Genomic DNA, 66,457 nt, shown 5'->3' with positions numbered 1-66,457 from the left:
ATAGCGACAGATGTCTAGAAAACTGTGGGGAGGCACTCCTCAGTTCCCTACACAGTCCCACACTGCACCTCGGAGGCAGGGGCGGAATCCGCAGCTGTCACTCCAAAGGTTTACCTCCATTAGCACATCCAACCGGCGCCTGGAAAAGAAGCCCAAGTGATCCCTCTCGAGACATACAGGTCGGTCTAATGCACACCACTGCCTCGGTATTTTTTATTTTAGTTCAGTTTCAAGAGTAGGATCTTGGTTCTTTGGGTGAAATGAAAGAAAAGAAGTGAGTAAGAAAGACAACAGCAGGCGTACCCATTGTTCTCTCTTTATCTGCCTCTCTCCTTGCCTTTCTCCTATTATGCACATTTTCACCATATAACATTTCAAGGCTGCTATAATAATGAAGAAAGGCTTCCCCCCCCCCTTCCCGTTCTGTGGTCAGATGTGATTTTGTGCTTCTTCTTCTTCTTTTTTTTGCAAGCCTGGCTATTGAAAACAAAAAAAACTGGGATAAAGAAAAGCGCAAAGCAAAAGTTCTGAAGTTGTTTTTGCTCATTATGTATCGACGCGTTACCGTGATGAATTTCGTTTTCTTTTTGCATGCTTGTGTTAATGCGACGTTTTCAAATGCTCGTGAACAAAAAAGGGCAGAGCAGCTGAGAGAAGCAGCGGTGGGCGGGTTGAAATGGGGGATGGAGACCCCTCCACAGCTTTTATCACTCCAATGTATATTCAATCCCCCTGTTTAATACTCATAGGCGCGTATCTTCCACTACAGTACAGGTTTATTTAGGTTTATTTGCTGGCACTTCAGCACAACACATTACTTTTTTTTGTCGGGGAGGATCTAGTGGTGAAGAAACCTCATCCTTTGTTACCGGCAAGCACATGCTGCCGACCACTTCATGTCTTTACCTCTCCGAATGGGTTTAAAGCTCTTTTTTTGCGGACTGCATTGACGTATTTAATCTGAAATTGGCTTGAAAAATGTCCGCAATCGATTTTATCCAAAAGTCAGGGCGTTATCTTTCAACGGTACATTTTTGCTTTGTTTGATTTTAAGGCTGCAGGACCAATAAGGTTTGCCAAAGAGAGGGCAAATTAGAAATGAATCACACAGGAAAACGCCTGATTAGTTGGCAGAATTGTTTTTTTTGTTGGTTCGAAAGCAGATGAAATGGGTTATTTTTAACCATTGGTCTGTTCATTTGACCGTCTGATGGATGTATAGCTTGTATCCCATTGTGGTACATGGTACATCCTGTCATGATTGACCCATTGCAGCACTGTGGACAGTTCCCAGATTGTTCATATAGCATTTTGGACATTATACTATTTATATTGTTTCCTTGGAAAAGCGTCTCTGAAACCAAAAGAGCCCACTAAGACTGTGGTATTTTAAGTGAATGTTACCTGTAATTGCCATCTGTTTAAGGACTCTTTTGATTTGTTCAGCATCAGCTGAAACATTATCACAGATAAAGTTGAACTTCCAGTTCTCCATTCTTCCCCTGAAAGGAAGCTCCACTCTGTTGCAATCAGAAACTTCTCCACAGCCACAGCAGTGTTGACACATTCACACAAAGAACTAGTTGTACAACAAGCTTGTATACTTTTGTTGTATTTGCAGATTATACTAGTTTGATATTGTAGTTTTTGCTTTTTAGTGCACTTCTGTGATTCACATATTGTTTTTGAATTCAGGTTATACAATTACTTCAACTAAGTTTGTATCCTTAACATGTGAAAAGAAAAATAGTTGTACATTTACAACATAATGTTCAACTAAGAGTTGCAGGCTCATTTGGCATTGAGCTTTACCCAACATTCCTGAAAGGGTAGAGGCTCCGTTCAGTTGTCTACTGTAAATAAGGTTCCCATGCATTTATATTTGTGTTCTAGGCAAACTGTTTGGCTGAGAGCAGTTTCCTCATTGAACTTCCAGTTTACTTCAAGACAATAGACTCCTCTCAAGGCTCCCTTCTGATAAAACACAGTTACATTTGAAGGAACTACGTCAAATGCACTGTGCATTTTGGACAGTATGTGTTGTGTGCATTTAAACTACCAAGAAGAAGGGAAATGAGCCAGCTACGCCCCTTTAAACACTGTTTTCTCTCTCATATAAAATACACCTTCATCTTATTGTTCCTAGGAGACATCATGGGAGGCAAACTGAGCAGAAAGAGAAAGGGATACGATGTGAGCGATCCAAAGGAGCCGAAGGATGGGGCCCCTGCGACTGCTGGTGATGCGGAAGAGTCAGCTAAAGTGGAGGACGGAGCCCCACCCGCAGAAGCTAGTGTGACCGCTGAGGCAGGCAACGTGATAGAGGAAGCTGTGGGGTCAGCTGTGGCAGCAGTAACTGAAGCTGTGCAGGCTCCAGAGGAGCCCAAATCTGCACCTCCAGAGGAACCAGCTGCTGCAGCTGCAAAGGAGCCTGCTTCTGCAGCTCCAGAGGAACCAGCTTCTCTAGCTGCAAAGGAACCTGCTTCCGCAGCTCCAGAAAAACCAGCTGCTCCAGCTGCAAAGGAACCTGCTTCTGCAGCTCCAGAGAAACCAGCTGCTCCAGCTGCAAAGGAACCTGCTTCTGTAGCTCCAGAGAAACCAGCTGCTCCAGCTGCAAAGGAACCTGCTTCTGCAGCTGCAGACGAACCAGCTACTTCAGCTCCAGAAATATCAGCTCCTGCAGCACCAGAGGTACCAGCTCCTTCAGCTCCAGAGCAACCAGCTCCTGCAGCTCCAGAGGAACCAGCTACTGCAGCTCCAGAGCAACCAGCTCCTGCAACTCCAGAGGAACCAGCTACTGCAGCTCCAGAGGTACCAGCTCCCACAGCTCCAGAGGAACCAGCTACTGCAGCTCCAGAGGTACCAACTCCTGCAGCTCCAGAGGAACCAGCTACTGCAACTCCAGAGGTACCAGCTCCCACAGCTCCAGAGGAGGCAGCACCTGCAGAAGAGAAGGGGGATCCAGTGGCACAAGAAGAAGCTCCTGTAGTAGTCAAACCAGCTTCTACAGAAGAGAAGGCAGCTTCAGTGGCACAAGAACAAGCTCCTGCAGTAGAAGAACCAATTCTTGCCGAAGAGAAGGCAGCTGCAGGTGCACAAGAACTAGCTGCAACAGTAGATGAACCTGTTACAGCAACAGAGGAACCCGCTGCAGCAGCAGTAAAGTCAGCATCATTTGGAGAGGAACAGGCCCCTGTAGAGCTCCCGGAGGTTACAACAGCAGTAGCAGAAGAAGAACCTGTGGCCATTAAGGTTGAGTGTGAAGCTGCACCTGAAGAGATCATTGTAGAAGAACCTGCTACAGCTGAACAAATTGTTCCAGAGCCAAAGGTTGTTCCTGTCAGCACAGTGGAATCACTCAAGGACCAAGAGCCAGAGACAATCCCAGAGACTGTTAGTGAGCGAGAAGCCACTTTAGAGGCGACAGTGGTCCCCGCTGCTGTCCTTGAATCTGAGCCAATGGCTGAGCCAGCTGCAGAGCAGCAAGCCCCAGAACAAGAGCCGGCAGCAGAGCTTGAGTCAAGGCCACAAGAAGAATCATTGGAAGCATCCGAGCCAGAACGTGAGGCAGAAGCACCAGAGCCGGAGCTTGAACAGTTACCAGAGCCAGAACCTGAGAAAGTACTACAGCCAGAGCCTGAGCAGGTGGCCGATGCAATAGAATCTGCAGCAGAGGAACAAGTAGGAGAATTTGCACCAGAACCAATCAAGGTAACCGAGGTTACTGAAGTCGACAATGCGGAAGCAGAATCAGTTGAGCTCGTGGCGACTGCAGCAGAGAAGGTCCCCACTGATTATCAGCCTGTAGAAGAAGAATCAGTACGTAGCACCGAGGCAGCACCTGAGCCAGAAGCAGCAGAACCTGTCCCTCAGATAGTCATCTCAGAGTCCGTCTCTGCCACCGAAATTACGGCTGATTCCGAAGAGGTAGCTGAGGCCCCAGTGGAAGAGGTGTCTTTCCCGGAGCCTGAGGAAGAAAACAAGATGGAAAACGGAGATATAAAGAGCCCTTCTGGTACTGAGGATGTGGTGGAAGTGGATGCACATCCAGCTGTGAATGGAGAGTGCACACATTCATCCGCCCCACAGATAGAGGGATGTGTTAACGGTAATGAGAAGGAAGACGAGATGCCTATCAAGGAGCAGAGTGACTCTGAACTGAAAAAGGAGGCAAACCTGAGCGGGGATGTCCGCGATGTTCCCGATGCAGTCGCTGACATGGCAGACGGTCTCAGCACTGAGATCACCCAGGCAGTCTGAAAAAGAAGATCTTTCGAATCAATGTGAATTCAGTTTAATCCTCTGATGGTGCGAGAAAGCCATCAAGCTATCACAAACACAGCTAGGCTTTCTGGAATGCTCCAACCACTGCAACCTCTATAGTGGTAACTGAGGCAAAAGGAAGTTTTCTTTCGAGAAACCAAAAATGAAATGTAACCACTTCAGGATAGCAGGAGAGCGAGAATAACAGGAAGGAAGATGGAAGTGCAGAGAGGATGAATTTGGAATTGGAGGTTGAGTGCAGACAGAGTGTGAAACTGAGCAGCGGAGCAAAACTATTGGGCAGTAAATATGATATTAATGAATGGAAGGAATACATTTGTCTTTGTGTGAACGCCCGAGGAATGTTACAGAGTGGTTTTACAGGAACAGCTTTCATTATTAGTATATTATCTGATTTAGAATGTCATGTATCCTTTCTATTACTGTATGCGGAGATGTGACGTAAACATTTGGCCTTTTATAATAATGGTACCTGTGAGGACTGTTCATTTTAAATTGATTGTTCGGAATAGAGAATAAAACGAGATTGTTATATCCTACAGTGATCTTCCTTTCTTTTTCTGCATTCTCCCAGCATCAAGTGTGTGACAAATGTCTGAGGCAGTGGATAACTAGTACCATTATTACATTATATGATCAGACTTTCTCGACAACTAATCAATTGATTGTGACTAATTTCACACCATAAACTTCAATATATATGTATATGTATGTATTTTTTTTTATTGTACTTGTAAGTGAAGCAGCGCCACATCTTTAACAGATCTTATGTTGATTTCAAACCACTTATGTGTTTCAAACCACAGATACTTTTAGCTTTAGTGGGTCAATCTTTTATTGATCATTCATATTTACTAAGAGCAATGGCCTTTAGGTCACTGGCCACATTACAAATATGTTGTTTGGCGACTGCAACATGGCTGCCGAATGAACGCAGCCGGCATGAACAAAAGGATTTTATTTTACCAAGAAATATCATTCTACCTTCTCAGATAATCTTCCTCACCTCTTTCTCTTTCACATCCCAATGTCTACAGCTGAGGCTCTATGCCATAGCCAGCACACCCTGCCAACATTTCACAGATCCATACCGGCTAGAGGGACTAAAGGGGGGAGGGGCAGGAATGCTTGCAGGATCCAGAGAGAAGGAGGTGGGGGGGTAGGGGGAGGGTCCTCTGGGATGAAAGCAAGTGCTATGATGCTGCGGAGGGGAAAAGAAGATAGATTTCCTCCCTTTTGGCAACGCACATTGTGAGAATTTTTCACAGATAAAAATGGACAAGCAATGGGGATGAGTCGGATGGTAGTTGGTGGGGATAAACACGTTTTGACACCTACTTGATGCCTCCTTATAGAATGCTGCCACGCCTACAGCTCACACTAATGTCAGAGACGAGAGGGCCTTTGTCATGCAGGTGCCAATGCACATACATTAACACGAGGCAGTGTAATTATCTTGTTTTGTCCTGTGCATCTGTGTGTGTGTGTGTGTGTGTGTGTGTGTGTGTGTGTGTAGATATGTGAGCGGTGGCGAAGATGGGGAATTATGGGTTTGTAAATTGGAGGATCCGCCTTAATAGAGTATGGTCATCCAACCTTGAAATAACTACTGGGCCGTGGGTCAGAACATTAAAGGAGATCTGATAGGGATAAAGGTAACCTCCCATTGAAGTAGCTCCATAATGGGCCCATGCACATACCAGCTCACTCCGGTTTCTTAAAAAAAAAATACTCCGGTGCTGCGCATTTATGAAAGGAATGTTGTGGAGAGAGCTTGGGAGCCGGGAGGATGAAATCGCTTGCATCGCTTATTTCTGAACAGTTTGGCCCGAAAGACTTACTTACTTACTTATCCAAGTGGGTTGCTGCCGTAGGTCGGTTTGGAAACTATTTAATTGGAAAAGAAAAAAGTAGAAAAGACAGCAACATATATGGACAAATGATACCTTAAAAATGTGATTTTAATAGGTTTACTCTTAAATGGCTAATATGTGAGTAATACACATACGTGAGTAGCACAGTAAAAAAGACACAAAGAAGCCTTTAAATGGAAGCAGAGAGACAGTTTGACAGATGGAAATGTCAAAAACCAAAGAATCATTCTATTCATTTCAGCCAACATGGTTTGATATGTCTAAAGTCCTGTTGAAGGTGCATCTTTTTCACATTTCCCTGTTCATCTTTTCCACCACTCGCCCACATGAAAGTGTGTTTTCATGTGGGGGAACAGTGTTCTTGTCTTGTGCATCTTGATTTAAACACTGCTTTAAAGTTGCATAGTTGTGAAAGGCCAGCTGCACTGCCTGGTTACCCCAACACTATGTGCTCTATATGCAAGCTCCTGCACAAAGCTCAGACTGTGTTCCAGCTTCTTTTTGTGTGAAAACTAGCCTGCAGGCTTTAACTATCCCCGGTTGATGCCTCTGAGAAGCGAAAGGAAAAAGAAAACGTGAACTAAATCCAAAGGCCATATTATGAGGAAATTAATGAGGCACTGACCTACTGGGTCAAGTTGTTTTTTTAGGTATTGAATACACAGATCTAGAAGTCACTGTAGATGTATTTCTAACATACTCATCCATATACTAAGGGCGCTTTAAAACTCTTGTTACATATTATGATTTAAAGGAACTTGGATGGAAATCGGAAGCATTTACTCTTGCTCTGTACAAAATCACTTCCCATTCATAACATACTGGATTAGATTCACCTACTACCTTCTTATTTGAGAACCCAAAGTCCTGTGTGAAATGTATTCATTGTATGATCCCCTGAAAATGCAAAAGAAAATGTAAAGAAGTAGTATCTCTGGCATGTATGCTACTTTCTCCTAATCCCACAATGCAATGCAGTCCATTTCAGAGACCAGCAAAAATGACCTGTGTCGTGTGCAAGTATACACCTGTCCCAAAATGATGACGAATAGTGTATGCATCTCAATTTACAGCTGAATATAGGTTTTAAAAATCTATTATTGGTACTATGGACAAAGTCAAGGGGTGATTTTAGACAAAGCAACAATCTAAATCTAAAGTTCAGCAATAAAACCACCTTAGTGGATTCTTAAAACTCTTAATGAGAGTTTTAAGAATCGGATGCTTCTGTGGAACAACCTGTTTCCTCTTTGTTATTACTGAGGTAAAAAACAGGGGCGTGTGAGTGTGTGAGGGATGACTGCCAATATTTTCTGATTTAAGTAGATACCGTGGCTCCATTCACTCAGCCCGTTGATCAGAAAATAAGAGTCAGATGGCCAAATAACAGCTAATCATTATTCATTATTCAAGCAAGGGGGTGTCAGAGCAGAAGTACATACACACAGTTAATAGCTAAAGACTGTGCCTACACAAACAACATAGGATGTTTATGCCTGGTTAAATCGTTCTCGCTCACTCTTTATGTCCATCCTGCACAAATTAGTTGCCTTACTGTCTCCTCTCTTTTCGCCTCCGGACCTGTAAATCTTTCCAGTCTCCTTATCTCTCTCTCTTTTTCTGAACACGGTGACCCTCCCACCCCCGAATCCATCCATCTGGGTATATGCGCTAACCCCGTCATGAGACAGAGCTCAGTGATCAATATTGATCCGTGGAGTTAGTCTAATGGACGCCGAGAGTAGCAGTGAGTCTCCTTTGTCTGCTCAAAGATCCCATCCCACCCTTAACTTCACACACAAGCACACTTTCTGTCTTGCAAACACAACCCCCCCCCCCCCCCCCCCCCCCCACACACACACACACATGCACCCACCCCACACACACACACACACAGACGTGCAAACACACATACAAACGCACACAGAAACAAAGACACTGCTTTTTATTCTGTCTCACTCTGCCGATGCAGCTGCTGTGCTGACTGAGCACTTTGCACATGCCCATTTTGTTTTTTCTGCGTGTGAGAAAGAGAGAGGGAGAGATGGTGGACATTGGTTTCCCCATCAACTGTGTCTATGTAATCATAGATAAATCACAGCCGATTTGACAACGTTCCTATGTAAAAAAAACAGAAGATTATTTTTGGTTCGCAGCCATAAAATAACGTCATCAATGGCCTGGTTGTATTCACGTATCATAGTCAAGTACGATTGACCTTTGAATTTTTGGAGTAGTAATCCTTAATTCTTAATTTCATCAAGGCAAGACATGATGGAGAACAGGTCACCAGGGTCACCAGCTTTCTTGGAACAAACCGATACTTTCATGCAGCTTCTCTTTATGATTATGATTTGCTCCAGGAACAGCATGGAAAAGAAAGAATAGAATATATTAGATGCCTGGGGAGTATAAGACCTCTAAGACACAATAGTGACATGTCATATACCCTACTTTTTTGTTCTATTGAGGGATTTTGCGTGGGCGATATTCTTGTAGAGCATAGATTCACACCTGTAAAGATGGTGTGTTATCTATTGAGAGGGATTTCAGACACAGCTCTTGAATCCGAAGCAGTTTGATAGAATTTCAGCCATATTTTATATAATTATATACTACCTGCCTAAAATCATGTATACAACACAGATTCCATGACAATCATGTTTATCGGTGCTGCTTTGATACCATCCTTACAGAAAACAAGCAGTCTACAGGGTCTTTTACTAAACAAACACCTGTTATCTTGACTCAATCAATGAAAGAGAGGCTGCTGACGGAGAGTGCGTGAGTGTGTGTTCTAGATTAGAGATGGAAACTCATTCTGTGTGCAGTCACCTTGATCAAGCCTCCGGGCCCTGTGGGTCTCAAGGAAAGATGTAGTGAGAGGTCTATTGCTTTGATTTATTCTGACTTTCTCTCTTTCAAGGTACTCTGCCTCTTGTTACTTAATATTACTGTAAAATAATAATTGTGTTTCTCTGAACTCAAGAATGATTCAACCAAACCAAACCAAACCAAATTCATTGTACGTTCCTTAAATGTACAATTTCTATACCTGAAGATTGATGAAGTCGGTGAAAAGACTTGAAGCTCTGTTATATAAAGCTGTACTCACAAAATTCTTTTTAAAGGGGAACTAAATACGACTAATTTTCTGTTTGCTTTTAGTTGCAGCTAAACCTACGGGAAAGTTATGTCATTGCCCCTGACCTTCGGTTATTTACCAAAAGCGGAAGAGTGAGAGCACTTTTAGCCGATCTATTTCTATATCAAAAAGTACTAATACAGCGTTGGTGGCTTGATAATTCAATTCCAGTGGAAAATTGTTTCAGCTCCAGCCACCGTGGCTGCAAAGAGTTGTCCTTTGGCGAGCGATGACCTTCACTGTGCCTCCAGTGACAAGGCTAAATCAAAGCTGCTGCTTGTTTAAGACAGCCACTGCACACTGACAGCAAGGCCCCTGGTGAATTATTTATACATGAAATGAAACGACCTCTGGCACTGTGAGGACGGAGTCGGAAAGAGCAAGGACAAGACAGACCGAGTAAGACGGAAATCCAGAAGGAGGAGAGAAAGTCGCAGCGACAAAGGGGTCGTTTTCCGTAAATGTGCCCATTCATGACATTTAAAGCAGGAATAAGACGAAGAGCGAGAGCGAGGTAACCCAAAGCTAAGCTCACAGGGGGGAACCTGCAGGTCTTTCCCAACCTGTTGGAGCAATCACTGTTGCTCTCTCTGGCTCTTACCTTTTAAAGCACATACACACACACACACACACACACACACACACACACAAATACAGACTGCCTCCTGTAAATGCCACTCTACGTAATTATGCATGGGTGATTCAGTTAGTGCCAGGGCGGAAGTTCACATAGCTCAGTCAAAAGTAAGGTGACACAACAATGGGTGACTGTGTAAGAGTTGGCTCTAGATTCCTTTGTTTCCTTACTGATCAGACATTTGTATTATTTCACCATGACCCTACGTGGTTATAGTTGTCTGAACTTTAGGAATAACCGGGGTGGTCATGCTATGAAGCTCTGAAGGGTTGCAGAATGATTTTTAACAAGTTTAATAACTAGCAAACATTATGAATGACTGACAACTTAAAGCAGAGCAGCTTTAAAATAACAGGTGGAACACATGAAACTTTCCGTCCAGCTGCTAAACTCACAGAGTCTCAACCTGAAACTGGAATGTGTCACTTCTGTTTTGTACCACATTTATAATGTATGATTGTCTAGTCAGTCATAATGGGAAGTTGCACAAATAAAGGGTTTGGCAGTTCAATTTAGGTTAAACATAACAAGCACTAAATGCAACAAAAAAGGAGATGTGTGGGACAACTTAATTACAGGCAACAGCACAGTGTATTATTCCCCAAATGAACTCACACACACACACACACACACGCAGACAAATGTTGTTCTTTTTTGGACACCTTACGTTACATCTATCTAGATGTTTCTTAAACGCAAATGCACCAATGACAATGCACACTTTTTGTCTCTCCAAATTCAAATTATCTATTAGACACTGATGTTTCTGTGGCGTGAAGATGTGAAAAGTGCTTTTCTTAGCAGACCACTGGAAATAGCAGCTTAAGCATCTGTCACCTACAGTCCAGCTGCTTCAGGCACATGGGCAATCATCACAGACCTACATGAGCATGCCTGAAGACCTTTCCATTCAGGTTACATTTTTCAAGCCCTTTATAAAAATGCTCCAGCTTTTATTTTTATTTTTTTTTTAACTTTTCTCAAAATATTACTACGGCACAACAGTTTACTCAATGGTGCATCAGTCTTTTTTCCCCACACGGGTTGAGATCTGCCAGCACTGCATACAAAATGGAGCAAAAAGCTTATAAATATTTTCAAAGTACCAGCTGAGTTGAACAAAAACATCTGAGAAATTCAGTGTCTCTCAAACTGAAATCATGCATATTCAAATATTGTTTCCCATCATCCGTGAAGTGTTCTTTGAGTTCCCTTTGTCTTGGCCTGTCGACATTTGTTCAACTGTGGAGGACTCTAAAGTGCTTTGGCAGATTGTCATCCCAGCGCTTCACGTCCAGTCAAGTTAACAGCGAGAGAGAAGGATGAGAGCGGAAGTATCTATTTGGAGGGGGAAAGTGGGATTTCTACAATTCAAATTGGTAACAAAAAAAGCATTAACAATTGACATGTTTTACAACCCTAACCATGGACAAGAACATCACGTACACTTCTTAGAGCACAAGGATCATTTGTGAAATAACACTAGCTTTATTATCCAGCAAGGCTCCATATGAATTATACCACATTATGGCCATTAGATTTCCCAACAGAGAAGCCATTATATATTACTTATATCATGTAATTGACATTCTCACTTAAAGATAAGCAGTCTGTGTACAGCTCATTTTTTAAATTAGACAAAATTCCAGCAATTTTTTCACAGTGAGGCAGGCAGAACTCATACAATAATGAATCCCTCCAGCTTGGATACATGGCACATACACACATAAACACATCCACCCCCACCAATACACACAACCAAATGTAGTTCAGTCTTTTTAGCATCCTACCTGCACTTACAATAATACACTAATAGGAGTATTTATAGTGCCTGTATTTGTGCTCTAGCGGCCATGAAAGCAAAGCGCAAGGGAAGGCTGTGGACAAAAGGACTGAGATGGAAAGTGTGGGTTAGAAAGCGGAGGAGGGGTTGGAGGTGAGGGTGTGGGTGTGGGTGGGGGTGGTGGGTCTTATTGTATTAGAGTAACAAGGACTTCAAACCGGCGCCTCCTTCAGATGCACCACGGTCTGTCACCGACCCCATGCACGCCTCATTAAATCCCTTAACTTTGTCATAGATTCATCCCAACACACACACACACACACACACACACACACACAGACGTATGCACACATATGGTAAACACACACATATAATACACACAGCGCCCTGCTCCTCCACCCCCCTCTGGCCCATGGCACTGCCATATGTCCACCATGCAGGCCCTGGCAGCGCCTCAGGCTTTGTACTCTCTGCACACACACACACACACACACACACACACACACACACACACACACACACACACACACACACACACACACACACACACACACTCCAAGCCACTGTAGCATGTGTGAAAGACCCGGCAGAATGACTGGCAGGCAAGAACCCCCCCCCCCCCCCCCACCTTACACCCCTCCCCCAGGCTTTTGTGAAGGACGGTGGCTCAGTCGATCCCACTGTCGCCTGACAGAAATACGCTTCTATCGGTATTGACACGATCAAGCACAAGCTGATTTCTAGCTGAACGTGTTTATTCACTTTGCAGGGGACCTGTTACGTTTCAAGGCAGTTTGGGCAGTTCTCTCTTTCCATTGATTGACTTGTTCCCCTTTCAGTTGGGGATATTTCTGCATCTTTATTCAGCTTGACCTAAAGCAATTCGTCCCAATGCGTCTCCACCTTTTGTTTTACAGGGAGAAATCCATAAATTGCCATATGTGGATTTTCGCCTTTGGGGTTGCTGTAATGTGTAACGCTCTCTGCCCCTCACTTCTACTGCCCTCTAATCCTAGATGTTACACCTCGGGTGCAGGTTGCACTCAGTAACCAGCAGCCCAGTGGGTGCAGCAAATCATTTGACAGCTGGGATTTACTTTCATCCAGGTCACGGCAACCATTGACCAGAGTCCAGTGACATAAGAATTCTCGTCAATCTGGTATGAAAAAAGTATAAAGAAAAAACTGCAGTTTGCTCTAAAGTCCACAATTCAGGGTTAAGGGTCAGAAGCCAGGGGGGTTTGGGTCATATTTCACAAATGTCCGTAACATCTCAAATCGCAGATACATTGGCAAAGCACGCAAGAATTTTGACCGAATCGACTTGAGAGGAAATGATTGTGTGCTAATAATGCACAACGGGCACCTGGCCTGTAATATTAAACCAGATGAGATTGCTTTTTTCTGTATCAGAGAACCTTTTGATGCCAGATATCCAAAATTAAAAAAGGACTATCAGCTCTGTTGTTTTTTTCTAGATAGTCAACATAGCCACTTCCAAAAAATAAGTCTAAAACATTGAATTGGATTTACAACCCGGGCTTCCGTGTATATATCTGAAATTAAGAGATAATTCAATTCCTTAAGTAGTAATTAGAGCAACAGGGAGAGAAGGCCAACTTGGATTGGGGGTTTAGGTGGAAAGGATGTAGACAAAGACAGATTATTAAGGGAAAAGGCAGGATTAAATGAACAATGAAGATGGGTCTCCCCCCCTCCCCCCTGTCCTTCACTTGGCTGCTCGTTCTGCGTTCAAACCATCCTGGCTGGAGCAGGTAGAGCCAGCAGAGTGACTCAGCATTGGGGGGGGGGGGGGGGGGGGCTCAGATCCAACACCACTGTGCATTTCTGATGGAGAAGTGTCCGGCGAAGCAGGTCATCGCCATCACTGCAAACTCTCACCGACGTTCAGAGGCAACGGAGAAACGGCTTCGTCGACGTGACTTAGCAAGACAGCCGACGTAGACTACTCTCAAGGGAGCGAGGGGGGAGGAGAGCGGCCCTGTGTGTGCACCTCTAAAGAGGTAACCCCCTAGGAAGGTTCCCAATAACTTGCTTTCCAAAAAAACAACAACGACTTATCCCTCATATTTCGGCTGCGCAGCTAGAAATACAAGCTGCTGACTTTCCCCTGACCCTCACTGCGAGCACAGAGGCTTAGGTGGAATGATAAGATTACACAACTGCATTTGCAAAAGAAGGGGAGGTGGGGGCCGGGGGGGTGCAAGCAGCATTACACCCATTTGTAAACTCACACTAATATGAGATTACTGCAAATGAACCTTCTTAGCCATTAACAAAATCTCATTGGAGAAAAATCGGAAAACAAAGTGCTATTATTCAGACGCAGCCTGCTGCAGGACATGGAATGTAAAACTCTCCTTTGAGATGAGACGTCCTGTGTTTTTCTTCAAAGCGTGCCTGTAAGAGCGGAAGGGGTGAGGAGAGGGAGGCTTGCGGTGGGAGAGCGGGGGCAGGCGGGGACGGTAGACAACTCAAGGGGTGCTGTGCCATGAGGATTTCTTGTGTTGAAAGCGACTCACCAATGAAACAAAAGCGTCTCTTTTGAAGACTGCTGTGAGACACCAATATTTTGAGAAATGCCCGTAGTCAGTCACTGTCTTTCTACGAATCAGATGAGACGGTGAAACAATTTAATGTCTGTGGTCACAAAGCCAAATGGAGCAGCCTCCGGGCTTAGCTCAGCATTCAGCTCAGAAACAGGGGGAAACGTTGAATGTTTCTGATGGCAGCGACCCCGGCCTACCACCACCTGTAAAATGATAATAATCAACCTATAACACAGGAAATGAATATAGCAAACATAGTCCTCCGGTTTCTAATGCACTGTGCAATGTCTGTTTCCCCATTGATTAGTGTTTCCCCTTATCTTAACGTGACCCTGACCAGTTATCCCTGCAGGGCCTTTAGCCCAATCATGAAGGGCAGTATCTTTTGAGAAACGGCGCTTGTGTGGAAGGAAGACACTATTGGCGCAGGAAAATACTTCCCGCACAAGACAGTTTGGGCAATAGTTTTTCTTGATTTTCCTGTTGTTATTAACAGGAGAACCATAGTATTTAAACTGTAACAGGCTTATTTAGCAGTCTGAAAGATACAAACAATCTATTACTATAACTTATCTGTAACTCATGTCTTGTCCAGGAATACGAAATCTTGTTGTACATTAATTTGTGCAAAATACAACGAAATTTGCAAATAATACATAAGGGAAGGAGACCAAGATGTGGGGAAGCTGAAGAGGCTGTGTAGACAATGTAACTGTAGCCTCAGCAGCAAACATTGGCTCGTCAGCATGTTGCCAACCTGAGTATTTTCAGAGAGTAAAACCTCTGTGTCCGTTTGTGTGCATCGATTAGATAATATTCTCACAGCCACAAACATCTTCCCACTCGGACGGGCCTCAGTCTCCTAACATGGCAGTGCAGCCCTCCACTTGAGTCTGATTGCAGCCGCACACCCCTTGCTGTCTAACGAGAGGATTAGACACCACATATTTGTTATGCCCCCCCCCCCCCCCCCCGTTGATCTCACCGCTTTCCTCTCCCCGTCTCCTCCTCCCTGTTCCAGCACTCTCTGGTTTATAGCTCTCTGCGGTTCAATAGAGTATAAGCTGACACATGCAAAGAACAAACATTACCACGCGCTCACATCCAACCTCTCAACGCCTACATACCTACACATGTGGGCACACTAACTCGTGTATACACTCAAACAAACCGAGGGTTCACACAGTGGAGACTGTAGTTCAAAATGCTTCACGGTGCAGTAAATGGATGGGGCCCTTTGCTTTCCCCCTTCACAAGGTGGTTGTTCCCTTCAGTGAGTTAAACGAGCAAAGGAGGACGTGGACACGAGCTGCCATGATGTGCACCGTCCTCCCGGTTTGTCAATTCAAGATGTAAAGCTAAATCAGATCTGCTGGAATAATTACAGGCAGGAATCTGAAGTATGCTGCGATGAAAACGGAGCCCGACACTATGTAAAGCGCCCCAAAGCGGATTTACCCTCTCCAGCAGTGTGTGGGCGGTTGTGACTTTTGAGCCATGTTGTTTAAATAACACCTTTTCTAAAGTTTTCCCAGAATTGTGTGTCACACGGCACATCTGATGTTTTTCTTTTTTTGGAGACTTGTCCTGCAGTTTTGGCGTCGCATCACTCTAAAACCCTTTTATAACCCACTTAAACACTGCACACCATGGACCAATGGGCTCCAGTTTGTGCGTGCATGTGTTTCTGAGGTTAACCATTCACAGCCACTGGTGTGCTGCGCTCTCCTTCATCCAGAACAGAAAGAGGCCATGTCACTTATCTGAGGAATTCACCCTGAACATCACTTCATAAACACTGCCCTGTGGAGCACACACATAGACACACTCCTCCGGATCTCCATGCCCTGCTTTATGATGGTAGAAAGTATCACTTAAACAATATCCGTCATGCAAATCGTACACGGCCACAAACAAACTTCAATAAACTGCCCACATTGCTGACAAAGTTCTCTGTCTCCATGTTCTCAGTGTTGTGGTTTCAGCAAACAGGTGGTCCTCATTAACGCCTGACTTGAAAAATGAGTCGAGACAAAGAGTAGCACGCGTCTCTCCAGATGCTGTTTGTGTGGTTCGTGGTGTAGTTTGACTTTCCTAAGAAAGAAGCAGGAATCCTTAACAAACCCGATCAAACCTCCCACGTCTCTAAAAAAACACCAATAGTTTGTTAAGGTGATGACAATATTTGTATAAATGGGGATCTAACAGTATCATACACATGGAGACACAGAGGAATATTGTATTTTTCTCCAGAATGGAATTTCAGGCGCCTGATCTCAGCGATGAGAAAGTCCGACGACAGAGATAAGAATGGCACCTGCAGAACGTACTCTACGGCACGTTTGTGTACTGCTGAGGGAAGATGTGCGAGAAAACATGCTTATGCTTACAATGCTGCCACAGCCTTCTTTGTTTAATAGGAAGATATGAGCAGGGCTGATTGTTTAAAATGTACAAAATGGTGTATTATTTAACCAATACCAGGAAACTGTGCAGATTATACACTCAAATATTCTGCCTACTAGATATCAGATTGGCTGTGTGTGTGTGAGCCGGTGTGCATGTGTGTCTGCCTCTAAGTGTCCATTGGAGGAGTGTAACGTGACACCCGGGTCTCGCAGGAGGGACTGAATCTCTGACCCCATCTGCAGATGCCGACTTCCACCTCCCCGACCTCTGAAGGCCGGCCTGCTAATGGAACATGAATCCAGACGAATGGGGGGTAAATGTGTACAGACAATAAGCCAATTAACCCCCTGCCATACATCCGCTTGTGTTGACCCAAATAGTATGAAAAAGCAAAAATAGAGAAGAGAGCTAATCTATGAAAGCGACAGATACTCCAGAATCAGTGTATGGTTTAGGGAATAGTGTGGTTAAGGTTTGATGTCATGACACCTTCCACACGGCTGACATTCTGACTACTTGTAATTCCAGGAAACAGGTGATACTAAAAACTCAAATCCCACGATGTTTTGGTTGGGGATATGTTGACACTTTGTGTTCTGCCTCATTTATTATGGGCTACTCTGATAAAAGCAAAATACAGAGTTGTGTGAATGCATCGTAAAGTGCACTGATTTACAACTGTCTGTGTTATTGTTGACATAACAAGAAGGTTATGTCAACAACTACGGCTCAAATGATCTGAGCCCCAATGTAAACTAAGAGGTTGTTTTACCACGCTGGGAGAGAAGCAGACTCTCTTCCCTGCTTGCTTGTATGTACATGTGTACTGGCCTGGGCTGTATGCATCCTGGATATTCCATTCCGTATTTATTTTGAATACAACAAAAATTAAGATGGATTGATCATCAAATACCTTTCCGTTTTGGCAGAGGTCAAATTATCACCGCTCCTCCTCAATCAGCGGATTGGATACCGACTGCATTCTGCATCTGTGCTACATGAACTCATTAACAATGCATCTGGAGCGCATATAACCATTGTAGTCTGGCAGCGTGGGGCAGCTCCACCCTCACAGAATCTGGCTGGCTTTTAAGTGCTGAACACGTCTACGTCACAGCGACTATATGTACAGTTGTCGTTTATTATTTCCAAATTCTACCTAAATTCTCAGGAAAATCATTTGTATTCATCAGGTTTAATTGTAGGTGTTTTCTACTCCTTGCAAATAGTTTGTGTCGTCCCTTCATTTTCACAAAGCTCTCTGTGTGTATGTATTGTGCGTATACATTCCTCAGTCACAGCTCCATCTGTTTGGAGGAAGAATGGAGAGGCCCTCGGCAGACCCCTGAGAGGTTTAAAGTATGCCCGCCTCCTGCAGTCTCCAAGCAAACACACTGAATGCTCCACTCGGCTTTGGCGGGCCGGCTTTAATTCAGCCTGGGCCTCACGAGAAGGTGAACCACTTGGACCCCATCCAGGTAAATGGCTCAAACTAACAGCTATGAGCCATCAGAAGACAGCACCCTCCACCCTCTTCCACTGGCCCTCCCTTTTGTTTGTGAAAGCAGCCTTTTATCCAGGGACAGGGTGCCGGTAGGGGACGTAACAGCACTTGTCCTTGTGAGAAATATGACCACCAGTCTGCCACCTTTACAATATCCTTAATTTCCCCACGATGACTCACACTGCTCCCTCCCCTCTTTTCTCTCTCAGTATCACTCGAAGTCTCCTGTGAGGAGAGCCGTCGGCAATGTGGCCCTTGTGCGCTTCTGATTTACTGATTGGTTTTAGCATTAGCGACCAGTCCTCCTGAAACACACACGGACGCACACGCTCTGAGTGGGGGCGCACACATTATCTATTGTCACACCTCTCCTGTGGCTTCTAGATAAAGCAGTTACAAGCTGAGCCTGGACGTGGATGTTATGTCTTGACAATGAATGGATGCAACAGAGGAAGTAGAGAGAATAGTGTTTCTATTTAAGGAATTCACAGAAAAGAGAATTTGGGAAGTAACTCTTCAAATCATATGCAGTTAGTTATGAGCTGTTTCTTACACAAACACATTTGGTAAGTTGGTTTGTTTGTATTGTTATGACATGAAATTCAATGTTACAGAACAGTGGATTATAATCTCTACCGAAACATCACAATGTCTTTAGTGATATTTAGATGTGTTCACATCGGGTATCTGCTGCCCCTAGGTGGCCAAAATACACGTTATGGCAAGTTCAACGTGAGACTATGTAACTTTTGAAATAAGAAAAAGTATAAAGGATTGAACTTCTAATTAATAAATGAACTGAATGTACACTCAAATCACTGAGGGCTACAGACCCACTGTGAAGAGAGACGAGTTCCACAACAGCATAAGAGGAACAAAACATACACATACGGGTGTACAACACAGCAGGACCTGAGTTTCAATGTGCGTTTAAGTGGTTCATTTGTCGGAAAATGTCAACCTCATGCCAACAAACCATGAACCTGCTGCTTAGCGAAACATGACACGTGTGAACACTCGGAAAGTTACATAATACGCACATTTCTGGGTTTTGTACGACCTGTAACAGGAATGTATATCAGCAGACTAACTTACAGCACTTCATTGAGGTATATATTTATATATATATATATATTTATATTTATGCCCATCTTCACACATCTGCTCAGCTTCACAAGTATGCATCAGTTGTGATGTTTCTTTACGTTCTATAATCACACTGGTCTTCTCAGTGTGTGTCCTGTTGACTTTGTTTAACATATCAGACCGTTGTGGCCTTTTTGTTTCCTTGTTATCACATGTCAGAAGCCATCCTAACAAGTGAAGGTTACACACCAGCCACTGTGAAGTCGATAGAGGACAATAACTGGAGGCGTCCTGGTGTCGTTAAAGTGGTCCACACTCAAAGTTAGATGTTGACACAGCTGTATGCAAAAACTAGCTGGATGCAGTAATCAGAATTTGACCTTGTGCCCTTTCTGCAGTGTCTGGAAGTCACATACCAAGAAAGAACCACACAGGGAATAAATGTTGAACAGCTTAAAAGTTAATTAAATGCCGTTGAGGAGTTTGAAGCGGCTTAGGTCATGTGATCACCAAAACACAAGACAGAACCAATACATCTTTAGAGAAGTAGATGTTCCCTCAGAGGTCTTTTGTAACAAAAGGGATAAAATGACCTAGAACACACATTAATTAAATAATGTAATATTTTTTGTATTAGAAGTAAACCTTTTTGCCTCTATTGCTTTAAGAGTGGAACAAATACAGAACTAAGAACGAGAAGAATACCTGGCAGGGTTCAACCCAGCAACAGAGTTTAGTTTGGCATTATTATACTGGGGAGATTATTCCCACTATTTTACAAAGCGTGAAACATTTCACTCTAACTTAACAAAAAAGTAAGGTCTGATTTGGCCTATTAAACATGCCACTGCAACTCTACAATCATTTTAAAAGAGAGCAGGTGGGTGGATGGAGACATGATATATTGAGGCAGTGGACGAAATCTTCATTCAAGAAATGGCCACAAGCTTCTTACTCTCCTCCAATTCCATTCTCCCAAAGCCCAGAGCGACAAAACTAAATTCTCTAGCAGGGCTTTATGTTGCCGCTTACATCACTTTCATTACAAAGACCAGCGTCTTGCACTTTAAAAATATTGCTTGATAAAAGTTCAATATTTAAAGATTGAGGGCGCCCTCTGGTGAAAGTGGGTTGCATGTGCATCCTGCATGGGGGGGGGGGACAGGTCTCATGATGGGCTTCTGAATAAGACACTCAACATGTTTGCCCCTCTTTACAGATTGTGTGGTAAATAGAAAAGTTGGACAATGAGCAAGCAACAAATCCACTTTTACACTGTACCACATGCATGTTTATTAAGGGTCAACTTCACTTTTGCATTAAAAAAATAAATCAATTTCAGGTTAAATAGTCAATGTTTTACAGTAATGCTTGAGTTTAACAATACATGCAGCATATTCATTTTAGCCAAAACTCTGTAGTAAGTAAACAGGGCTGCTACATAGTAATAGAACATTGGTCAAATGAAAACACTAAATGACGGTTTGGAATAAACAAGCGTTGCGGCTTTGAGGATAAAATGTTTAGCGGGTACCATCTTGATTTGGCCCTTCAAGAATTTAGGATTCAGAAGATCGAGTTGCCGTGAACTTGCGACCTCTGACATTGAGCGTGAAAAGCGCTTTTTAGGTTTTATTGCACGCATTGTCGGTTTTCCCATCAAACACGCAAGCATTCTTTAACTTTTAATTTATTAACCCAATTCGGTCTTTTCTACGGAGACCAGGAGAGACAAGGTAGTTGTTTTCCTCTCATGGAGACTAATCTCAAAATTACATTCCAAGAATGTATAATATTATATCATTTTGCAAGTCTTCCTCTGACCTTCTGATCCGGCCCCTCCTTCTCTGGTTATTTCTGTAAGCAAACTCATGAAGTATTCACAACTGTAAGGTAGCAGAGGTCTGTGACATTGCGTTGTAAATGAAAGTGTTGTTGAAGGGCACAAACTGGTGGCTGATGATCTTGATGGCCTCTTGAGCTGCAGAACCTACAGAAACACCATTAAACACCAACACAGAAACATGTTGCGTTCATCAGCACGGTTAAGCTGAGGCATGCTTTGGTTCTTTCATTTCTGAAGATGAGATGAAATATTACCTCCCAAAAATGCTGCAACAGTGTGTGGCTCTGCTGCACCATATCGACAGCTACAGAAGGGTAATAAAAGTAGTTATTTGCCGGAGCCTTATTCCTTCTGACCAGTAAAATCAAACTGTGGCTGTAACTTACAACTCATGGATGTAATCGTCTTTGATGTTGACGTTGAGGCTGTACTCCTGCAGTAGGCTGTTCACACAGAGCTTCAGTTTGCTGATGTCCTCCTCCACCTGGTAGTTATAAACTCCTGAATAGAGAGTAATGGTAATGTGGTAAAAGATGGGGGAGACGAATACGATCATTTTGTTTGTGTGTCGTGGCGTTACCTGGGTAGCGGGAGTGCAGCTGGTAGAAGCGGTCTACAGAGCGAAGCATCAGGTAGAAGACCATCTCGCTGTCTGGGTTGTCCATGCTTGAAGCTAAGGGCACATAGCCATTGTTAATATGCAAATAGGTTTGTAAATAAACAAGACTGAAACGTTTTAATCAAAAGTAAAATTAATATTCCCAACTTACTGATTTTATCTTTATTTACTGAATCCACACTATATTCTTCAGCCAGAGATCTGCAGCCCACCACTCTTAAAAAGGATGAGTTCTTACCTAGACATCAACACCTACGGTTAATATTTTACTTTACTGTACAGCGATAGAGCACATCTTGTTGTATATGGTATTCTTGAGTCCGACAGGAGCATACAGGGAAAACATTACAAATCTCTCTTCATGTTGAGAGATAACTTTTGTAGTCAGAAAAGGCAACAATACTGCATGATGGCAACACATGATGAACCTGGTGCTTTGAATCGCTGCGAAATACAGCAGATTCACACATCATACCAATCTTTGTACATACATGTTTGTCTTAAAAACATCTACAGCGGGTCCATTTATATAACATTTTCATTCTCATGAATAATCAGATTAGGCAGTGTAATAAAAAGCTGCTGTATTTTAAGTACAGATTGTTTTCCCCAATATATTTATGTACTGAATGCTGCGTTTATGTAACAAAGGATCCTAAAATGTATGCTTCTTAACACTTACAGAACAGTTTGATGTCCTTCTCAGAGATGCTTTCTGGGGGCTTCCGGAAAATAAAGGACACAATTCAATTTTGGTCAAAGACATACAATATGCGCAAGACTAACCCACAAAAACAGTTTTAGGGCCCAATGTATTATAGCTTAATAGTACCACTGCAGCACTGATTTAAAAAAGCAGCAAAGATTACTCAAACATCTGAAAGAAATATTTAAAAAAACTATTTTGTGGGACACACACATTTTCTGTTAACCTCAATTTGTTGGATAGCTGTACATCTATTAACCACCTAAGCAGCTAAGTGCACAATGCCAACAACAGTAATATGAGGACATTGGTTATTAAAAATTGTTGATTGGCCATTACTTGATTAAATTAACCTACCTTTCCAATAGACTGTAATAAACATTCAACATGCTTAGACACAGCTAATGCATCCTGCATGGCCTTTTCCCTGTAACTGAAAGAAAACACACAAAACAGGTTTATTATCTTATCATGACCCGGAACGACATCAGAGAATTTGTCAGGGATACTTTTCTGTTGCACGAAAGAATCCACCTTGACGGTTAGCACCAATATGCTTCACACTTACACATTCTGAAGGTTGATGAACTTCTGAGAGTCTGCGATCATGTCTGGGATGGTTCCCCGTACAGGTAGGCTTCCATTGCCTTCCTTGGAAGCAAATTCCTTGACAGCTCGCAGCATCACCCAGAAGGACGGGGTCTGGTAAACAAACACCAACACAATTAACTCCACAATAAAACAAATGTCTCAAAAACATCTTATTTGAAACTATGATATAAAAATAGGAGTATATATTTTAAATAGTACAGGAAAAAAAAAAAAAAAAGTAAAAACCTGTGATGTGATGTTGTTGCACGCCTTACTATTGAAGAGGTCTTCGACAGCACTAGGAATCTGACAAAAACAAGCAAAGTTACCAGAGGAGTTTCACGAGACTGGTAACTTTTAGTTAAACTTTTGTTTGGAAAAGGTGAGATGTGTTGAATGGGACCCAACCAGGAGTATTTGAGATCAGGCACCTTGGTGGGATTCAAAGCAGTATTGACGTTCTTGATGGCTTCTTCAAAGTTTTCTTCATCTTCTGGGACACCGTTGTCGTTCTTCAGGATCCCTGAAGGAACCCACATCCCATATAAATTCACACACACAGTTAAGTCACTGAACTTATAGGAAAATGCAATTCAGCGTTTCACAGATACCTTTCCGAATAAACTGTCTAAAGGCCTCCTTCTCCATGTAATTTTTCGGTGGCTGACATTTGTGCTACAATGACAAAATACATATTATTATTATTATTATTATTATTATTATTATTATTATTAGGCATACATATCAGTTATTGAGTATGTTTCAGAAATCCTGGCACTGTACCTCACTGAGCCATTGCTCCAGGTGCTTGGCAACGATGATGACCCATGGCGTGTGACTGTGATCCTGCAGATTAAATAAAGCGTGAAATAATATCAGTTGTGGGACGTGTAGTTTAAACTGATTAATGTCAATCAACAAATGACATGAAGCTCACCCTTTTGTCCATGCTGTCAAGATTGTAGGACTCGATGTGCTTCTTCAATTCGGAAAAAGGCTGGAGTAACCTCAGGTCCTCCAAAGCATTGTCCGGATGGGATTCGATCACTGAAGAGAAAATCACGGTCACACCACCACAGCCACCTCATGTTTATTCTATGGAACAGCCTCATTTACGACATGTTATTGATCACAGTAAAGTATTTTCAATAGCTTGAGGTGTTCCCCAACTGCAGACTGAAAGCAGTATCCCTGTATAAATCATACCAGTTAATCGTTTAGATTAAAGCTGGTCATTGAATGTGTTAGTGTCGTAAGGGAGTTGCTGTTGAACTAACCTGTGTGCTCCTCCACCACCAGTCTCATGTAGCCGATCAGGCCGTAGCATTTACAGACCAGGAAAGGTACAGAGGCACTCCACAGGACTGATGCGAGCCTCAAACATGTGCTGTTGGATATGAGAATGTGAAATGAATTCAACATAAAAAACTAAAGCAATGTTAAATTAAGCAGTATGTGGCAGGGAAACATGGCGGACTATGAAGAGGATCAGCCGCCATGTTGATGTAAATGGATCATTCATAACTAAAAGATTAAAATGAATGACTAATAAATCCCACTAAATCCTACACATGGTGTAGAAATGCTCGTAGCACAGTGATGGATATTTAGAGATTTCTATCAAATTATACTAAAACAATTATGAATTTAGCATACTGAAAATAAAAAGTGAGTGAAGATGAACCATATCTGATACCTTTCTGGCAACTGGACCCCAATAACTATGGTAAACCGGTTGAAAAACTCTGGATTGTTGTCCAGAAGCTTGTTTGGACTCTACATATGGAAGAGAAAACAGAGGGATCTCTGTCACTATCAGAGAAGTGACAATGACCTGAGGACATGCAGCTTAGGTTAATTAATTACTCTAAATAGCCTCTAGGAGGGACTGTGAGTGAGAATGGATGTCGGTTTCTCTGTATCAGTCTCAGGGGTGAACCCTTCCTTATGTCTGCTGGGATCGACTCCAATTTTCAACTTAGCCATACTGAAACACTGTTCATTAAAACTTAGATACCAACCTCCTCGACAAAGTTTCCAGAGACATCACTGTTAAGTTCTTGCAGCAGCTCAGAGGCGGCCTGTGCTCTGTTCTGCAAAATAAAACCTGAGGTAAAACAAAACGAGGAGCGATGCGGGTGGCAAAGGAAAGGAAAATGTGCACCTGTTCATAAAACATAAATGAATTTACTTCAGCATAACATACCTTTCCAATGCTGTTGTTGCTAAGAAAAAAACTGAAAGACAAGATCAGGTGAGTGAAGACACAAACTAGCAATGATATCCAAGGTTAGGATAATAATTTTAAAAAAAAAAGTCTTACTTGTTTCCAACATCTTCCCCAGAAACTGTGTGTCCATCAACAATGGTGAATGCCCCAATACCTGACGAGGAGATCAAATGATGTGATCACAAAGATGCTTCCAGCAGCATTATTATCGGCGAGGAGCCACATCGGTTTTACCTGGAAGTACCAGATTCTTCAGTATTTCTGTTCCAGTCGCTGTTGCGTTGATGAGACACACGTGTGCATTCTCCAGTGCTTCTTGGCCGTGGTCGCCCCACAGTCTGAAATATCACGTGGACAATTCACGTTAATGAAGCAGTTCATCCTGAACCGCTGTAAAAAAAAAACATACAGGAAAAGCACCAAGCGAGGAGGACTAAATCCAGCTTGTATATCGCTGCCATAGCAGTAGACTACCGCACGCCTTTAGAACCACCAAAGACATTGAATGGAGGGTTACGTGATGTCAGTGACGGTTGTCATTAGACGAGCCGTCACTTCTGAAGGAAGAACAAACACCAAACATAAAAACAACCCATCCTATTAGCATTATGGCTAATCCTCTAGCTCACTGATGTTGCATTTGTCATAACGCGAATGGTGAGCTAATGCTGGCTAACGTTAGCAGTGATGCCTCTGCTGGGAAGTCCCAAAGGAACACGAAACCTACAGCAACGTTTAAAATTACCTGAGTTGCCTGTCGTATTTCTGTTCTTTGGAGGCTTTGATGGCTGCCATAGTATCCTTTCAACGAGTGAAGTCTAAGGACGCATTTAAACTTCCTCCTAGAAAGACAGATTCGACACAAACATACTCGTTCTTAGATCTGACATCGCACTTTCGACACAAAATCTCACCCGTAGACTATGAGTGGCACCAAATATACAATTATGACAATTATAACAGTTATTTCTATAGACAAAGAATCTGGAAGTTTTTAATAGTGAAACATTTTCTAAAGGCTAGGGCAATGTCATGAAATTGTTAATTTTACCTTCAGGACAAAGCCAAAGATTCAATTTGAGAAAAGGAACATATTTGAAAGGTTAGAACCAGAAACATACAGACATTTTGTGAAAGAAGGTGATTCAAAATTTGATCCTTAAACGAATAAAAATATTTTCTGAATATATTTACTTTACTTTTACTTTATTTGTTTATTTTTCTCGAATATGTACATAAAACATGTATAACTATTTGTACATACCTTTGTACATTTTTTAAAAGAGCAGAATAACAAAGCCAAGACATAACAACACGCCATACATTGTTCGAATATTTCTTAATTCACTTCACAATTAATCGACAACAGCTGTAATTGTATCAGCTCTAGCGTTGATTTGATAGAGGTGTACATCAGTGCTTATATCACAATAAAATTAAAATACATTGGTTCACTGTACATGTTGGAGAAGTGGATGCAATCAAATATTTAAAACAGCCACAAATAAACATGACAAAAAAGACAACGTGAAGAAATATACATTTGTACTTTCCATGTGTGATATTCCACCCCAAAGTGTGTATGTCTAATCCATGGTCTAATGGTCCATTATAATTAGTATAATCATCTAATTTGTCAATTATGATATAGTTCATTTTGATTATAGTATAATACATTATATGTTGTATACACTATTTATGCCATCATCCAAAAACTGACCTACTAGACTTAAGGTCTAAAACCTTCGACAGGTGTGCAATCTGCGTGTGTGTGCGCGCGTGTGTGCGTGTGTGGGCGTGAAGGGGCGTGTCATAAAGGGGATAATTGCCATTCCCCTTCGGCCACTAAATGCGCTTCATCAATAGCTGCGCGTTCTGATATATCCGTGTCCGTCTTCCACCTGCGCGCCGGAGCGCAAAAGTCAAAGCCCGACACGTTGGTCAGAGGTGAATCCGCGAACAGGAACGATGACAGGGAATCAGTGGGGATATGGAAAAGAGGACGGTAAGATCTCACACAGCACGCGGGCTTCTATACTGCTTTCCCCCCGAGATCCACTGTGGAGGCAATTAACCGTTTATTCGACAATGCCACACATGGTTACTGTTGTTTATTTTCTTTTTAAGTGGGAGGATATGCGAGATTAATACGAGATTAGCCACTTGCTTACAGGGATGCCTGCTGTCACTTTACACCGACTCTCCACCCGATCTTCACTGGGCTCTTGAATGCAGGACATTGCATCGCATCAGTGTCACGGACAATTCAAGACAAGTTGCTCCACTTACTGTGGAGCCTTGTTTGGGATGAAAGAGACAGTTACGACTCAAGGGATCCCTGATTCATGGCTAATCATGGGGTTAGTTAGTGGTTTAAAGTAGCTTTAAATTAGCTCTATTGAATTAGAAACTTAAATGTTCTATTCCTGTAATGTAGAAAATGTATTTTTTTTTATTTCTCATGTTTTTTCTTTTATGATAAGGTCCTTCAGTGTGGCACAAGAACTATCCCATTGCCGAGGGGGACCGTCAGTCTCCCATTGACATTGTCCCTCACCAGGCTATACATGACCCAAGTCTGGACCCGGTTGTCCTGAACTACGATCAGTGTACTTCCATGAAAATTAACAACAGTGGACACTCTGTTGTTGTGGAGTTTGAGGACTCGGATGACCGCTCAGGTGAGAATAATCTGCCTTTGACATGCCTTTACTTAGAACTCTCACTTTCTTTCTATTTTTTTTTTGAAGAAAGTGAGAAATCCCACCACCAAACAAAACTAAACTAATCAGTTAAAATGCATCATGTGTTAAGATCTGCACAATCCACAAAGGTCCCTCTTAGGTCTCGATGTGGTGAAAAGGTATCTGTTGTCAGCCACATACAGTGGGAATCTATGCTAAAGGTTGGCTTTGAAAAAAAACACAAGCTTGAAAGTTGGGATTACCTTGATTTGCAAACCTTGTGCATAACTGACCATAATCGAAGGTTACAAATAAACCCCTGATTATGCTGCAGAGAAATGCAGCCAGCAGTTAACTGTATGAGCATCTGTCTGCTGGACAAGAGATAATAACCTCAGGTGATCTCAATGGTTATTATGACCCCATTTGCTTTTATCCCTGGGTGGATCCGTGTTAACCACCCCATCATTAACATGAATAATAAACTCAGAAATGTTGGTCTGTTTGGCTCAGACAGTTTCCTCATAGGAGACAAGTAGCTATCTCCAAAGGGGATTAATGAAGGTGGAAACCTAATGCACGTCCTCAGCACTTCTCCGCTGGTCTAAATTAATCTCACAAATCCCCTAAATCTGCTGTTGTCAGTTCGCCTCATTTAGCCTGTTTTCATATATTTACACATGGTGTTCTGTGTTAGTTTTATTTGATAAGAAAAGGAGGATGAATTCAATTACGTCAAAATATCGTATATAAGATGTGTATATTTAATTATTAAATGAGCTCAAAAATCTGTCTCTCAAAATAACGGCAGTTGATTATAATTGATGCATTTCTCAGGTATTACTATTAATGTTATTAATCACACGGTGCTTATTTATTTGAATATGGACCAAATCAGCATTTTGCTCCTGGTTTCATTCATGCCTGTAGCTAATCTACCCGGACCGGTGTGGCCTGTTTGTCAGAAAGATGTATGCAGCACCACAATGAACAACCGTCCGATTAGACAGATCAGACTGGCGCTCCCGCCCAGCACTGTAAGCCATCGGCTCTGAAAACATTCTGTACTATTCTGATGATGGGCTGAATGTCATCACGACATTCACTCAATGCAACGGCTCATCCTGGCCAATTCTTGGAGCTAAAACCAAGCTTTAACATTGAGCTCTTACGAGAGACCATAAAGCACGCTGTCTTTCTGTCGTGGCTCATGTCTCGGCTTGGAGTTTGAATGGAGTATGCTGGATTACCAGGATGACTGTACAACGCTCACACTGGATGCTCTCTATAGCTTTTCCTGAAAAGCAATTTGTCACACAGGAGTGTGTGTGTGTGTGTGTGTGTGTGTGTGTGCGCCGAACCTGTTTATTTTACTTCTCTTCACATCTCATCTTCCTCAGTGATCCGGGGAGGCCCTCTTGACAACCCCTACAGGCTAAAACAGTTTCACTTCCACTGGGGCGGAAAGGGCTGCCATGGCTCTGAGCACACTGTTGAAGGAAAGAGCTACGCTTCTGAGGTCAGTGGCTCAATACTTCACTGTGTCAGCATCCAATCACCAAATCCCAGAATAATCCTTTTAGATTCTAGTGTAATAAGGTAAATGTGAGACCATATTTTGGCATGAAATAAAACCATCAGCTTACTACAAATCCACATCTTTTTAATCTCACTTGATTTAATGTATTTCACTTTAAAAGCCAGCCTTTTTTGTACTCTGTCTCTATTTGCCCTTTTAGCTTCATTTAGTACACTGGAATGCTGTCAAGTACAAGACGTTTGGGGAGGCCGCAACTGCTCCCGACGGCCTCGCGGTCCTCGGCATCTTTTTAGAAGTAAAATGTTTCTCTTAAATGCTGCTCCATTGTGCTCCTTTTCCTCCACATTGTCAGCTTCACAGCTGTACTGCTCTTATGACAACTTGTGTGTGACGCTGCAAGCTATGTTTTAGTAAGTGTTTCCGCTTTGACAAAAATAAAGATTCTGGTAAATTTTCGATTATACAGGCGTAAAGATTTTGTTTTCCTTTGAAATTCACAAATCAAATCCAAAAGCAATCTCATCCATTACGTAAGACAGGTGACGACCACAGGTGGCTCCACGTGATAACAGACGCTCTGTACACGGTGAAGTTCAAGGTGAGCACTAGACGGGATTTTACATCTTTTGGTTGCTCTCAGCATCACGGGCGCTTTTTTAAAGCTGTTGTTTCTTTTTTATTTTGTCTTTCAGGGTAGTGTTGCAGATTTCAAAGGTTTCAACCCCAAGTGCTTACTGCCCAGCAGCCTCCACTACTGGACCTACCTGGGATCCCTGACCACACCCCCCCTGCATGAGAGCGTCATTTGGATTGTCTTGAAGGATCCAATCACAGTGTCTGAAAGACAGGTGTGTGTGTGTCTGTTTTAATAAGTTTTCAGCAAATAAAGCACTTTAGTAGCTATTTATTATTCTGTATTATTCTCCACTGTATAAATTAAAATCCAGTAGTGGGGAAACCTGGCGCAGGTTCTAGTTCCTCGACTAAAACTAGCTCTACCAGTACTGCTGAAAAAAAGGGGGGTCAAAAACTCTAATAAGAGTAGTCAGTTGAGGCTGACCAGTTAGCTGTAACATCCATGTTTCCTGGCCTGTTTGGCTGCAATAGGCTGCAAGGATCCAATGCCTCGTGTGTGATCAATCCAAAAATGTAAGCGTCGGTGGGTGGAGTTTACCTCTGTGCTGTAGCGTGTCCATATACTCACTGAGCATGATGCTATATTGAGAGATCAGTACAAGAGCAGGGATCATTTATAGGGGATGCCATGTGTGGGCCCGATTTTTTTTTTTTTTTTTTACTCACCCGCTTTTGCGCTGCATTTAATCAAGTACCTCCAGGTAGATGACAAGTTACGCTGACTTTGACAGCCTGAAGCACAGACATTCCAGGTCCCTCTGCGAGCTGGTCCTGTGGCAACTGCTGCCAGCCTCTGGATTACTCGCACACATTTTTAACTCATGGGCCGTACACAAGGAATCAGGAGTTCTAGTGACGGTGGCACCTCGGGTGTAGTCGTCTGTAAACCCATGTTTGTAGCATAGCTGGGGGTGAGGCTTACGCTAGGCAACTGGCCTCTCAACCTATGACTCCGGTCTCAAGCCTTTGATCCACTCCAGCTGATTATCCTGATGGACGGATGGCTGGATATGTGCAGGGCTTTAATTGAGAAATGCTTGTATGGAGGCGCAGCAGGGAAAAGCCCTTATATAACAGGGTATTATTTTGTTTGTTAATTTCCCCTCATAATGGCAACCATAGAGGTGGAAGGGAAATGGCATAAAGAGGTTCATGTGTGCCAGGGTTTTCAATTTTGAAAGGGGCGTAGAAAATATAAAATTGAACAGTTAGTCGGGAAAGATTAATTCATTGTTGGTTTTGTTCTTTTACACTTCTGACACGCTAATGTTGTGCAAAGAGCCTTTTTAAACATCATAAATGTAATTTCTAAACAAAAATATGGATAACATTTTCTGTCTGTCTCTCCAATGTAGCTGGGCAAGTTAAGAACACTCCTGTTCTCCGGAGAGGAGGAGAATGAGAGGGTGCACATGGAAAACAACTTCAGACCTCCCCAGATTCTCAAAGGCAGGAAAGTGCGTTCCTCCAATTAATGTGACCCCCCCAGAGGTCTGAAGTCAAAGATTATGTGGTGTAAATTTGACTGAATGAAAGGGAAACGTACAAAGAACTTTTATCTTTGTATATTTTACTAGACTTCTGCACAGAAGGACCGAGCTGAACAGTTCAAACAACTGCTCTGGAATCAGTACTGAGAGTATAGTAAGTTTTTATATGCTTAAGACAGTAAATCAATGCAGATATCGTAGGGAGAGAATTAAATGAGTTAGGGATGTACAGAGAGGGGTTTTTCAGTCTGTGGGACTTCGAGGCCAAATGGATATTGAGTCAATGCAAAGTTCAAGTTCAGCTGGAAAAAGAGTTCTGTGGAACTTTCCATTATACAAGTGGTTTGGCAGAACTCAGACAATTAAAAAAATCCATTAAGGATTGAACAGGACTCAAATCCCCCAGGGTGATCATTACAGTACTGTGGTCATGTGTACTGCATGGAATGACATAAAAGATGTACAATACAGTTACACACACACACACACACGTCATATCATAACCATGGGAAAATCCCAACACAAAGGAAGCAAACGAGTAATAGTTAAACGTATCGTAAAGGGTTACATAATTATCAGAGAAACAAACATCAGTGAAATCACGCCATTAAGATTACACCTACGTCATCAATCTTGTGAGCAAAAGATAAATTGGATACGTACCTCTTTGAGCATCACACAAAGGTGCTGTTTTCTAAGCCTGAGAATGCTTAGTGTTCTGCAATGGGAGCCAGTTTCGGTCAAACAAAAGCGCTTTGAGAACAATTATTAAAGACATGGGAAAGAAAAGGCACATTTGTGTCGCATAGACCACAAAAACCTGGGTGTCGAAATGAAAGCCATGGCAGATCAACAACAAGATTACAAAATATAAAGTGGCAAAACAGCAGCAGGTTCTCTCTGTACAGAACAGGACCAAAGGTCAGGGCTTCGTGTTAGTATACAGAATTTAAGCCATACAAACAGCACAGGACCAAAGGGGACTGAGGCCTTGACAGCAGGTGCTTTTTAAGGCCTGCCACTAATTGGCCGTTTGGTTGGGGAGGAGCCAGTCAAAAGGCTGCGTTCCCAACCCCACCACATTTGTAGTTCGTTTCCGCTGATGTGTTTGATGGTAGCTTGGCAGCTCCAACAGATGGTTGGCGTTCGTCAGGTACCACGACGCGGCCGCTGGTAGCTACAGAATATTAACACAAGCGTGTGGCCCCCCTGAGGTCAGAAGCTTCAACGGCACAGCGACCAAGCATTTATTGAATGTTTTAGGTCATGAAAGGGATACAATGAAGCAATATAACAATATTAACGTTGCAAGTTTGTTATTTGACTAATATGTTTCACATTATTTTAACAAGCTGTATGATAACGAAAATGTAAAAGTTGAATGTGTTGCAAAAGCTTGTAAAAGGTGCTATCATATGTACCTAATACATTGCAAACGGGTACCATTCTGCCGTCCCCAGATACACTGCCTTGGCCTCCTTACTGATCCAGATTGATCCCTCGTTGATCCAGCCCTTTGCTGTCTGATACCCAGCCCCTGTGAGCATAGATCCCCTCCAGTCCAACAATCCCAACTGAGAGGGGGGGTTCCCCGGGTTGTGTTCCTACTGCGCAGGAAGTGATGCCTGGAGCCGCACTCGTAAACGCACACTCCAACATGTAAATGCCGGGTGTCTCACTTGGGAGAGTTATGGCTTCTTTGTCTAATGCAGGTCCTTATTCACATATTTTTAAGGTATAGCAGTAATACATCTATTTTCTTTCGATACAATAAACAATGGCATCGCAGGTATAATTATTTGATGTTGTTTATGTGAAAGAACATTAAAATTGCAGTTTATGGGTGGTTTACTTGTTTATTTAATGTTTTAAATCATGTTTGATGAATGAAATAAATAAATAAACTTAGTATTACAGTCTGTTTTCCCAGAGTAATATGTACACACACACACACACACACACACATACACATGTACAAGTCCTTTTGTATTTAATCATTCGGGATATTCGGTTTCAAAACAAGACAAAGGGCACGTTGTCGCCAGAAGAGTACAGGCAGTGTTCACCTTCTTTGTGTAAGGTGCTATAACCGGACCTTGTACCTGGTATCTACAAAAGGAAAGCATTTGAACCGAAGAGCCCTTCAAGCAAATGTTTAAACTCATTCTTGCTGATGAGAAGTAGTAGTACTGAGCTCAGGGTAATAAGTAGCCAGGTTGTAGCCCAGAGGGATGAGGATTGAACAAGTGGAACATGGACTGTGACACAGTCAATTATTTACTAACTGCTTGTTTAAAAGTTAGCCACTTTTATTTAGCCCTTACAGTCACCCTTTTGGAATGCTTTATATTTTATAATATCAATAGAACAGTATTGTAGTAAATGCACATAGGTGTGGCTGTATCATGGAGGGAAGCTGTTTGCTCCTATACTTGTGTTTCTGTCTTGGTTTTCTCAACGGGACAAATGGAGACCGAATGTCCTTCTATGCTTGCGTTGATTATTATATACCCCTCACACTAATGTCATATACATACGGGTAGAAAGCTCCCCTTCTCAAGCCAGAGATACACATACTTAAATCAACAACTCAATGTAACGGAATCTCAATGCATTCATTCTGAAAGAGTTTTCCATTCACATTTGGATATAAAATGATAAGAAACATCAAATATTTACATTTCACTATCTATCTACGGTTTTGATCTTGGGCAGTGGGGAGTATTATTATTTTAATACTAATACTAATTAATTCAAATATGTGGCTTCAACACGTGTTTACAAGATGGAAGTGTATTTGCAGAGTAAAATACACAAAGTAGTATAGTTTTTTAAGAAGCCCGTTTTTAAATATTGAGGCCGGATGTGACGTAAGGAAACCACGGTATGTAGACTTCTTCTTTTTTTTAAATGGTGTTTTTGTGTTTGCCAATGAATTGAACTTGTGTCGGTCATCCTGTAGGTGGCAGCATCTACTCTCTGTTGTACCACATGCAGTGAGAACTGGTTTGCTTTGTGCCAGACAATGGTTTAATTTCAATAAAGAAAAAATAAACCACAGACATCTTGGATGCACAGGATTGGCTTCAAGTGAAAATGATGTATTTAACAGACTGACTACCGAAGTCGCTCATTTCTTACATCCAAAGAGACATCTATCAAATTTGCTATCAGGAACACTTCACTTTGCCTTTGTCCGTCCTTCATGCCACTAAGCAGCTATTGTTTGATCCAAGAGGTTGCATCTGGTTTCATGTCCATCTTATTGCTGATGGCTGTGGAACAAAAACAGTAGCAGGTTAATGAATAAAGAATGAAAGTGGGTATGAGGGAAGTATATATCTAACATACATTCTCAAATAATCCTTCCAAAATAGCATTAGGGAGCTTTATTGAGACTGAGAATACCTGAGCAGGCACATCATCGGCAGCCACAATCGATGCGCCATGTAATATAATATCACAGTCAGATCTCAGAAATAGAGTCAGTCACAAGTATTTTTAGCATGAGGATATCTACTTGCTTGTTATAGGGATTCTTCCCAGACACAGCAACATCTGAGCCACTATGAAACACAAACCTACAGGACAATTTTTTATTTAAGTTGGTGGTCAGATAGAATCCAGACACACTATATTTTTTTAAGAATGTCTGCATAACCAATGTGTTTGAAATAGAAATTCAGAGTGACCTTGTCTGCTGTACATTTCAGAGCAAATGGTTTAAGAGCACTACCTAATTTAATGTTGCATTTAACCACAGCCGAAGCCATGAAGTTTGACAGAGGAAGGCATTAACAGGACAGAAGGAGATTACCTCAAATAATGCTGATTGCATTATGGAAAGTGTACAATGCAGTGTTTTGATCCCGCAGTAGGTAAGTGAGTAAAATATTTTCCCCTCTGTTGCTTTGTGTTGATCCCCAACCGTGTGGTGGGGAAATACAAAAATGCGGCAGACACTTTGAGTGAGGGTAAATTCAAATTAGAATTTTGAAAATTCTCCAACCACATGTTCCACCAATATCACAGTCACTACTTCATTTGAACCAGACTGCTTCGCCAAACCCTCTAATCTCACCATTTTTAAATCAATCCACAGTCTTCGCAGACTCAGTCACGTCTACTCTTGCAGTAAAGCTGTAAACAGAACTCATTATTCCTAAATCCCTTTTAAGTTTTCCAATGTTGTCAAGGACGGGGACTCTATCTGACAATCAGGGGACAAGACCAACGATGCAGTTGCCATGGATACAAACAGCACATGTAGCACAACACAATTATTGGCCAGCTCATATCTCCCCTACTTGCCTATGAGCCGGTGATCCATCGGCATCACCCTGTCAGAAAATAAAACATACTACAAAAATATCTGACCCTTTTTCCCCCTAAACACCTCTGTGGCGACACCCGTGTTTCTGAATTCATTATGGAGCTTTATTTAGCAGCAGGTTATCTATTTCTCAGTGAACAGGCCTGTGATGTGCAACTTATTCTATCTACGCACACACACACACGCATACAAACACCATGTGCCTATCCTGGATGCTGATGATTTGCCTTCACCCCGGTTCATGGTTGAGGTTTTAAGGTTCAATTGTAACAACTATATACACCTTTTATGGGTTGTGTATATACACCAAATACCAATAAGGTTGTCAGGCAGTGTCCTTGGTTCCCAGAGTGGGTTATAAATCACAGTTGAGGAGGTGAGGTGAGGGTCCTTCTCTTGGGCACTCTGTTGGTGGTCTCAAATGATAATGAAAGACAACACAGCCTCTCGGCGATGGGAGAGAGGTTGTGATCTGTAAGTTTATACTTGGCTGTCAACTGATATACAATAAAAGGCTTTGATCTATGGATCATGTTTCGGATAATATGTGTTAGTTCTCTCCGGCCTTGGTATTTGTTTTTTAGTCTTATTTGTAAATGTTGACTGGAGATGCTGACACTCGGTTTGTGAGCAGTCGCAGCCTGATTCCAGACACCTGATCTTCACAGTGTGCGCTTACCCAGCATTGAGTCACGACATATTCCGGGTCGGCAATAGGCACCTACATGGTCTTCAGGAAACTTGTCTGACTTCACACGGTGACCCTTACAGCACCTTGAGTCAATCCAAGATCTCAGTGTTTGCAAAAGGTGTCCATGGCAACACACACAGTCAGCGCTGCATCACGGCTCAGTGGACCCTGTTTATTTCATACGCCGCTGTTTAAAATCAGTGTCTGACACATTTGGCTTGCTGAATAGATTCATAAGCCTTTCAGTAATAGACGTAATAGTCTGATATTTAAATCCAAGTTAATGAGAGTTTATGTAACCCAATAGTCACAGAGGCACACGAGGTCAAGGCTGATGCCTGCCAAACCGTTTCCCGGACTGAGTGTTAACATGATACATTTAAAGGCATCGTTTTCGGCTCTACCATATACATTTTATTAAAATACCACTGCTGACCATTTGGTTTTGAATGAATTAATGTCAGTATAAGTCTGACCTTTTTAAAAACTTGAAGCTTGTGAGGCTGACCTACACACAGTGAAGCTTTGAGCTAAATGTCTGCATGTTCATAGTGACAATGATAACATGTTAATGTGTTGCAAGTCAAATTTACCAGATTCATCATATCAGTTTTACATTTTAGCATGCCAACATGTCTTATTAATTAGCGCTGGAAACGTACCAAATCTGAGGCTGATGTAATTGCCATTATTTCTTGCATGTACTTATACCAACGAATTTGGCAAATTTACATTTTGACCTGATGGTGGTGCTGGAGAAATAAGTTAAGGGATCAATTATCTGCAATCGATCCAAAAATTGAGTTCACTTGACTGAAAAAGTATTAAAGTACTAAAAGTATTAAAACACTTGTAGCACTAGAGGAAGAGTCGTTGGATAACCAAACCAGTGAGATAACAGTAAGTTTCGAGGACCATGGATGTCTGTTTTTGAGGTATTGCAATCTGAAACAAAAGTGACAGACCAATATTTCTGGATAAATATAACAGATGGTCGAGATGAATGAAGTCAGATGTATTTATTTGGCCCATGAACTTCAGAACACGTCCTTTATTTAATTTCAACTCAATTGAAGCCATTTAGGCAGACATTGACAAAGCTGATTACATTTCCTCCCCATATAGACTAACTGAGTGATCTGACAAATGAATGTGTCTGACGGGGACAGACCAGTAAGATACTGTATGTCTCACTGGGTTGTCTCCAAAAAACCTCACAGGCTTTTGGCAGGTTTGATCCATCCTTCATCTGCTATCTGCCACAACTCCGACAACCAACCACCGCCAACACATTCGAGTCAGAGGGGTCAGCGTCACAAGTTTCCAAGATCCCTATCCCCAAGTCCACTGGGTCAGAAATAGTTCCTGTTAGCCTTTTATAAATCAGAGTGTGTTTCTATAAAAAGACTCTGGCTGACCAGAAACCTGGGCTGAAGCCACATCACCCTATCTTTAGCTTTATTTATGTCCTGGTGTTGACAGCGCCACTTGCAAAGCTTTCCAGTCACCGTTCAATAGGTCACATGTGTGCCGAACCCTCGGCCCGATGTTGGAAAGCACCGCGGAGTAAAAGCGGTAATCAGTGGGCCTACAGTGCCGGCCGGCCCGCATCCCTGCAGAAACAACCCGCCTAACAGCTGCCGAGTTAACGGCTTGATGGTTCTTGCCCTCAGATTCTTTCCATCCACTTAGTGTTTATGGAGCTCTCATCTGATGACAGATAAGCATGTCCACTATTGTGAAATGACGATTAGCTTTATGTCACATGACAATAACTATTGTTACAGGAAGGCGGCAAAAATAGATGGACCCATAGCTGTGGCTTTCGTTGACTAATGTCACCGTCTGGCTTATTCTAGGGTTCAAAAGGGAAGATAGCGTCATTAGAAAATAATACTTTCAATTTAAATATTTTTCTACTACAAAATAAGACATGAAAAGGATCTGGATCAATATAAGATCAATACAGACAAAGATGGATCTAGTGTGAAAACAAAGAACCTGAGGTAGACAATCATGTTTGGCTCTTTAACTTAAGTGAATGAAACAAATACATTTGAAATGTTAAACAAGGTAGTTAGATGAGTCATTGATTGTCTTCAGCAGTTGAGTGTGTGGAGATTTAAGATTGGATGTATTTATAGGAGCTCATTGGAATTTACAGGAAATGTCTGGCTTACAGGTAAAAAAAATAAAAATAAAGGCCAAGCTCTCAAGATTGAGGTCATCCCTCAAACACGTTATTAGAGTGCACCTTTTAACACACTGTATACTGAGACACAGTTTGGAGCTACCAATCAAACAGCAATGCTTAAAACACTGATAAAACTCCTTTGGCAGTCTGGGATCCATGAGCTTTTCCGTCCATGGGCACCTCTCAATGAAGGAAACCCTTCTGCTTCTATCTCTCTCCTTCAAACCACCGTCTCATGCGTTTTGGTGATAATATTTCGAACCAGATTTTACCCACAAGGAGAGCAAAGTCTCATCCCAGCCAAGCAACAGTTCATGGCTGATGGCAGAGGCCACATTCAGAGTGAACAGAGACAGTGTAGGTGGACTCTGTGTGTGTGTGTGTGTGTGTGTGTGTGTGTGTGTGTGTGTGTGTGTGTGTGTGTGTGTGTGTGTGTGTGTGTGCGTGCGTGTGTGTGTGTGTGTGTGTGTGTGTGTGTGTGTGTGTGTGTGTGTGTGTGTGTGTGTGTGTGTGTGTGCGTGCGTGTGTGTGTGTGTGTGTGTGTGTGTGAGTGTGTGTGTGTATGTCTTAATGTATGAGTGCCTGTTGTTTCTTTAGCATCTTCATGTAATCATTTCTCTTAACCTTATTTTCTATTTATAATCCCCTTATGAAACATTACATTGTATATGTGCTGAGTTTTATGGGCGCCATCATTTAAATCCTTCTTCCAAGAAACTGAATGTCAGAGCTGGTGGATGATGTCTGTATAGATGAGTGATTGGAAAATGTTTTGATATAGTAGTTTTGCTGCTAATTAGCCTTTTCTGCCACCACCACTATCAGGGGATGGAGGTCTGTGGTTGATATGCAGTGGCTTTCACTTTATTACAATAATGTGGACGATTTCCTTGTAAATGTTAAGAAATTACAAAAATGACTCAATGGACTCTACAAAATCTATAAAATCTCTATGTAGGTTTGAAGAAAGTGGACTGAGTATTCTTCATGCATGTTGTTGAACAACAAGTGACATTGCAATTTTTATAAAGTGGAATCTTACCCAAGTGAAAAGACACACAACGGGTTCTATGTTTCCATAGAAACTGGTTGCTGGGTAATAAAATCAAAGCAGTGGAGAGAGTAGAGGATGATGATAAGAAACCTAATTTCTATCCTCTTTGTTTCCTTTTCATGTCCAATTCCTTAACTGTTCCTACACAAGCATATCACACGGTATAGTTAGTGTCACAGAAAAGTTTTCATGATGCTTTTATAATCAACCTTTGGATATTGTCTCGTTCACCTGTGAGATTATCTCTTCTATGGTTCTTTCCACTTGTACAACACACTTTGCTATGTACCTTCATCAGGCTCTTTCACAAGTGCTGTGTGAAATATACCAAAGCAATAGTCATGCATAATGTCTTTGTTCTGTTGTCCTGCAATTTGTAATAAAGGAATTACAAGCCTGGTGATATGTTTTATATTTCTAACTGTCTCCAAATCACATGAAATGTATGAAACTAAAAATGAATTTATCCAACTAACCAGTTCACCTGCGTAACTTCTGGAGCAGTGACTCAGGAGGAAAAGTGGCTCATCCGTTAATTGGAAATGCCAAAAATAATGTGTTTGTGAAATGATTACATTACATATGGAAGAAATGAGTAGGAACAAATCTGATTAATCAAATATACATCTTAACAGAATAATAATGTAAAACACCTATTTTCTGATGAATTTATGAAAGGTTTTATGAGATGTAATTGACAAATGAATAAGAATTCAGCAAACCTCAATGACTGTACTGCTGAGCTACCACTGAGCACTTTTGAAACCCCATATATTAGAGGGCGAGAGCAGCGTATTCACAGAGAATCGTGAAAGAGGCGGGTTGGCTTTCATATATTCCAGCTGCTTCCGCAAATTGTTGATTTCCAGCTTCCTGTCTTGCTGGCCTGAAAAGTAAGAGTGATCACAGTCCCTCAAATGCCATAAATAGAAAAAATGACGCATTTCATATGACAAGCAGTTTATATTGTCTTATACTGTCCAGGATATCAAATTACTACATTGAATGGATAATATAAAATCAGAGAACTGTGGCCCTTTGTTTTTGAGGGCTTTATCTCTATTTCAATTTGTAAGTGTCCCAGCAAACAATTCTGCTGCTCCTCTTTATTTGTACATTGTAATTAATTTTTATAATTTTCAAAAGGAACACTATGATAGTAGAGCATATCATCTTGCAACAGTTTAACTTAAAATATAAATTAATTGAGAATCTGTTTTTGTAAGAAGAAAACCTTTTTTTGAGTAGATTTTTGAATAAAATGTCAATTACAATCACCTAAAAGCTGTACTTAAGTAGAGAACTTGAGTTGACCTACATACTAGCAAACAGGAATAATAGCCTCTTGTGAAAGAAGATTAAAGTCAAAGGAAGACTGGATTGTATTTTTATTCACCCTTTTGCAATGACAGGCATGTTGATTGATTCTCAAAGTTTCCGCCGGATTGACTGTTAAAATAATGTTACCCTGATAGTGGACAGCTGGAGCACATCCAACACAAAGGAAACGCAATCTGACTTGTGTCGCAATTGCACAAATGGAAAGCCTTAACAGCCCCTGAACCTTCCCAACTGCCAGCATATATCAGGCAAACATGATTTACTGAAAGAGCATTCAACTGTGGAACAACTAAGAGCACACTGCGCGTCATGTGCAGCAATCCAGCATTTCTTGGTCAAGGGTGATTTTTCTTACTTTTTAAGATGTTAGTTGAATATTTACAAATCTTAAGATGTTCTCTTCCTTTCCGATTGGGAATTTTTGTTCCATAGTTAGTTAAAATGAAAATAACAATAATGAATCACGGTGGTACTAAAAAGATGATAAAAAGATAATTTCTTCTTTAGGAATTGTGATCAAAGAAAATTAAATTCCACATCAGCACTGTATATGGATCTATGTCCAATATCTGTACCTCTATAAATGAACATACAGCAATTCACTTTCTGATTTATACTTAACTTCATCTACTCCGAAAATGGCACACCCATGATAAAAAGTGTAATAACTCTGGAACTACTTTGTTTAATTGTAAAATTTCTCTTTGTGGGGGTAAAGGGGAACCCCCTGTGAGTGCTATGAGGTGTAACAATCCGTTTATATGTTACTGTTGAAAACATATATCAATATTATGGTACTGATTCTGACCCAGATGGGGGCCTAAACAAGCCATATAAACACACGAATGTAACCGGCAGTGAAATGTCCCTTCTGACCTACCGTAGGGCTGGGCAGACCAGAACCCCCCTTGTCCTCCACCATATAAGCCACACCTGAGCTGTGTTCTTTCTCCCTTGTGATCCCCAGGCTGCCGTAGGTCTGAACTGTAGCTTGCAAGGTTGAGGCATATTTGATGTGGGTTTCACCCTGTAGGTCCAGCCCAGAGTCTCCCACTCCCCCCTGCAGTGAGAAGTGCTACTTGCCACTCCTGTTTTATGTGGTCTTTTTGGTTCTGTGGTTCTTTTTATACCTTTCTGATGCATATTTTGTAATACTTGGGAATCCTTGGTCTCAATCAATCGTCACCGCCATACCGTCATACCGGCCCGGTTGTGTCCCGCGGGCACTATACGTAAGCAGCAGATACAAACATTTAGCAACCAGCTGGAGTCCATGTGATCCCATTTACTGGTCAAGAGGTAAAAAACATTTACTTGCAGTGACAAAGCAAATCAACATCTACAAAATGTGCCGAACCCCACAGGGGACATTAGTGCTGAAAGTTCACCAAATTAGTGAGCATCTCAAAGTGGCGCGTTATAATAAAATGTCTTGGAGCAGTCCTGATCCACAGGAAGCCTCTGACGGCGACCAATGGGAAAACGCTCAAGTTTCGAGTGAAATTGAAAGCCGTTTATCTTAAAACAAACTAAAAATAGCCAAAGCGGTGGGGAAAAAACTGAAAAGGGTGAAGAGGGATTAGGAAAAATACTTCTGTGTGCTTGTAATCGCGCAATGGAAAACTGGCCAGTCGCTTGGGGAAAACGGTTCTGTCCCTGAGCGTCCATCCATATCTAACATCTGGTGAATTATCTCATTTCCAAAGCTACATGAAGTGATCGGAATTCTTGCCGCTGTGTCTCTGGGTCACCTGAACTGTCTCTGTCCATGGAGGATATGTTGGAACCCATTTAAGCAAAGTTGGGACGCTCATTAGATACCAAACACAACATTGCAACCCCATGTCATAAACTAATCCCTTCCCGTCAGCTCCCTCATCTCCCTCTGGATCCTCCTCACTGTGCGTTTCTGTGTCTTGGAGCTGTGTTGCTTTGATTGGAACAGCTAGCCAGAGATATAAATAGCCTAATATAAATCGGCAGTGTGTGCGTAGGCATCAGCATTGTCTGTATATTTGGTGAGTCACTGCACATTAAAATGTCCAGTTGAGTGAGGCATCTAGCCTTGACACATGTGTTTGTAACAGGGAATATGTAAATGGGGTTATTTTTATTAGTTTTTACGTCATTTATTGCAAGCAGATGAATATATGTTTGTTGGCCAATTTGCTCCACAACAGTCTACAACCCTGAAAAAAAAGATACTGCTGCTAACCTCCGGTCCTGTGTACGTCATCAAAGATTTGAAAAGAAAAATGTAAAAAAACATAACAAATGTTCATACTGTATGACTGTATTTTGGTCAATCAAAGTTAATTGTTTACATTTAAATTACAGTTTTGATGTGATAAACATTAATGTGGCTGTTTTCTAGATATTGAATTTGGTTTAATTAACCTTTTTCATGCGATACTTTACCTGGTCACAGTAGGAAAATCACATACCAAATGAATGATGGCTGAGTTTGATAAAGCTTCTTTAGTTTCAGCGCCCTCATAGTTTTCATCTTGACAATTACATGCCTTTGAGGTGCCATCAAACAAAGCAGTCGTTAATGTCAATAGAAATAACTGCTTTTGCTACTATGTCACCTTATATGATATGAAAATGGCTCTATTTCTTTTCAGGGTAATTCAGATTTAACTAATTGCAAACCTGCAGTTCAGCCATTTGTTGTGGTGGGTAAACGAGAGCAAGAGGAACTGGACCAAATGAGGGCAGAAGGGTAGGCAGCAGATAATTTTATCAATCTATGAAACAAGCTGGACGTCCACATGTAGGTACATAATGGCAGTCAAGCAAGTACTGAGTAGCAGACAATAAAACCAGGATATGCAAATGACTGGCAGCAGGACATAGAGTACAAAGCACTGGGAGAACTGGGTAACAAAAGCGATGCCACTAAGTCAGACTCCTACATGCTGACACAGAAACAAGCACACGAACAATACACAAGGAACCAATCAATTAAAAATACAAGTGTGGAGGAATAAATGAAGCTAACAAAGACAGAACAAGGAGAAGACAATAAGAGGACTTTGCAAATAAATCTAAGAATACATTTCTAAAAGTTGTGCTGTGTCGGCTTTGCGTTTATGTTAAAGTCACAGTTTAAACGATGTCATATTGCTGTTAACTAATATTATATTATATATAATTTTGGGGCACAGGAGACAAGAGACACGCTACAGACATGCATAATCATCTTATCTTTTTAACAGACATCTAGCAGCATCATGGAGAGATGTCATCATCCCGGTGGAGTTATGTTTCTGTCCAATACACACAGATCCTTTAGTTTTGGTTTGGTTTCCAGCTGCTCCTGATGGGAATCACTTATATTAGCTCATCTATTACTGATGCCCCAGCACACTGTGTACATGTATATTCTTGTTCCTTTCTCAGTGGGAACAATTTATTGAAACTGTCTTTTGAAAAAAATAATTGGAAGTTAATTGCATAATTGGGCAGCTTTTAATATCTGATTCATTTGACTGAAATTTGGTGTCTGTAAGAGGAACATTTTGTGACTGCACCTCTTTCTCTTTCTGCAAAGAGTAAAAGCACGAGCAAGGATTTGTCTGAAAAACTATGTTTTGACTCAAATGATCTGTGTTAACTTTAACTTTTGAAGTGTGTGTTTGTGTTTACATTAGCAGTGATCCTCTGCATTGTAAAATTTGAGAAAACTAGTTGCCAGATTGTAATCATGCATCTAAGAGAAAGCAATAAAAATAAAACATTTTGCATATAAAGCAAAGTGAAGTACCAAAAAGAGAAGCTTTTATGCTAAACCTGAGTAAAATCTGGAGTTGGCTTTCCCCCTGGTGGAACGCACTGTAACCTCGTTGAGGACGTGGAGGGGGGCAACTTTGAATTTTGTGTTTAGAAGCCCCAATTGAAAAATTCATTTTACGCTTCTGAAATATTTTGTTTCAAACTGTCATTTTTCTACTCCGTTGTAAAAATATGCACAGAGAAAAAAAGGAAAATTTTGAAAGATAACTTAATGACAGTCTAATAATCTAAATTCTGCTCTCAGGTGACTGTACAACTGAACTTAGTTTTAATTACTGAAATTTACATTCATTTTCAGACATTCACAGCGTTGCCCTGAAAGCAACATTGTTACATGGGTCCAGTTGGCCGAGGCAGTGAGCAGGACAGACCCAACACACCAGCATTCTAGTTAGACAGAGATCTTCAGGGGGACTCGCTCCTGGTGAGTTTTGCTCGGCTGTTTGGGGTTCTGGTAGGAGATTCTCACAAACACAACAATGAGAATAGTCCCTGAAAAAAAACAGAGACAATCAACAGCATTGAAAGGTTATTGTACAATGGCCCTGCAGAGTCTATCAGATACAAGTGCACACACATTTATGATATGACATTGTGGTGATAATCATTCTCTCTGCTTACCGATGACTGCGAAGGTGCCAAGCAGAATCCCCACTGTGGACTGAATAGTTGGCATACCCTCCAACTGCTTGGCAGCCATTTTGCAGTTCCCTCTAACGTTGCAGGGACACACGGTCACTAACAGGTCAGGGACAAGGAAAAACAAATAATATTTAGCTGTGACTAGATAAGGAAACATTTCCTTTAAATAACGTCTCTGACTCTTCGGTCTGTCGGCTTGTCTCTCCCGTTTCATTTAAGCCGCTAAGCGGAATAGAGGTATTTAAACAGCTGAGTGTGTGATGGGATTTAAGACGCACTCAATGGGTTGTTGTCTTTACTGGCCCACCGAACAAGTGGTGTAATGGCACTCGTTCACAGCCGTAAAAATGATGCAATGCTTAAATTTAACGTCTAATCAAAATGTGTCGATTTTAGGTCCGGGTCATAGATTCTGTGACAATAATCCATTTTATGCTTATTCTATACGGCCATCGTTGAGTCCGTCCTCTGCTCCTCCATCACCGTGTGGTACGCTGCAGCCACAGCCAAGGACAAGGACAAGGGCAGGCTGCAGCGTGTCATCCACTCTGCAGAGAGGCTGATCGGCTGCAATCTGCCGTCCCTCTGGGACTTGCTGGCCTCCAGGACCTTGAAGCGAGCAAGAAGGATTGTAGCCGACCCCTTTCAACCTGGTCAAAATGGTTTGTGTGCCTTCCATCTGGCAGGAGGCTTAAGACCATCAGGAACAAGACCTCACGCCCCACAAACAGTTTCTTCCCATCGGCAGTTGGGCTCATCAACAGAGCAAGTTGTCCCTCACTGACTGACTCTACTGAAATCACCTTTGAACACTTTCAATAATATTCCTATCTGAAAATATTCCACCAGCAGCCACTTCTCACAGCCATTATTCTCTTTACTATATTATTCTAACCTATGAATAAGTTATATGTTGCTTTTTGCTCTGTGTATAATGTATCAGGAGCTGTGCTGCACAGTCCTAAGAGAGTTAATCACAAGTCTGGAAAAATCATTTGTTAAGCTCCAATGCATCATTATTAAACAAGAGCAGGGCTCGGACAAGCTGGCACACTAAGGTTGTTGTGTATTGATTGTCCCATAAACTCACTGTATTTGCTATAGCTCATCAGCAGGAGAGTCGACATTACCTGGCAAGTTTATGAAGGTGCTCCTGGGAGGAGAGCTGCTGTCAGAGATTGTGAAGGGCACAGTGTAGACCTCAGGGGCCAGGTACGGGATGTTTAAGGACAGGTTGGTGTGTGTATCTAAGACAAAACACCAAAATGACACGAAACAATGTGTCAATTGCAAATACAATTTCACACATAAAACATTGCCTCCTTTTTTGTATGACATGAAGGTGGTCCAAGATTCCCTATTATTATTTTTTCAATTACATTACATTTACTAATCAAGTTTACTTATCATAAAGTTTACTAATCCTCTAATCATCTGAATCTAATGATAAGGGACAATAGCAGAACCCTAAACAAAGGTCCAAAGTCATAACTGCAATCTTCTCTAATGTTAATGATGGTGAAATAAATATATATTAACCTTGATATTTATGTTTGGAAAATGTATAAACACATGCACTATGGGAAGAATATTTTCTTAATTTGAGGGCGAAAAGCATCCCATCCTCTGAAGCAATATAATTTAGTACCGTAAATTCTGAAAGGGTTTTTATATAAGCTAAATGTTAAGTTACGTGGGTTATGTGTCCAACAATATTTAACCATTTCCTTGAGCAGATGTTCAAATGCAAGCAAAACAACATGCACACAACTACATAAATACACAACACACTCAATTAGAGATACTGGAGGAACTGAGTGGTCTGGAGTGTGTGACTCTTTATCTTATCTCTGTAAATCCGTCTCAAATACACCTCCGGCTGTATGACGTAAAAGCCCTGTCCCTTAAAGAGAAATGTCTTTTCAAGTTGTTTGAACCCTTATCTGAGGTTTTAAAACCACACGTTGACACCTAACCGTTGTTCCCCTTCATCTTCCATTTGTCAGTTACGGAAAATCTAGTTATGCAGGCTGTTAATTGATCCTTTACTGGCTCCCCTGCTCCTCCTCCTCATGTGACATGTGGATTTTTGAGCACCTACCGAAAACTCTTTTGGGCGACAGTGATACCAAAAAGCAAGTTTTACTTTATGCTGGTAAGAAAGGATATCTCCCATTTCTCGAGGTAATGCTCTGTACAGTAATGAGTGGATGTAAGTGGAATAAAAGCGTGCTGCCTCATTAGCTGGATTAAAAAGAACTATCAGTTGTTTGGATTCGGTACATTTGAGAGTCTCTGGAAGACAAGATGAATCTCCATGACACACTTGCACCCACACACACACACACACACACACACAACCTTTTACTCCTATATTGGCAAGGACTACGTTTACATGCACCAAATATTCATGTTTCTATGAAGTAAGCGACGAATGAGTGCCATTTCTGGGAAATGTTTGCATTTACATGAACGCATAATCAAAAGCCAATTGGTAACCAAATATTTCAGAATATCTAAAAGCTGGTGTGTTTCTCAGAAATTTTCCTTTTGGTTTGGATCCCAGCAAAGCTTAAGAAGTTGGTTTGCTTTTAACTACTGCACACATAACAGAGCTGACCCCACACAGGCAAAACACAGTGTGTCGCAAACTGTGATAAAAACTCCCATTAGGAAGCATATTCTGGAGCACTGGTCTATCCCACCATAGGACCTGTTTTGGAATATCCAAACGGAAAATGGATATATCACATTTAGAATACTGTCATGTTTGGAATCGTGTGTAATATTGGTTTTAATGTTTTGGGACCCAACGAGTGCTTCACAAATCCTTTAGAGTCTGCCCCCGAAACAGACCAAAGAGACTGGTGTCTTTCCAAAATATCATCACTCTGAAGGACTGACTTTCGGGCAAACTGTACAAATCAACAGCAGATAGTACATTGGCTCATATAAACATTTATTGGAACAACCGTTACTGGCGGCGACCAGGTGCAAAGCATTCTGGGAGATTCCTCTTTACACCTCCATTAACTGACAGCAAGAAATAAATTACACAAAAGATACAATTACGAGAGGAACAGGAGAGTGAAAGAGGGAGATAAAAGAAAAAAGTGAGAGGGAAGTGGCTGAGCACTTTGAAGGACTTAATGACAGACGTCATTGCAATAAATAGTTGGCATTAACTGAGTATAACAATAGCAGTTTATAACATATAAAGGATGGTTACATCATGCCCTCTTTCCCAGATAGGACTGAGGAAATTATCCAGGGGGAAAATAGAACAGACCAATTTTCACATCTTGAGGGCCAGATCAATCTGTTTCTTTGACTGTCATAATGAACGCTTGACTTGAAATGCTATTTTCAAGTCAAAGAAAATCAAAACATTTATCCAACTGTAGCCAGCTCAAGGTCCAGAGGCCTTGTGGCTGGATGACGTCAATGTGTCCTCTCCAAAAAAGAAAAGACTTATTATTAGCAAAGTGGATATGGCAGTTTACTTGGACCATTCCAGACAACACAAGTTTAACATTTACTCCTTAAAACATCTCAAACTAGAGCATAATGGAAATAAAGTTTTTCATATTGTATTATCAAAGAACAAGTATTTGTGCTAATACAAGCATCAATTAGCCAGTAAGCCTAAAGCTGCCTGCCCTCAAGTGCATGTTGGCACCCAGAGTCCTTTGGCATAACTGATACTGAAACCACCCATTGAACCACCCAAAGTATGATTAAGTGCGCACACTTTGAGTAATGGCTAGAAATACATCTCATCTTGCATAGCCTTGCAAATCAATGTTGAAAATTTGCTTTGGTGTGTGACCAAACTGTCTTATTTTCTCCCGGTAAATCAAAAGACAAACAAGGCATGTTTTTGGTCGAACAGGTTGAACAAGTCTGCGTCCAACTCACCATTAATAGGTGTGAGCTTCCAGTTCCGACGGACTGTGGCATCGCTTCGCAGGGAGAAGTTCAGGCGTCCTCCATGCTGTGGCCCATCACTGTCCCGTGAGGCTAGCACCAGAGCTTGGTCCTCCCAGCGAGGCGTACACAGGTACTTCCAGGAATAGTCTCCGACCAGCACCGGGCTGTTGTCGTTGACATCCAGGATTTGGACCGTCACCAGGGTGGATGCAGATAAGGAAGAGTTTCCTAAGAGGAATGAGAGAAATGTGGAAAAGACGTGAGCCCAAACACAAAAGCTGCAGCTTTCATCGACAAGTAGTTTAATTTTTGTGGGGATCACCGCTCAGAACATTCGGTCCTCGCTTGCTGGTGGTTTGCGTGGTTTTCTTTTGGTCTTTCATAACTCAAATTGTTTTTTACATCTGTATTCAATAGAAAATAATCTATTGTGACTAATAGCCTTTTCACATTAAAGAGAATATGTCCAGAAAACTGCAAATTAAATATTATTAATAAATGTACACAGTAAATTTAGGTGAATTCATTGGAAATTATGGATTCATCAAATACTTGATAAACTCACGGCCATCAACTGCAATGACCTCCATGGTGTACGTGCTGTTCTCCTCTCTGTCCAAGGCCTGCACAGTCTTTAGTTCCCCAGAATACTTCCCTATTGAAAAATATTTCTTGGTGTCCCCTTGGAGAGAATATCTGCAAAAAATGTGGTAAACCCTGTAAATGCAAAGTTTGAGAATAGATAATTGTTCCGAAGGCGTTCATTAGTTACGGCTTACCTGATTGGGTGAGAATCAGGGTCGTAACCTCTGATGGTGGCGATAACCCGTCCCGGTTCCTCGCCCTCTCTGACTGTCACCTCATAATGGCTTTGAGACAAGATAGGACCTTCATTTACATCGTCGACGTAGATGGAGACTGTTGCCGTGGAAGCGGGTCCATATCGACCACGGACCAGAGCCACTGGGTTCTGAGCACTGATCACGAGGATATACTCACTCTCCCGCTCAAAGTCCAAGACCTGTGAAACCATGTTTACACACACAAAATGATCGTGTCAACGGTTGAATATAAATTATGTATAATTTATAAAACTGATGCAGTAAATGTCAGAGGGTCGGGCTGGAGCAGGTTGCAGGGAGGACTCAAACGCAGAGTTTTTCCAAACAAAGGGCTCTTTATTTCTAAACCAAGACATGACGTGCTCCAACGACGAGTGAAGTAAGACAATGACGCGACAAAGGACAACAGGCACACAGGGCTTAAATACACAAGGGAGGTGCAGGTGATTGGACACAGGTGGAAACACTCAAGCAATCACAAGACAAGGCAGGAAGTGAAGTTAACCCAGGAACACAAGGAACATGAAACTTCAAACTAAAACAGGAAGGGAGACCAAACCGTGACAGTAAATGGTAAGCTCAAACTACCAAGAAAATGAAACAAAAATACAGTTTCCTTATTTTACTGAAACTCTTTTTACTGTTTTCGCCATAAACTTATCACAGGAGCAGATTTATACAATTTGTCAATAAATTAATAAAAGATTAATGAAAGTATGATCATAAAATAAATAAATCCCAATTAAAACACCTCTCTCTACAGATGAACTGTGATTATAGTTTTACATTACAATCATTAGTACTCCCTTTAATTGTGTCATACATTTAATGATTTTACTGATTTTAGATGAAAACAATTTTTTTTTAAAGCAAGGGAGTAAGTAATCGCTAATTTATCGTGTTAATGCAACCTTTATAATAATGCAGCTTGCATTGGTTAAATGTATTCTGTCTGCTCATGAAACGCTGCCTGACATCGTGCTGATCAGGCAGGAGTGCGTCTCTGTTGTCAGGGTGAAGAAACACAGACCTTAGATGATGCATGAGTACTGCCGTTGACTGGAAGTAATGCGTCAAACTACTCAGTGCCCCAGAACATGCGCGTGGACGCACTCAAGGCCGGAGTCATCAGAACCACTATATTACTCAATGTGATGCTACTTTTGATTTGTTCATATTTCATCCTGAGACACAGTAGACCCCTATTAACAACCTTCCCTCACCTGCGCTGCACAAAATATTTTCAGAAATGATCCCAATTTGCAGGTATTGATCTTCTTCTTATTTAGAGGATTCTTTTTCAGGCTGCAATTACTTTTTTTTGGCTGGTAGGAGGGAAGCAAAGCTGATTTCTCATCACTTTTTAAGTTGATAACAGCAAGCAGATATTCATTTACATAAACATCTCCTTGCTGTATATATATTTACATTTTTTTTGTTTTGTGGTTGTGGTATCAAACAACTACCAACTACTATAAATGTATGGTTAATTTCCTTGTTACTGCCGAGCTATATTCAGCAGCTGGTTGGCAACGTTGTTTTCACGGCATAAGAAGCTCCTGAAAATCGGATGATATCACACTGCCGGTTTCTCATACAAATTGTTGGGAATTGTTGCTCCAGTGGGATCTTTCCAAACATGAGGGCTGTGCTGCTTGCTCACTCATTATAAAAGCAAATGAAGCATGCAAAACATCTCTTTGTAATGAGTTAGATCATTACTTGTTTCAGTTTTTTTATGTTAGAGTTAAAGATTTCACTTTAAACCGATGACGAAGTAATGGATGGAAATAGTAATGGATGAATATGTAGTGGGATAACTTTGAATTGATTATTAATTGGTTAATAAAGCAGTAACATTATTAACTGATCTGATACAACAAGATCCAATTAATTCTCATTTCATCTTTTTCCTAAAAGAAATGGTCTTAAATTTGACGTAAGGTCCTGTTCTCCCAATCCTTATCCTAATTAGATTCCCTTCTTTTCCACTAGTTCATTAGTTTCACTGGCCTATGTGATAAACAGCCATTAGTGACTGCTGATACAGTCCAATTACGTACTTGGTCTGTGAACAGTGTGTAATTTGTGATAATGAAATGTGTCTGCCTGCTGGCGCTGACTTTACAGTATAACACAATGAATTAAGACATTTACTCAAGTTCATTTGATTCTATTGGGGCTTTATTTCTAAAAGAAGTACGCTTTCTTGTCTCAAATTTAAGCAAAGAAACAATAAAAACAATAAACCATTGACACAAAGTTAGTTGGGACAGCTCAATACAAGAGCAACACGGCTGCTCAAAATGAGACATGTTAATCTGCCAAATTTAATTTCCGAGAAATAGAAGTTCTGGTGTGTTAATCTGAAATAAAAGCAGATCCATTTTTAGCTTTTAGATACACCCCGCTGTGTCTCAGTGGAGTGGGTGAAGCTCACAGTTCAATCATGTTTGTCAATTCCCACTGAGAGGTTAGAAATAATAGACTGTCTCCAGCCTGGCCTACTTACAGAGAGCAGACCATACGTTTACACACACACAGTTAGTCCCTAAAACGCCCCGCTGGATTCAGCGGTGCTGGTGAAGGGGGATTCACCCCTAGGACATGAGAGATTATTGGGCTAAAACCTTTAATTGTCATCTGGACTCATTCCCTCATTTGAGGCATGTCAGACTGAAGTTTAAATGCTTTGGATTTTTTTTCCAACTTTATGTCGGTTCCCCACATGTACACATGTGATATTAAAACGGTGTCCTCGTAAGAATAAGTTGTGACACGCCTACTGGATGTTCTTTTAGGAGTGTGTGTGTGTTTAGAGTAGGTTTATCTTGATTACCTTTGAAAGGATGAGGGAGACCTCATTGGTCTGCTTGTCTGTCACCAATGTAAAGACCTCTTCCTCGTTTCCAGACTCCAAACGGTAGTCCACCTTCCAGCTGTCTCCTCCTAGAACATCTGCATCGCCTGCCAGCACAGCTGTTACCGTGGTTCCCACTGAGGCGTCCTCTGGAATGTGGAAGGGCCCATACTGATGGGAAAGAGACAGGCTACATATATGATTACCCTGCAGAAACCATTCATTTGTGACACTGTTAAAATGCACTTAATCTCAAATCTAACTCAAATCGAACATCACTGAGAGGAAACCCTTCAATGGAAGAAAATTTAAATTATACTGTTAAGGGTCATTTAAAGTTGAATATTCTTCTAAACCGACTCCATGACAACAGCTGGATTGAATATTTGATCCTACAAATATATCAATCAACAAAAGGCTTTTTCTAAATGTGAACCGTAGTTACATTGATGGTGTTGTGATCGTGAACAAAAGCCACAACTGACCGACAGTCTGCTTATTAAAATACCCTGGTGTCCTGAGAGTGACTACATGAGAGCGTATATGTTGCCCCTCTTGCCCCCCCCGCCTCCCCTCCCCAGTGTTAGCTAACCTCTATTCACACACCTATGTGTGTTTGGACAGCCGTTTAATCTGCCACTCCCAGATGTCCTCTAGTGAAGCAGCCATTCCTCTGATCTGTCTGCTCCATCCACAAGGTGGCTGAACCCGGCCCTGTCACCACTCGCCTCCCACATCGCTCCCTACAGCGCTGCCTTCACATTGCCATGGAAAAAGCTGCACTTCTCAGGCGCGACCTTCTCAAGAGCATTTTCCACCTCTGTGTGTGTGTGTGTGTGTGTGTGTGTGTGGTGGCCATTATCTGAGCAAGTGGACACATTTGTTTGTAACAGCTTAAAAGGAGCTTTCAGCCGTGTTCGGACAATAAATGAATCCTAAAGTGCAAATAATACCAGACCGATGTCATATCAATATATATGCAGTTTTTTGCTATCTTCCATTACGTTGGTCTTTAACATTATTGTTCGCTGTGAGTAAACAGTACATTCATGCATTTCCCACTTTTAAACTTAAAGGCGGCAACTTCTTTCTCGTTCCTTCCTACAGTTCACAATGTCCGTGCAGCCGTTCATGTCAACGTGGTCTGACAGAGAGAACAGCCGGAGACGGGTTCCCCATCAACACAGCATGACGGCTCTCCCACGTAACTCCCAACCCTCGTGACTTTCCTCTCTTCTATTATGGAGCATATGTGGGTGAATAGTAGGGGGGTTTCTGTAGCTGCCTATCTTTAGAACATTTCTCTTTCTTTCCAGCGGCTACGTCAAAATGAGGGAAACCACTGTGACATTCCTTGCTGGGTTTGCAGCACAGATATTGGTCAGATTGCCAAAGTTAATATACTATTGCATATATTCAAATGAAACACAAATGTCAATTTTAATTTCTTACTTTCTTGAGCAAAAACATCCTCATAAAAAAGCTTACCATAAGTACCAGATGTGTCCATTTGAAGCACTGAGCTGCTGAAATCGCTGTAATTCTTACATCATTTCTATCACGTCATGGCACTATTTTAAGAAGCATTATTGTGTTGTCATGATGTTGATTCGACTATATAATAAACAAATGAATGGACACTACTCTCCAAATGAAGCTTAATCTAAGAAAGCAGTCCACTTTGAGTACAAAGAACTGCATAAAACTCCTTCAATAACATGATGGTGCTGTCCCTATAAGCCTAAGATTAGGGGCCATATCTAGTTTCCCACCAGGAAAATGAGATCAGTCAGCTGCAGAGCAAACTCACAATCCAATAGCCACTTACAATGGCCTGTGACGTTGGGCCTGCTTCTTTTCAAAAGGTATTGTTCATAGTTTGTGCAGTCGTACCTCGTGTTGGGAGAAGACTGGTGGGTTGTTGTTCTCATCCTGCACCGTGACAACCACAGTGCACGAACTGTTTAGACCTGCCAGGGACACATTATCACAGCTTCTGTTAGTGACTCAGGGTCGCCCCGCACAAACAAATGAAAAAAATGCCGAAAGAACAGCGAGTACCTCATCCTGCCTCCATCACAACCTGATGCGTGAGTCACGCAGACCACATCGATCAGCCCTGAAGGCGGCATACATCTCTGGACGTCATGTCAATGCCACTCACGTGTGCGTACATTAGGTTACTCCCCACGGAGACCGCTCTATACATTTTTTCATCGCTGTTTGTTTTCTCTTTGTACTCTATGACCCTCACCGCAAAGTCACATTGGCCCAGAATTACACAGAATATTTGAGCGCTGTAACAAGTAACACGAGGGATTTGAATAAGACCTTTGGCCTTTGATTGCACAACTGAAAAGAGGCCAAATTTGAATAAACGGCTCCACACATAACTCCCTCGACATTACAAGTTAAAGATTGATTGATGAGATAAAGTCTAATCTCAACACGAGGAAGGCTGTATTTTGCATTGATCTAAAGTCACCTTTGGCATCCTCAGCAGTGATTGTGAGGGTGTATTGAGATGCTGTTCCCTCCATACTGTCTGCTTGGACGGAGATGACCCCTGAGTCACGGTCCACTCGGAAGAGGGCCCGAGGACTCTCTGGAATTTGACCAACTAAACGGTAGAATATCCGTACGTTGTCCGTTTTAGGATCGTCGTTATCTGCTGCCTGTACTGTGAGAATTTCAGTACCTGAGGAAACATACACCAGTAAAGAACAGTCCTCAAAGACAAATCTTTCCAAACATTTTACAGCCATTTTAAAATGCAATCGTAACATACACTTTTCTACATCTTCAGCTATTATAATTTACATTTTAGGCTCTTGTCTCAAAACAAATTTGATGTTTTTTCCTCTCTGGAATAAATGACCAAACACACTAAAGGAGAAAAAGGTCCAGAAGGATGAAACAACAACGTTCTCATTTAATCCTCACTCAGTAAATCCATTTAGATTAACAGATTGTCCTGACTAGCTTGTTTCCCAGAAAGCTTTTATGCCGGGGCCCGATGTGTCACAACACACCGTGGGCCCTTCTATGAGCGAGGGAGCTTTCCCTTCTCTCCTGGCAAAAATCCCAATCTGCTTTCATAAAAGGTATCTGGCACTCTCAGCTCTTTCATCACTGCAAAGTCCCTTCTAGACAGCATTTCCTCTACATGTTGTGAAACAAGATTCCCATCATGGAGTAAGTGTTACAAAGGATAATTAAGAGGTCTCACGGTGCCGTTTTATGATGATCCCTCACTTCATTCGGACTTAAAAACACACATTTCTTAAAGACTTTGTAGAGTAGTATTATATACTGAGAATGTCGAATTGACAATATAATATTTTTTCTTTGGGCTCTGTTATTCAATAAATACATATCAATTTGTAGCACAGGTCGGCCGAGAGAAATGAGACTTTTCATAAATGTTATTTGAGACGGCTAAAATATACATTTAAAAAGGTTTACATGTCTGTTACCTCGAGAGGCCAGTTCCTTGACCACGGTATGGTACTGTGCCTGGGGAAAGGTGGGCCTGTTATCGTTGGCGTCGCCCACCATTACCCTCAGCTCCACAGGCTTGGCAATCTCTCTGCCGTCTGGACGCTCAACCACAATGCTGATCTGGAACTGACAGGGCAAAAAGACACACGATGACGGGCTCTGGTGTGACGAAGAAACAGGGCGGCTAGACATTTCTGGTCAGCGGACGTGGTCCGTGTTACCCGGGGCCTAGCGCTCCCCTCCCCACTTCACAATGGGACAGGATGCTGCGATTGGAGAAAGCTGGTGAACAAGATAGAACGAACTCTACGTTCACCATCCTGCACTTCTAGCTGTCCCTTGTTGCCGGAGGTGCAGGACGATGAGCACAAAGTTTACCGTTTACCGTCGGCGACATCGTTGATGAAGGATGTTGACGGAGTGACAGAGCTGCATTCAGGACAGAAAAGTTTGCCATTTAGTGGCCATTTAAAGTCTCCACAGATTATCAGTCATATTTTGCAGGCATGGTGAATTTGCATTTGCAATCTTTCCATCCCTGCGGGTAGCGAAACCACGAAAAAACGCAAAAAGCTGATGTCTTGGTGGATGGTCATTCAACAAGACATATGACGCATGTGCTTTGAGCACCAATTATGTCCGCTTATGCACCTCAGCCTCTCTTGTGTTTTTCTTTGGCCAGATGAGCAAGCGTGGCAAACTATACTGTTCAGTGAGCCATTCAAAGCCCTCCTATAATGAATAAATAACAGTGCCATGAAATCTTTCACTCCACATTGTTTTCGCTCCCAGTGATCAGTTTCTGAAAAATATCACATGTGATTTTGTTGGTTTTCATAAGAAGGATGTTGTGAGAACAAGACAATAATGAGTATTTAATTCTGAGCAAACTTTCTATCAAGATCATAGTAAACAGACACATGTATTGTCACATGCAGCACCAATGCAATGTGAAAGACTTGAGACATTGAAATAAACCTGCTTCTGTCTCTCTTAAGGAACAGTGTAGCCCGAGCAGCCCTAATGCTTTGACATGTTTTAACCAGTAGTAAAAAGAAATGGATTATTATGCTCAATATGTTTAGCTTGCAGTTAGACAGACCTGATCTTGTGTCTCTCTGTCCAGAGGGGCGTTGAGATAAATTACTCCTTCTCTGCTGATGGTGAAGAGCATCTCTGGGAACTCCCCCTCCAGACTGTACTGCGCCTGGCTTCCACTCCATTTGACCTACATAAACACACACAATCCAAAACAAAATCCTCAGTACAATATTTTAATATAAAAATAAACACATATATTTATATGACCCAGAGGCCTTTAACTCTCTACCCTCTGCCCATTTTGAGTCATTGTGTATAAATCACTGAAATATGTACTGACCCTAACTCAACCTGATTTATCTGTTTAATTAGCTATGTTGTTATAAAAAAAAGATAAGATTAGAATGTCATTGCGCAGAAACAAAACGTGTAAAGATTGTGAAATTTCCACTATTTTTTATTTTATTTTGGACACGATGTTTCTGAATCATATTAAAACATATTTGTGTTTTTCGTGGTACATTATGTCACATGTTATTCATGTCTACGTTCCATTCTCGGAAACACGATATCTAAAAAACGGCTTTTTCAGAAACATCCACTCAAGGATGAACTGATTTGATTTTGGTGGTCGGAATCTATTTTTGGAAATGACTCAAGAAATATGCTGATTAGTTCACAAACGTCTACGACGAAGAAATGATGAGGTTTGGGCATTTTGGACCGACAAGGCTGTAAACTGCAACTTGTTGGTTGTTGGAGGCATACAAACACAAGATAAAAATTCCACAATAAAGACTAATAAAATGCATCATGCCGTATAGACCTACAGACTGCGTGATGTATAAGTACAGAGCCAAGCTGCCTTTGTTTACATGATAAGGAGCCAACCAAATGCACTGACAATGAGGTGGAACAGAGAGCACAGCCAAAACTAACTATGCGGGCTGAAGGGGATTTTCCACTCTGCTTTACGGCCCTTGACAGAGTGCTGTGCAGTGGAGCTGAAAGGGCCCTAGTAGCCATCCAACAGCACCCAAGAAGGAGAGGAGCCCGTTCGCAGCACAGTTGACTGACACCCAGGGCATGTGTATCTCCTCAACTCACCGTCACACTCTCCTCCCTTGTTTTGGAGATGGCTGCCCAAACACTGCTTTTGTATACACAGAGCGGTGTCACACAGCTGGCTGCTTCTCGGCGTTATGGCGGGTTTCTAGACCTCAGAACTTTAAAGAGATATTTTTAAAGAGCTGATTGATGATCACCAACTGCTCGATATATTGCTCTGTACAAAACATCTATGATGTCATCTGTTTTTCCTGCGTCAGTGTTTGAGTTTGCAGAGCACGCTCTGTCCTGTTAGCTTGTTAGCGTCTCTAGCCTGCGCGTGCTTTCACCTGAGACACTGTGGATAGCACAGTGATCAGCTGCTGAAATTAACCACAATTCAAGAAATATTCAAATATCCCAACAAATAGCATTTGTCATAACTTTGTTAATCTACCATAGAAATATACTATGCTATAACTATTTTTCATAATCGTTTCCACCCATTTTCACGTAAAAATGCTTGCATCTCCTCAAATAATTGAAATTATTCAAAGTTTACTAAACGGATCGACAAGTAAATGAAATAATTAACCTTGTGTGCTGAAAAACTATGATGGAAATCCCCCCAAAAATGGTAAGATTAAATATTGATATGATATCTTCCCCTCCATGATAAATAGTGTATTTCTAGTGACAGATACAACTTTATTTTGAGTGTAAAGGCACAACAGAAACACTAGGGGCAGAAACAGAGAGTTGTTTTCGGGGTTTGAATACATTAAACTTATATCTGATTATCTGATTATTTACAAACCGTTTTATTTGTCTCAGATTCTAAGAAACATTGATATTTCAACCAATCAATCAATAACAACAGCACAGCAGCTTTGCCTTTATTTGAACCGACATGAGAAGAATGTTTGTAATGACTAATGTTCGCGGAAGCATCACCTTAACACCACTATCGCTTGTAGTTTTGAAGAGTGATTCAAGGGCCACGGCAAAGATCTAGTGTGGCTCCCACTATTTCTGCAAAAAATTATCAGATTTAATTTGAATGTGAAAACTGACAATTCAACGCAGTTAAGAGCCTTGACTCAGAGGCTCTGAGGCCCGTCTTCCGCACAAAAGATTGCATTACAGAGTTCAAGTAGTTCTACACTGATTGAACTGTGTAATCAAAGTTTTAGGCAAGCAATCAGAAACATGGAGTATATACCAGATTGAAATTAACCTCCCTCTATTGAAGCAGGAGTACCGATAAGAAATGCTTGGATTTCATATTTTAAATCACAGCATATTTGCATCAGAATGCAGAATCACTCAAACTGATCCGGGCTTAGTTTTATCACTGAGTTTTACACGGAGAAATATGAAGGCAGAAATGCATTAAGTAGTAGACAAACATTTGTTTTAAGATGAGTGGCTGCGAATATCAGTGTTCCATTTATTTGAGACTGTAGGAGGTGAGATTCATGTCTGTATGTGTCATAACAGCGGTTAGTCCCACCACCTACTGAGCACAGCAGTACAATCACTCGGCGTGGGCAAAATGAGGCTTCCCCCAAGTAAACACCCATGTCGAGGGAATGCTGTTTTAGTGCTTTCGATTCTAGATGTAACTGACTCGTTTTCAGGCAGACGCCGATTCAGTGACACATTTCTTTTATTTCAAATTAAAGTGGATACAGCCAGGGAATCTGCTCAGTGAAATATGTTCACAGATGTAACTTGTCAAAATAGAAATTGTTTTAATAAATTAGCATTTCAAATTTTCCAAGCTCTGTGTAACCGCATTGACAATTATATATTTTTCAAATTAGAAACAGAAAGATACATTCTTATTGTAGATTTGAAGTGGCATTTTGAAAGAAAATATAAAAATCAAATGTGCCTACGCTTGTGAATCCACACGTTTTCAGTGGGTGGAAGGGCCTGTTCGAACAGGAGAGATGAGAGGCTGAGGGCGAGTGTGGGGGAGGTGGGAGAAACAGGAGGAGGGGGAGGTACTGTGATGTACCTACTGGCCACAGCTACTCTCACAACCTGCACAATGCATTTAATTCAGCACCAGAATCAGCTCTAAGAGCCTCTCTTGTCTCAGTTATCAGTGGTGAAAAAAAGAGGGGTTTTTTTTACAGTGCAAGCGCACATTTGTAAAATTTTCTCAGCGCCACCTATTGCTGTTTTTTGTTTCCATGTATTTGAAAACCTCTTAGGGCTTTTGAGTTATTCATAGACAAGTAGCTTAGATGACAAATAAAGGATAGATAAGATCGGGGAGAAGACACAGCTCTGGAGAACCTGAGAAAACCTCTAAACAGAAAGTTTACACATTACAGCACCGCATTAATGTGGAGCTGTGCTTTAGAACAATGCCTTTTGACCAGAACCCATCGAAAGGTTTATGAGTGGGTCCATAATAATCACTGACATCTCTTAACAGGAAACGCTTATCACAGTTTTCCACAGATGATTAATGATGTATACATCTTATTTCATATGGCATTTATATATCTTATTTCATCCAACAAACTGTCAAACTCAGCACCGGATCTTTATAACTGAGAGGCTGGAACCAGAGAATATTTGAAAAATGATTACATTTATTGATTGCTGGTAAAAATAGTTAATCAATGACGGACTTTGATGTTACATAAGATATAGTTCAGATATTAAGCAGACATTTATGCCAACAAAAAATATATAATTGTCTATGGAGTTGGTCTCGTTTCATCCTAGATTTCATCAAATAGTAAAATATGAGTACTGGTCTTAGTGTGGATTCTGCCTTTAATCGTTAGGTTTCTATAATACCTCTCAGAGTTGTGGTGCTGATTGTTTTGTGGGTGGAGGAGTGAGTGATTAAAGTGACTCAGTCAGGAGGTAGCTTGAAAGGATTCATGGCATTTGAACGGCATCAATAATTCAGTATTTGGTCACTTAGGAGGACCCAAGAGCCAATAAAACCAGCAGCTGGTTATATCACGGCACTATAACTGGCCCAGGCTACTGACAGAGTTTGTTTTATCGTAACATGATATCACACCTGGAGCTGCATAAACAATTATATCAGCACTTATCCCTATGTTGGTATTGCATGATTTATGAAAAAGATCAGATAAGCCAAAGCGGTTTTTATAGAGACGGATTAAAAACCCTGTGCTAGAGTTGCTATGTGTGTTTCACAGTGAACACATGTCGGTGGGGATGTTGCTGTCTCACCTGTGAGATGGGGATTGGATAAGGGCCCGGCAGGTTCTCCTGGAGTCGTACGGGGTCGGGCGATGCCCAGGTGTTTCCTGTCACCTCGACGGTAACGATGCCGCTGGAGAAGAAGGCGTTTGACTTCCCCGCCATGTCATTCACCATCACCGAGAGCTTGTAACGGCCGCACATCTCCGGGTCAAGAGTAGAGGCTCCTGGAGGTCACAGCGGGAACGGTGACATGAGATCTTACTTTTCTTTCCTACAGAATACAACGTGCAGTGATGCCGCAATGTGTGCAAAGCCCCAAAGCACAAAATAAAGAATGTGATTTTCACTGGTGAAGCTCTGTGGAAACCAGTCGCCCCGTGTGGGCCGGAAAGCCTTAAAATACTTACTACAAAAAATACAAATACTATACATACGTAATTAGTATTTTATTTCATGGATAGAATGCAGAAAGTATTTTTATTTTTTTAATATCTCATGTTTGACTTTTACAGGATTTTTTTATTCATTCAAGCTTTTCTCACATGTTGGTTATATTTCATCAGCTGTAATAAGCATAACTAACAAGAATAGCTCTTGTTGGCCCCGGCCAATACTGTGTTTTTGAGGCTGGCATATAACATTATATTGGCTAATGTTCCCTTTTGTTTTAGACTAAACACATCACCAAACAAAATCTTCTAATTGAACCCCTTCATTTCTTTTAAAGACATGTGACCACCATTGGTATTGTAAACTTAAAAACGGGTACTGACTGTACTGACTAAACTTCCACAAACATTTTGGAAACAATTACGTGCTGCTCTTTCTTGGTATTGTTAATGTTCCGTCTTTATTAGGGCTGTAAATGTTGTTTAAAACCAATAACAAAACGAGTCCCATTACTAAGCGGCTGGTTCAAATTGCAATAAAAAGTAATGCGTATGAAAAGAAGAGCCCTCTGAAGTTACAGGAAGTTAACTGTAAAACTAGAGCACATAGTGAGCTCAATGGACAGAAAAAAAACATTTCTATAAATCGTATCTTTTGGAACAAACAAAGTGTCACTGGATACTTTTCCTACAAGCCCTAGTTTGACTGACCTTCCTCTGTGAGGGAAACTTCTCCGGTGATGGAGTTGATGAAGAACATTTGGCTGGAGGGAATCCTGGGCGTCTGTTCCATGAGGCGGAACCGCAGCTCTGCGTGGGCGGTGTTGCGTTCATCACGATCCACTGCATCCACCTGCATGAATGGGATCCCTGAGGGACAGGCGGTGCTGGGTCAAAAATATGACTTTCTCCTGTAGACATCCTTCGGCACAACAGATTCAAAGCACATTCGCTCTCTAAGGATAGAGGAAGGGTGGTTCCCGATCAGCAGTCACCAAACCAAACACTTGGTAGGCAAAAGCATATCAGTGACCCAAAATAAACATCATAACATGTGGGTTTCTTTGTAGGTGCATGTGCCCTCTTTTACCGTGTGTCCAAAGTGATAAGTAGCACGTAAAAAGCAGAACAATGGTTATCTGCAAATAATATGATATAATTCTTTTTTTGGCATAGGCCATCTTTAAGTAATTGAGATAAAATACATTTGTGGTATTGTATTTGAGCATACGTCATTGCGAGACACGTGACAGTGTGACGGCAGGTATTTTTTAAGGGTTGTCCAGCGTGCAACGTCACTGATTCTATTAATAGAGACGGTTGAGGCGTAGATTGTATTTCTCAGGGACATTCAACACAATATCCATTGTGGGGAGGCAATGAGTTATTGTGTGTTCCGTGTAGCTGCACTGACAAATGGGAGCCGGATTGAAAAAGGTTGAGCAACGCGGTGACCTTGGAGCTCAAGGTTGTCGTACCTTTGAGCAGCCCGAGCTGCACGCTGCCTCTCATGCTCTCCTCTATGAAGGAGGGTACGTTGTCATTCTTGTCGATGACACACACTTCGACAGTGAAGCTCTGTCTGTGCGCTGACGTTCTGAAGGAGACCTACAACAGTCACACACACACGGACAGTTTGCAGTTATTTTGGAACAACGCACTCTGGACCTAGGAGTTGATAATTAGCATAAGAAATTGAACATTTGAGCATTTGAATGTTACATGATGAACAAGGATATGAAGAAACCTAAATGTATTTCATATGTGATTTTAATACATCCTCAGTTAATGAATTTTTAACAGCTGTTTATCATCCATGGACAGAACATTTCTGTAACTGCCATATGTTACATTCATGAACTGCTACCTGCAGGGAGTAAGACGGCTGCTTCTCTCTGTCCAGTGGTTTTAGAGCGTAGAGAAACTGAGCGTCAACTCCAAATATGCCCTCATCATCCCCGGTTACCACCAGGTCGCTGTAATTACTTGGAAGGCTATGGAGCTTTTTACCACAGAACAAAATGGAGAGGAAAAAGATCAGTTAGTGCTCCTATTTAAAAGCAAGCCAAATGCACGGCTAATGAAGTGGAAGAGCAGCAAGGGAGTAACCGCAGCTCATAAAATGAGAAACTTCACATTACGCTTTAGAGGTATCAATTTTGTGCTTTTTATGGTGAAAAGTAATATGTTAGGATGAAACAGTTGTGCTGAAATGTTGAGACACAATAACACACCTTCCATACTAGTATGTCTCACATGCCTTAGAGGATACGCCAAGGGATCATTTATATATTTCTTACCGCCAATATGTGTTAAAAGACAAAAATCAAACTGAAAAATAATCCACAAAAAATGCGCTATTTACTGCTGTTTGAATAATGTTTGCTAAAAACTATAGTATCCAGATGTTTTGACAGAATTATTGAGCTCTTTTAAATGAAAGCCTAAAGTTTAAACGATTATCAAAACTATAGGTCTTCAGTGGGAATAAATAGGCTCGGTAATGACAGACAGTGTATTAGTGGTAGTAGTTTTTTGTTTTTTTATGCGATTTGTTGACCAAAGTAATATAATAATGCTCACTTCATTTATCCTTTACATTTTATTTTCTTCCCACATCCCGCCCCTAAACTGATTTGATAACTAATCTATTATTATGACAATGTTCAACTGTGTAATTCTTTGAAGAAGGCTCAGCCTCGATGACATGGGTACAAGATTCACACGAACTCCCTAAATGAGCGGCTCTGTGAGGAGTGTTAATGTCTGACGCAAAGACTGAATTTAGGAATTACGTTCCCCTCAAGATGATATTACATGAGGCGACGTTGCAATACAACCAATCAAAAAGCGTCAGACACTCATGGGGCTGCGCAATTCTAAAGGACACGTATGAAGTAAAGAGCCGGCCCGCCGCTCAGCTGGACTGAATGCAGCGTCTGATGCTTAAACAGTGTGAACACTCTTGTAGTCGGGTGATGACGGCCCCGTGTTCACACATCTTCTACTTTAAGTGCAGATTGAACAAAGGAGGGTAACACATTTTGCTAACTACACCCTCATCTTCTGTCTTATGTCTGTGGTCTTTTCATCGGAAATGGATGAAATGGCTGGCAGGGGATGCTCTCATCAACCTACTTTAATCTTTAGAAAATGTAGCCATGCAACGTGGACAACAATGGACTTGAAATCGGATTAAATGTTTTAAGATCACCCTCTTCATCTTCGTCAAGTGAACTGAAATGCCTTACCTTGGACAGATACCATGGGAAAATACCATTGTAGTTTTCAGGGACACCAATTTTAACATTTGCCCCAGAGCATAGTGCGAATGTGTAAAGTGCCACCAACTGCAAAACAAGGTAACAGGGGAAGCAATAGAAAGTGACATATTTCATGCAGTAATTTAGTTTTGTAAATGTACAAATTATTCAAGTCAAGAGCATTTAAAATGAAACGATATCTTACTATGTTGAGCATTCTCGTAGCTCCTCCGTCAGCCATGGGTCCCTGTAAATGTGCACATTCACAGCCTTTCTAACCACACGGCCCCGACCCAACAATCAATACAATTTCCATCTTGTTACTGATTCACCACCTTGATTGTCTCTCATACACACTGATTTAATTTTTTTCTATGTTAGAGGGCTTGCATTTAAGTGTATAACAACCTAAAAAGCCATTTACGTCCGCCGCTATTACACATCAAGCACAGAAGACCAATGAAGCCATGTTCGGTTTGGATGTAAATGAGTTGTCTGTAAAAGAAATTGTAGTTGGATGCAAGTATTATGTAATTTTTTTCTAGCTTTAATGTTTGAAAAATATATTTCCAGATGTGCTGCTTTTTTTCTAGCAAATAATAGGCTACATCACAGGGTACAGGTGACAGCAATGCCCAATGTCCTCCATTATCTAGCTGAACAACCGGTTGAAACGGTAAGAAACTAAAAGTATTA

General features: G+C 41.5%; 4 protein-coding genes across 5 annotated transcripts in view; 2 read left to right on the top strand and 2 right to left on the bottom strand.

The window, feature by feature from the left end:
- si:dkey-56m19.5 (proteoglycan 4) overlaps window positions 1–4,823 on the top strand; it is a 4,871-nt gene extending 48 nt beyond the window's left edge. The window contains exons 1-2 of the mRNA XM_037451528.2: window positions 1–179; window positions 2,147–4,823. The exon at window positions 1–179 is cut by the window's left edge and continues 48 nt beyond it. Coding sequence (XP_037307425.2) covers window positions 2,155–4,260 — 2,106 coding nt within the window. The 5' untranslated portion in view covers window positions 1–179; window positions 2,147–2,154 and the 3' untranslated portion in view covers window positions 4,261–4,823. The remainder of the gene's footprint in view (window positions 180–2,146) is intronic.
- A 15,699-nt stretch (window positions 4,824–20,522) lies between these two features.
- nae1 (nedd8 activating enzyme E1 subunit 1) lies at window positions 20,523–26,188 on the bottom strand. Its single transcript, XM_037450964.2, has 20 exons — window positions 26,030–26,188; window positions 25,519–25,622; window positions 25,378–25,438; window positions 25,261–25,291; window positions 25,076–25,147; window positions 24,751–24,830; window positions 24,332–24,441; window positions 23,992–24,101; window positions 23,838–23,900; window positions 23,666–23,729; window positions 23,486–23,577; window positions 23,301–23,360; window positions 23,032–23,165; window positions 22,821–22,896; window positions 22,440–22,479; window positions 21,909–21,995; window positions 21,719–21,811; window positions 21,525–21,639; window positions 21,393–21,442; window positions 20,523–21,282 (listed from the first exon to the last, which is right to left on the bottom strand). The coding sequence occupies exons 1-20, from the start codon at window positions 26,077–26,079 to the stop codon at window positions 21,173–21,175; spliced, it is 1,602 nt and encodes a 533-aa protein (XP_037306861.1). The 5' UTR covers window positions 26,080–26,188; the 3' UTR covers window positions 20,523–21,172.
- Window positions 26,189–27,090: 902 nt separating this feature from the next.
- Window positions 27,091–33,220, top strand: ca7 (carbonic anhydrase VII). Of its 2 annotated transcripts, XM_037450987.2 has the most exons (8): window positions 27,091–27,289; window positions 27,768–27,965; window positions 29,369–29,487; window positions 29,708–29,803; window positions 30,044–30,106; window positions 30,201–30,356; window positions 31,500–31,601; window positions 31,722–33,220. In XM_037450987.2, exons 1-8 carry the CDS (start codon window positions 27,253–27,255, stop codon window positions 31,779–31,781), a joined length of 831 nt encoding a protein of 276 aa, XP_037306884.2. In that variant the 5' UTR covers window positions 27,091–27,252; the 3' UTR covers window positions 31,782–33,220. The 2 variants fall into 2 exon arrangements, with proteins under 2 accessions (XP_037306884.2, XP_037306893.2); XM_037450996.2 differs by having other exon boundaries at window positions 27,092–27,289; window positions 31,500–33,220.
- Window positions 33,221–43,935: 10,715 nt separating this feature from the next.
- Window positions 43,936–66,002, bottom strand: cdh16 (cadherin 16, KSP-cadherin). Its single transcript, XM_037481828.2, has 17 exons — window positions 65,967–66,002; window positions 65,750–65,848; window positions 64,366–64,500; window positions 63,977–64,106; window positions 63,210–63,368; window positions 62,137–62,333; window positions 57,923–58,048; window positions 56,796–56,946; window positions 55,805–56,017; window positions 55,213–55,289; window positions 53,299–53,490; window positions 50,397–50,638; window positions 50,183–50,313; window positions 49,606–49,845; window positions 46,818–46,934; window positions 45,667–45,783; window positions 43,936–45,537 (listed from the first exon to the last, which is right to left on the bottom strand). Exons 1-17 carry the CDS (start codon window positions 66,000–66,002, stop codon window positions 45,437–45,439), a joined length of 2,463 nt encoding a protein of 820 aa, XP_037337725.2. The 3' UTR covers window positions 43,936–45,436.
- Between the last annotated feature and the right edge of the window lie 455 nt (window positions 66,003–66,457).

The sequence above is a fragment of the Pungitius pungitius genome, chromosome 4 (genome assembly GCF_949316345.1).
Source record: "Pungitius pungitius chromosome 4, fPunPun2.1, whole genome shotgun sequence".
Classification (NCBI taxonomy): domain Eukaryota; kingdom Metazoa; phylum Chordata; class Actinopteri; order Perciformes; family Gasterosteidae; genus Pungitius; species Pungitius pungitius.
This window is presented reverse-complemented; position numbering and strand designations above follow the sequence as displayed.

Excerpts from the sequence above, each read along its gene's own strand:
- nae1 (XM_037450964.2), bottom strand. The coding sequence starts at position 26,079 with ATGGCAGCCATCAAAGCCTCCAAAGAACAGAAATACGACAGGCAACTC. Across the intron at positions 23,166-23,300 it reads GCAACAACATCACATCACAG|ACCCCGTCCTTCTGGGTGAT; the intron begins GTTTTTACTTTT and ends TTTGTTTACCAG. Across the intron at positions 21,996-22,439 it reads GAAGGACATCAAACTGTTCT|GTAAGAACTCATCCTTTTTA; the intron begins GTAAGTGTTAAG and ends GTTGATGTCTAG.
- cdh16 (XM_037481828.2), bottom strand. The coding sequence starts at position 66,002 with ATGGCTGACGGAGGAGCTACGAGAATGCTCAACATA. Across the intron at positions 56,947-57,922 it reads ACAGAGAGACACAAGATCAG|TTCCAGATCAGCATTGTGGT; the intron begins GTCTGTCTAACT and ends TTGCCCTGTCAG. Across the intron at positions 45,538-45,666 it reads TGGCACCTTCGCAGTCATCG|GGACTATTCTCATTGTTGTG; the intron begins GTAAGCAGAGAG and ends GTTTTTTTTCAG.
- ca7 (XM_037450987.2), top strand. The coding sequence starts at position 27,253 with ATGACAGGGAATCAGTGGGGATATGGAAAAGAGGACG. Across the intron at positions 27,966-29,368 it reads GGACTCGGATGACCGCTCAG|TGATCCGGGGAGGCCCTCTT; the intron begins GTGAGAATAATC and ends CATCTTCCTCAG. Across the intron at positions 30,107-30,200 it reads TGTACACGGTGAAGTTCAAG|GGTAGTGTTGCAGATTTCAA; the intron begins GTGAGCACTAGA and ends TTTGTCTTTCAG.